Source organism: Rhinoderma darwinii, chromosome 4 (genome assembly GCF_050947455.1).
Source record: "Rhinoderma darwinii isolate aRhiDar2 chromosome 4, aRhiDar2.hap1, whole genome shotgun sequence".
Classification (NCBI taxonomy): Eukaryota; Metazoa; Chordata; class Amphibia; order Anura; family Rhinodermatidae; genus Rhinoderma; species Rhinoderma darwinii.
Window position 1 is genome coordinate 109,635,465 of NC_134690.1, and position 72,089 is coordinate 109,707,553.

Below are 72,089 nucleotides of genomic sequence, written 5' to 3' on the forward strand. Positions count from 1 at the left end.
GGGGTGAACGATTTTGCATAATCTGACATGGTGTGTAAAAAATATATGCCAAAGTAAAGAAGCCTAAACGGTGTATTTATTAAGAATTAGAAAACGAAAACTTTTGCAAAACCTTAGCACATTTTTATCGGGCGACTTGAGTGTTTTGACTTATGGCTTCAGTCTGGTTTGGCATAGCAACGAGAAATCGTTTATTACGTAGGGTGGGCAAAACTGCTGGAGTCTTTATTGGCTGCAATGTTTTTAAATGAGGAGGGCCGATGTGTATGTAGAGTAGGTAAAATTCTAGGGACCAGTTCACATCTGTGTAATAGCCTGTTTGAATTGTGACCATCTCAAAGGCGGTATAGTAATATTCGAGCATGAACGTTCAGGAAGGTTTAGGGAGCGTTTCTAGCCTACTGAAGTCCGGTTTCTAAACAAGCAAATACGATTGTATAACATGTGCTGGTCTCAGGTTCTTTCCGATATGTTACAATTGCTTGTGCTTTTACATTTTCTAATGTGTATATGGCAGATATTTAATTTCATGATATTGGAGCCTGCGATGACACCTAACACCTACAGCTGAAGCTCCACTTCCAGGACCAGACTGACAGGGACTAAAGTCCAGTACTCAATGCAGTTTTAAAAAAAACAAAAGTATTTTAGTAGTTTTTTTAAGTTTTCGATGACTGTATGGACAGTGGTACTCTAGCAGTTTGGCTTCTGTGAAAAGGTCTGGTGCCTGCACGGATAGTATTACCCCAGCAGGTTCTGTGAGGGTCTGGTGACCATATGGCAAGTGGCTTGTCCCATTAAATTTCCCCCCACTGGTACGTAGTGAAGAACCAGTGAGATCTTTCAAACAAACACTGATAACTGCAGACGTTTCATAATATAAAGTACTATGGAAAACAATACTACATTATAACCGGAAATAAATTCAGCTCTGCTACATCTGTAATTGGCACAACACTGCAAAGGACAGGCTATAAAGAGATGTTTTCATTCATAACCACTGCAAGCAGCTACAGCAATGTACCAGATGTAGGAGAACATATTAAACACAGGAGGGAAGAGGTCAAGTCAAACAAACTTTTTAAAAGATACACAAGAATGACTCCATTTTAATGTAGAATTGTGGTAACATTTACAGCATCGCTTAAAGCCATTACAAAACCCCCCCCCCCCCCCCCCCAAAAAAAAAAGATAAAAATATGGGAGTCCTTCCCTTTAAATTAAAAGAAAAATACAGTTCTTTCCATGAACATTTTCAATTGGGAACAGGACGCAACGAAGACAAGATCCCAAATAGAACTAAAGAGCCATAAACTGGTGTTTCCCACATACAAATATGAAATGACTTAAGAAAAAAAGCCTTTAAAACAGGCCGGCGGTCTGAACTTGAAACTTTCCAAGTAAAGGCATCAGCTTCACAAAAATTGTGATACCAATGGAATATGTCATGTCAACTACTTTTTGACACATGAGTAAATCAATTAAGCTACCAAAGTCTTATCCCGAGTGACCTGGAGATCCGCATCCGATCTTCCTCTCAAGTAATCAGAGAGAGAACTCAATAGTCGTTCCAGAAGTTTTAATTAGACAAGAACATGTACTGGCATGATTGAAAGGGATTGTATGCCGCTCTGTGCCACCTTAGGTCAATGCCATGCCATTCATAAAGCCTCTATTTCGTACCTCTGAACATACAATAGTAATGTAAACCTGGACGTGCTCTAACTAATTAAACCTTTCACGGACTAGAGAAAAAAAAAAAAAAAAAAAAGATAGTATGGGCTACCTCACATTATTACTCAGTTGTGCAAGGTATTCTCTTAATTCCTTGGCGGCCTTAAATCGGCCATATCGTTTCTTTGGGTTTGCACATTCGTCCAACAGTGTCCCAAGTCGGCCATCTTTGGCAACTTCTGCTGGAGGGTCATGAAGAAGGCCACCAGAAGTTCCACGCCATGTAGCAGGTCTAGATAGAAGGTTCTGGCAAATGGCGTAATAATTATGGTCCACAGTAGTACGAGAGCAAAGAATTTCTTTAGAGAAGGAAAGGCATGCTTCTTTGTCACAGTCATCAAATTTGCTTTCATACCACACGTCCCAGTTCTCGGGTTTATCTGAAAATGCAGGAAGGATTTGAAGATTTAGTGTAACGCACTTCACGAAAAACAAAGCAGCATAGAAATAATTAAGTGCCAACGCAGCTTCACGTTAAACCCTATTACACAGAACGGTGTTTACTTCACATAAATAAGTTGTAAGAGGAAAAACAGAACTAGTGGTTAAGAGGCACCCACAAAAAATCTCCAAGACAGAGTCGTTAACAGTAAACCTACGGGTCAGTACACAGTTTTTTTTGATGCAGAAACCGCGTCAGAAAACACGCCAAAAATGCCTCCCATTGATTTCAATAGAAGGCGGAGGCGGTTTTTTTTCCGCGAGCGGAAAAAACAGCTTGCGAGATAAAGCGACATGCCCTATATTCGGGCGTTTACGTCTCTGACCTCCCATTGACATCAATGGGAGGCAGAGAAAGCTTATTTAGCAGCGTTGTTTGCCCGCGGCGCTCAATGGCCGCGGGCAAACAACGGCATGCAGGCAGAGCAAAAGCTGCCTCGAAATTCCAAACGGAATTTTGAGGCAGATTTTCTGCCTGCAAAACACTCTGTGTGAACCCAGCCTAAGTTATCAAATTTACAATATAGAAGATTGTATTAAAGAGGCTCTGTCACCACATTATAAGTGCCCTGTCTCCTATATAAGGAGATGGGCGCTGTAATGTAGGTGACAGTAATGCTTTTTTTTTTTAAAAAAACATTCTTTTTTCACAACGTTCGGAGCGATTTTGGTTTATGCTAATGAGTTGCTTAATGCCCAAGTGGGCGTATTTTTACTTTCGACCAAGTGGGCGTTGTACAGAGGAGTGCATGATGCTGACCAATCAGCATCATGCACTCCTCTCCATTCATTTACACTGCACTAGCGATATAGATATATCGCTATGTGCAGCCTCATACACAAGCCCTAACATTACTAGTGTCCTGATAATGAATACACATGAAATCCAGCCTGGACGTCATGTGTACTCAGAATCCTGACACTTCTGAATCTTTTCTGTGAGATTCTAGCAACGGATACGAAATCTCGCGAGATTACGAGGTAAACGAGATTTCGTGTGGATATGTCATAAATGTACTCGATGGGAAAATTATACTAAGTGCTAATACATGTCCATTTTTACGCTCGTGTAGCTCTATTGGCTGTAGATAACTGGAAACTCCATCCAAGGGTTTCAAGCAGTATAAAATGCATTATTCCATTTAAACTATATATCTCAGAAAATGTTATTAAATCTAATATAAAACCAACACACGATACAATGACTAACTAGATCAGAAAGTTTTCATAGAAACAGTAACTTAACACAAAAAAGGCAAAACAAAAGCAGCAGCCGACATGACAAAACACAGTAAAGTAGCCATAGATCATTCTTAGAATATGTGGAAGAAAATCGATTCATTTGAGAGACTTCACCAATCAATCATGTGTGTCGTATAGAGAAACAGGTGCTGAACTTCCAGAACAAGATAAATATGGGCACGATTCAGACGCAAGTTGACAAGATATTCTCTGGCTGCAATTCTTGATGCTCTGTAGAAGCAGCTTGGTTTTGTGCCCATGGCAGTACTTCACTGTTACATGTCCTATTCTAGACGAACAACCCAATGACCGTTTATTATTCACCTCTGATCAACCGGAAGAGGATATAGGTTTGTGTTTTGAGAAGTTTTATGAAGAATCAGAAGTATATCTTATTTGTGTAAACTCACTTTGAACAAATATCTATTTTGTACGGAATCTCATAATAAGCTGGATACTAAATGAGTCAAATTTACTAGGATTGCTACACATGAATAAAACGTTGCCGCACAGACCGCCACAGGGACGAGAACATAACATACCATTAAGCACCACATCACGAATCAGCACCCTGTACAACACCACATCCCGCCTAGGAAGTGCTCGTTAGTCAAAGCGCCTGCTCTACCACACAAAAGAGTGAGTACCAGAAAGCTACACACTCTCACCCAAATGCAGCATATGGGGCGCCAAGTACAGAGCCCCTGCACAAAAGGGATTTAAAAAAACCAAAAACCTTATTTATATAACTTGCTGTAATCAGTGAAGACAATGCCACTTTACGTCCCATTAAACCCCTCTATGTTCACAGAGGTGGTTTATGTAATCCCTGCCAGAAGTCCGAACTACAGCTCCTGACTTGATCAAGTATCAGAGATACAAGGAACTGATCATATACTTGGCTATACACCCAGTTTAATCACAGCGTGGACTTACCCAGCGGAAGAGATTGCCTTAAAAACCTGCAATGTCAATGATTGCCCCTTTGAGAGAATGTAATAGTAGGTGCAGGGAAGACATTGCATCTCTGCCTTTCACTTTGTATAGATTATTAGGTATTTGATTAGTAGCCATGAACACAAAAGGAAATGCAAAAGTTTAAGGCAGTTGTGGAAAAACACTGCAAAGTAAAACCGCTTTCAAAAAATAGAAGTGTAACTAGTTTTTAAAAAAAATAAATAAATAAATAAACAAAATGCAAAGTGAATAAACAGAAGAGAAATCTTAAATCAAATCTATATTTGATGTAACCACCCTTTGCCTTTAAAACAATATCAATTATTTTAGGTACACTTGTTTTTGAAGGAACTTGGCAGGGAGGTTGTTCCAAACACTTTGAAGAACTAACCACAGATCTTTTGTGAATGTAGGCTTGCAGCCTTCCTCAAATCTTTCCGTCTCTCACCATTAATCTTTACCAAATCCCCAACTTTGCTGAAATGCAGCACCAAACTTGTAAGGAACCTCCACCATGCTTCACTGTTGCCTGCAGACACTCATTATTGTACCGCTCTCCAGCCCTTCAGCGAACAAACTGCCTTCTGTTACAGCCAAAAATTTCACATCAGTCCATAGCACCAGCTGCCATTTTTCTGCAGCACAGTTCCTATGTTTTCATATATAGCAAAGTCGCTTGGCCTTGTTTCCACGTCAAAAGTATGGCTTTTTGGCCGCAATTCTTCTATGACGACCACTTCTGGCACAACTTCTCTAAACAGTAGATGGGTGTACCTGGGTCAAACTGGTTTCTGCCAGTTCTGAGCTGATGAGACTGCTGGACATCTTTTCTGATTTTGAAGGGAAGTATGATGTAGGAGCTTTCATTTGCTGCAGTGTTTCCTTGGCCGAACACTGTGTCTACAGTTCTCAACGTAGCCCGTTTCTTTGTGCTTCTTCAAAAGAGCTTGAGCAGCACATCTTGAAACCCCAGTCTGCTTTGAAATCTTTGCCTGGGAGAGACCTTGCTGGATTCAGTATAACGATCTTGTGTCTTGTTGCTGTGCTCAGTCTTGCCATGGTGGACCTGTGACATGAAATGGTCTTCCACAATCTCCCTTTTGTAGCAGAGTTTGGCTGTTCTTCACCCAGTTTTAAGGCTTCTACACAGCTGTTTGTCAGTTAATGAATGTTTCAACCTACATATGAAAATTATCATAATCATCTGTTTTGTATAATTGATTAACCATACACTTGACTATAATCCTGCAAAATCCATGACTGTACAAGTGTACCTAGAAGATTTGATGCTGTTTTGAAGGCAAAGGGTGGTCACACCAAATATTGATTTGATTAAGATTTATCTTCTATTTTGTCACTGTATATTTGGTTAATAAAAAAAACAAAACTAAAACGTCTATTTTTGAAAGCATTCTTACTTTGCAGCATTTTTCTGCAACTGTCAAACTTTTGCATAGTACCGTATATAAGTTTTTTTCTTTAATGCAGATGGCGGGGGGGGCGACTACTTACTTTGTTTGATTAACTTTTTATCTGCTACTAAGACATTCTCCGCATCAACAATGATTACTTTCCCATCTCGAGGTCCAACAGCAAAGTTGTCGAAGCTGACATCTAAGAGGTAAAGTGCAAATTCAAAGTCATTGTTTGTAAGCTGTTCAGCAATCTCCATTAGCTGCCATGCAAGGTCCACTCGCTTTTCCCACGGAGCATTAAAGAAACTCCAGAGTTCTTCTCCTACATAGTTCACTGCCACCATTCTGCCGCATGCTCCCAAGTATTTAGCAAAAGGCCACCCTTCATCGGATGGGAAGCTCTGGGGAAAGAAGAAAATTGAATAAGTAAAGCCAGTGGTAGGACATTTAATATCAGGTGAAGTACACTGTGGCATGTAGGAGTACAAGAAACATCCATACATAGTAGTAACAAGTGTATAGGGGATTTCATTGTTCAATAAAGACTATGCACACTATCCAACATATACAGTACAAACTAAGGCCTCATGCACACGACCGTAGCCATGTGCACGGCCGTGATTTTTGGGTCAGCCGTCCACAGAGTGTCAGCCACGAGCCACACGCAAATCGTGGGCTGTGCACATGGCCGCGGCCATTATTTTCAATGAGCCCAGACTGCAGAACACGGCCGTAATAAGGCTTGCCCGTTCTTTCTGCGGTCCGGGCTCCGGGGCCATGCACGGAATGAAGGAATGTAGGAATGAATGGGGCCGCAATTCTCCCATGGATTTTCAGGGGGAATTGCGGCCGCAAAAGCACGTTCGTGTGAATGGGGCCTAAGGCCTTATTCACACATTTGTCAGTATTTTGGATCAGCACTCCAAAGCCAGGAGTGGGTCCACAACACAGGAGCAGTTTATGTTACTCTAAGGCCGGATTTACACGAGCATGTGGCTTTTGCGTGCGCAAAAGGCACTTAACAGCTCCGTGTGTCAGCCGCGTATGATGCGTGGCTGCGAGATTTTTGCGCAGCCGCCATCATTATGACACTCTGTATGTTTGTAAACAGAAATGCACGTGGTGCTTTTGTTTTCAATCATACTTTTTACTGCTGTTGCGCGAATCACGCACATCATACGGAAGAGCTTCCGTGTGCTGCGCGTGATTTTCACGCACCCATTGACTTCAATGGGTGCGTGATGCGCAAACAAAACACAAACAACGGACATGTCGTGAGTTTTACGCAGCGGAGACACGCTGCGTGAAACTCACGGACAGTCTGCACGGCCCCATAGACTAACATAGGTCCGTGCGAGGCGCGTGAAAATACCGTGCGTATCACGGACGTATTACACGTTAGTCTAAATAAGCCCTAATGGTTTTAACTCACAAATACAGATGCAAAACACGCAAGTGTGAATGAGGCTAACATGGCTCTCCACAACATTGCTCTTGGTGGTGCGCTTAGGTTTCAGCTGCGGCCTGCAAGAGGACTAGGTGAGATCACGGGATCAATAAAGTTCAGGGAGGTGGGGGTTGTAGAGTGCTATAGTTACGCAGAGAATAAGATGAATAGTAGAGATGTTTTTTTATTTATTTTTCCTCCGGAGTAACGCGCGTGTTGCGACCCAATTTTTGAAAACACACAAAATCAGTTCATCACATTAGCCATTCATATGCTCAGAGCAATCATTAGTTAGAATTCCCAATAGATTTTCTAAATGTGTGAAAAACACTTGAACGGTTTTAGCTCTAGTAACCTATTTTTATGACTTGAAATTAACATAATTCATCTCTTACAGGACATAAAACAACAGCTCAGCATTACTGGATTTTCATTTTTATTTGTCCATTAGCAATTAATACAACGAGCACGGCATTTGTTCAGATATCCCTGTGATGAAAAACACTAACGTCGCTCAGTTGAGAAGCAAATATTAGTCTATTCCTAGAATAAGGCAGACAAAACTAGCCACGGCACTCTGGTAAGAGATCTACTGAGCAAATCAGACAATTCACCACATTTCCATGGAATTAGGCCTCACGATGAGGTGTTCTTATGTCCAGGAGAGAAGTTTTCCTCACAACGGAGAGCCGGTGGACACAGGTGATTTTCTTTCCCTATTTAATAAAGTAGCAATTATGTAAGGAAACGAAAAAGTTGGCAGAGCCACTATTTTTCCAGTAAGGAAAAAAAATAAAAAAAATGGTGACCAGATAGCGTTAAAGGGGTTTTCCCTGTAGAGACATATACAGGATATATGAGAAGTAACTGGGTTCTGACTGCTGGGAACTGGAGTTTATACATCTCTGGAGAGTGAACATACAAGTACAGCCAGACAGCCGAAAACCCCCGGTGGTTGGGCACCCACTGACATTTAAGGCTTCAATATGTCAAACGTCTCCAGAGGAAAATCACACCTCAATTTTTCAGTTTACAGGAGAGCTAAGATTTAAAACATTTATGAGATTGACATCTAACAATTCATAGAAATGGCATTCATGCAGATCCCTCCACAGCTGGCAGGAGGAAGCGATGAGCGGAGATCTACAGACAGGGATTGTAGGTAACAGACCATAAAAAAGGGGAGAGCGCAGGAACAGAAGTAGTATGGGACAGTAGCAGCACAAGCAGGAAGCAACTGAAAAGAGCAAAGGAAGCAATAAAAGGCAAGTAAAGAACGCAGCAGGGAGACACAAAGCTAGTGAAATAAAGCTAGGGCTGTTGTACACTGGTACGATTTCATCTGTTTTTCCTCAATTATCCCCCAAGGGATCAGAAAAGATCGAAAGGCAGAGAGATAGATTTATAAACCAGCTCGCGGGAAAAAGAAGCGACATGCCCTATCTTCTGGCGTTTACGTCTGACCTCTCATTGACATCAATGGGAGGTAGAGAAAGCATTTTTTCGCTGCGTTTTTGCCCGCAGGGCTCAATGGCCGCAGGTGAAAAACGTGGCAAACGGCATGCAGGTCGGTCAAAATCTGCCTCAAAAATTCTAGACGGAACACAATGACTTTACGTCACTAGTCACAATTTTATTGTACGACAAGGAAAATAGATAAGTTAAGAAATAGAAAACGGCAACGCCGAGGTCCAGGTTTACGGCTCACTGCTGGAAAATGCCCCGACTTAAGCCAATGAAGGTTTACATCAATCTTATAAAAGGTCACGTTCATGTGTCGCCTATTTGTTATGCAATTTTGGTGTTCTGCAGCAAAACCATCAAAATATAGTACATGCAAGAAAAAAACAAAAACAGACATTCACACGCAGCATTAACTGGTTCCCGACCGCTGGCTGTGTTTTTACGGCCAGCGGTCAGGGTCCTTAAAACCCGCGCCATAGACTTTTTACGGCTCGGGTTTTAACTTGCTGACCGGGCAGCTGAATGTCGGGTCTCCGGCTGTCAGTGACTGCCGGGGATCCTGAGGAGAGGATAGAAGCAGCTTTCGTTGCTTCTGTCTTCTCCGATGTCTTATTACACAGCGCTCAATGAACGCTGTGTATAGGAATAGAGGCAGTGGCAGTGTCTCTATTCCTCCCGGTGTTCATGTGATCGCCGGGTGCCGTTAGTGGCAGACTGCTGCTGGGTCTTACTAGACCCAGCACAGCCCTATTAGTGACAATCGTCACTATGAGAGGGCTGATTTCCCCTGTAACTGGGGCTGCTGTGCAGCTCCAGTTACAGTGGAAAAGATGGTGTAAAAGAAAGAAAAAAATATATATAAAGTTCCCCAAAGGTCTTTTTTGACCTTTGAGGGACAGACCATAGTAATAAAAAAAATAGTATAGTGCAAAAAAAAATTATAAATACACATAAAATACCCACCCCAAAAAAAAACAAAACATCCCCCCCGCCAATCATTGTTGTAACGCTAGCGCTGACCCAATTACCCTAATAGACATGTAATATATTAAAATTTACGGTAGACGACGATCACAAATAAAAGGTCTATTTTAGGGTAAAACTATGTTATTACCCAAAAAATAAAAAATAAATAGCTGAAACGTAAAAAAGCTTATTTTTTTACTATTATTTTCAAACTTTATGACTGAAAATTCTAAAATACCAAAAAAGGTGTATAAAAATGATAAAAAAAAAAAAGAAACCTGCATTGTCTATGGAAAAAACGTCGCAAAAATCACGTCGTTAGCCCAACAAATAAAAAAGTTATAGCCATTTAACTAACACGTGCTAAGAAGGGCTAAACGATGTCTGGTCCTGAAGGCTCAAAATAGCCCGGTCCTGAACTGGTTAAAAATATGGCCACCCCTTAGGCCTCATGCCCACTTCAGTTATTTTCTTCAGGGTGCTATCTGTTATTTTTTTTAACCGATAGCGCCCTGACATTCATTTTTAATGGGGCCATGCACACTTGCTTTAACGGAACAGTGTGGCCGTTCAGTCAAAAATGGGGCAGGTTCTACTCCTGTCCGTTTTTGACGGAACAGTCTCTGCCTTTTCATGGATTTGGTCCGTGAAACAGACCACACACTGAAGCCATCTGTGTGCGGTCAGCGTTTCATGGATCCGTCATTGACGGACGTACGACGGCCAGTGTGCCGGAGGCCTTTATGAAGGTGGGAGGTAAACGTCCATACATTGAGGAAACAAATGTTCAATACAAATCAAAGCAACAATGAAAACTCGCTTTGCGGTTTCAATAAATAAAACGCACTGCTAATCTCCAAAACAACCACGTTCAGTTGAGTAAGGTTGTACGTACAAGCGTGGTATAAGTCACATGAGATTTTAATGCAGCTACTCGAGCGATACAAGAGGACGTCACAATCCCTGTAAAAGACAACTTTCATATGCGGTTCCCTTTCAACGTATTAATATTTCATCCGCGCACTTCACCCTGTTTCATAGATTTTTACCAGCGCTCCAGTTAGAAAGCAGACTTGTTAAAACAGGCAGTTAGTCTTTACTCTCACTTTTCATCTTGATCTCATTCCTCGGTGCACAATCCTGTATGCCTACAATCCTCAGAAATATTGATATAAGGGAGGGGGGAAAGCTGTAATACAACTTCAAAGAAACGAGATTTTTTTTTTATTGAAGGTCTGATTTATAATTCAGCCTTGATCACAACAATCTACAAATAACTACTAAAGTCTTTACTTACAACATAAAATTAGGTTTTAATCAAATAAGTATTTATGGGAAAAGCTAAAACTAGCAAAATAAGAAAAATGCAAAATAGCCCTAAAGTACATAGAAGTAATAAATGAAAGGGAAACCGTCAGCAGTCACCTGCCATATTTGTTTGGTTTGTATACAGTGGCTGCTTGGGATTAAGAGTACATAATAAGTGACTGACCAGACCGTCCTTGTTGGAGGATGAGTGCCTATTATTAAAAAGGTGGGTTTCCAGCCCAATTATTTTTTTTGCAGATGAACGAAAATGCTATAAAAAACAAAAAAGAAAAACTCGCCTCGCTAATCCCCCGCCTCTCCCACGTGGACACTTCCCCGGGCCCCTGCTGGTATTTGTTAACTAGACTCCAGCTAAAACATGTCGACTTCACTATGGTCACCATGCAGTGGTCACGTGTCAAAACGACGTCGTTGATGGAGCCGAATAAACAAAGACCACCAGCGGACCTGGGAAACTATAGTGCAGAAGTGGCAGGTGATTGATAAAGGGAGTATTAGGTCTGTTCTTTTATACCATTTTCTGCAGCAATTCCATTACGTGTGGACAAGCCCTTAACAGAGCATCTACACATCAGAAAAGGGTCCAGAGCTCAGGACCCACTTCATGAGCCAGATCAGAAAGTCAATAAGTAAAAGCAGCTCCCACTAGGGTGGACTCTGCCCAGCCATGCAGTACAAGGTTGTTTATTCATATAAATGGGCTTCTTGTAATACTACACAAACATACAGTCTCACACACAGTGACCACTGCAGAGTTAGTGAGCAAATGGTCAAGACATCCCCCAGAAATATTAGCCCATTGCCAGGGACTTCAGAAGCCAGAGACCCCAGTAGGAGAAATGCCAGTCACATACTCAAGACCAATATCAATATAACTCTGTGGTGCGCTCAAACCAACTTTACCAAAGGACCCAAATCGATGGTGTGTGTGTGTGCGACTGCAGGGGAAGCGTATTAAATGAATGTTATCCATGTAATACACGGATGGGCATATTATGTTAGCGGCCCTCTGCTGTAGCCCCCCAACCCCCCCCCCCCTGCACACACCACTACAAGGTTTACATGCTCTAATAGGGTTTATCTAAAGGGCTCATCTTAGGGAGACAACCACTTTGGAACAAAAGTATATTAGAAAAGCTGTTAGCTGGAATCAATTCTAACTAATAGAGGCTCCACCATAAACAGGAGTTCCTTTGCTAAAGCTAAAACTTTCTATTGGGGAGTTTAAAGGGGTTGTCCTGTTTCAGCAAATTCATGTTTTTTGTATAATTCAAATGTATACAATTTTCCTTAATACTTTCCGCATTTTTCACCTCTGCTTGTTATTCTGTAAGAACATTCGTTGTTTACTTCCAACCCAGGTGCACCGCTCATTACAGTCACATTATGTGTATCAGAGCTGTGTCTTCTAATGATCCCAGCACCTATGTGTCCGTCACATGACCATGGACAGAAATGTATCCCCTGGAAGTAAACAATGAATGTTTCTACTGAACAAGCAGCAGATATCTGGAAAACGGAGAAATCTAGAAAGTTTTGAAAAACTGTATAACTTCATTCTACAAAAAATAAAAATTTGCCTAAAATGGACAACCCCTTTAAAGGGGTTATGTGGGGACCAAAAATTATTAGCGGTGTACTCACTGCAGTATGTGCGATTACACTCGCCAATATACATTCCGGTCCCCCGTCGCGTTGACTGAGATTTTCAGAGCTATTTGCAGCGCTGCCGGGGGACCGGATTTCTAGTTGCACAGTCTTCTTTGAAGATGACAACTCTGTCACGTGACTGGCCCCTCTGTACTCGCTGTGCTACTGCTTGTACTTAAGAGTACAGCAGGGCCGGTGACATGAAGAGTCGTGTCGTCATCAAGGAAGACTGTGCAACTAGACTTCTGGTCCAGCGCCATAAAAATAGATTAAAATCTCAATCAGCGCGACAGGGCACCGGAATATATATTGACGCGTGTACTCACATACTGCAGTGAGTACACTGCGAATACTTTCTGGTCCCCACATAATCCCTTTAATACTTATTTACATAAAACCACTATATCAATTTTCTGCCTCTACGCGGGGAAGCAGCTGCCTGCCTAATGGAAAAGAGATCTGTTCAGGACAGACCGCTCTCTCCTGGAAGAACAGGGTTCCAGATGAACACCGTTAAGGCCCTATTAGGCGGGATTCACACGACCGGGTCGTTCCCGAGCCCGAGTGTCGGCCGGTAAAATCGGCCATTTTGCCCGGCCGGTTTGCATAAAGTTATGCATCAGTGCCGGGCCGGGCAGATCCGGACAGTGACATCAGCGGCAGCTCCTGAAGGGGAATCCCCATGTGTTCGGGGATTCCGCTTCAGGAGTTTCCCCTGATGTCACTGCCCAGATATGGACAGAGACATCAAGCGCTCTGTCCAGGAGCGGAATCCCCGAAAACACGGGGATTCCGCTCCTTCAAGGAGCTAAAGTGCGGCTAGCACATAGCAGAGCGGGGAGATACCTCCCCGCTCTGCTATAGTGGCGTCGCTACAGTAGTAGCAGCCGCAGCAGCAGCAGCTGCTGCTACTACTACTAGCGGCGCCATCGAAGGTGTCGCCGAGCCAGGGTGCTTTTAACAAGCAGGGGAAGGGAGCCAGCGCAGCGCTCCCTCCACCTGCTGTACACCCCGGCCCTGCAACACAGTGTACAGCGATGCCATTCGTCAGAATGGCATCAACTCCTCCTCCTCACATGCACTCTGCGCTGTGAGGAGGAGGAGATAGAGCGCAAGCGCCGGGAAACCCGGCCATCACTCGGAACACATTCCGGTGATGGCCGTGTAATACCCGGCCCCATAGACTTCTATGGGAGCCGGGCGGCCGGGTGCCCGGGCAAAGATAGAGCATGTCCTATTTTTTGACGGCCGGATTATCCGGCCGTCAAAAAATCGGTCGTGTGAATAGCCCCATTAGGGGTCTATCATTCCTAATGCAGCCGGGTGCCGGCCGATTTATGAACGGCCGGCACCCGGCCGGGAAACCCTGCCGTGTGAATGAGGCCTTACACTGGCCAATTTTGACCGATGCAGCGAGTGCCGATCAACAAGACAGGTTGTTGATCGGCGCTCGTTTGCTCCTGTTGCAAGAAGCTATGTATGGTGATGAGCGCTCGTCACTCTGATCGCTCATCCCCGTACATTATCGTCATTTAGGCAGTACATCACCCTGATTATGTGGCGCTGATGGGAAATGTGCTGCTGACAATGATAATATTTTAGTTTAACATTCATATGAACGCTTGTCTGTCCGATAATTGCCCAGTGTAAAACCCCCTTTAGTCCTGCTTTGTATACAGATCATTCCGCATTGTATACAGTACAAAGGAAAAAAACAAGATTGGGCCTTCCGACAGGTTCTTTTTAAGAATTATAAAACAAAACCTTACCAATACATATGTTAAAAGTAAAAAATTCTCGCATTAAAAAAATAAATAAATGGATAACTGGTAAGCTCAGGCTGTGTTCAGACATAGAAAGGTGTCTGTATAACAGTGTAAACCTTTTCAGAACTTATTATGAGAGAACCATTATAATGAGCTTTTATTTCACAGGTACCATCGACACGCCAACGTTCATCACCCTGCACTGACCAGCCTCTTCAGCGGCTTTATTACAGCGGGTGCTTGGTCTAGATCCATTTAACTTTTCACTTTAACTTGTGCTTCAAAACATTAATAAAAATATGGGGGAGGGGGTATCGTCCAGTCTTTTCTTCTGCATGCTTTGACTAGCAGCGTATATCGCTTATCGTGTAGCCCTAACCAAATAGGTTTGTAATGCCGTGTATAGCCTCACAAAGTGTACCGATTCTTCTCGTGGTGGAATTACTGCTGCGGACGTGTACATTTACCCAATGCAACATCGTGAGAAGTTATCTGTACTGAAAGCCTAAATGCCTCATGCACACGACAGCGTTCGCCGGCCGAGTCCAATCCGTGAACCGTGGAAAGATGGGACATGTCTTATCTTTCAACGGCTCGGAGAATCGGGTCAGTTTTCACAGATCCGAGTCACCAGCTAGTGAATGGGTCCGTGAAGACTATCAGGTGCCACCCGAATGTCATTAAAACAAGCCCGAGTGGCACATCGGTCGTGTGCAACTGGCATAAGGGCTCCCGTACACGACCATAGTGCAGCTTGGTTACGTACAGAGCCATAATAGGGCTGCCGTAGAGGAGCACAGGCCCTCTACTGTACCGCTGTATGCCTAATTTTATATAGAGGCACACATAGGTTTGTTTTTTTTGTCCGATTCAGTACAAATCCAATGGAAAAGAAAAATACTGGCACACTATCAGACTCTCTATGTATGGAGGTATTCTCCCCTCGAAGCATTGCATGTTTGGCTGCATGAAGTCAAATCTCTGCTCTTTCTACACCATTTCATAGTTTCCCCAGGAATACCGTATTGTGTTATTATTCTGCAAATGTATAAATTTATAATGTGACTGCGTCCGTTCCCAGCAGGATGCAGACAAGCAGTTCCTGCTGGGAACGGACGTTAAGGCCCTATTCACATTATAAATTAATACAATTGTGGAATAGTAACACTATAACATATGGGGGAGGTAGCACAGGTGCAAAAAAAAAATACCCATCATCTATAAAGGGGGGTGGCTGCTTAGTATAATCATTGCACACAGAGAAGGCTTCTATAGGGTGCCAGTCACAGTTACATGTAGTGCACCACGCTGGCTTACAGCCCATTAGTTACGCCCATACTAGTAGATCAGGCAAGCTGCCCGACACCCTCAGTACAACCTACAAAGTACTGACATCACAAGGCCAGACTGAATCCTGCAAAAATTACAAACAAACCTGCTTTTTATCAGTAAGTATGGCCTTTTTTTTTATGTTTACATGCAGGGGCGCTCAGTTCTGTGTTTTTTGAGGTTTACACGCAGGGGCGCTCAGTTCTGTGTTTTTTGAGGTTTACACGCAGGGGCGCTCAGTTCTGTGTTTTTTGAGGTTTACATGCAGGGGCGCTCAGTTCTGTGTTTTTTGATGTTTACATGCAGGGGCGCTCAGTTCTGTGTTTTTTGATGTTTACATGCAGGGGCGCTCAGTTCTGTGTTTTTTGAGGTTTACACGCAGGGGCGCTCAGTTCTGTGTTTTTTGATGTTTACATGCAGGGGCGCTCAGTTCTGTGTTTTTTGAGGTTTACATGCAGGGGCGCTCAGTTCTGTGTTTTTTGAGGTTTACATGCAGGGGCGCTCAGTTCTGTGTTTTTTGAGGTTTACACGCAGGGGCGCTCAGTTCTGTGTTTTTTGATGTTTACATGCAGGGGCGCTCAGTTCTGTGTTTTTTGAGGTTTACATGCAGGGGCGCTCAGTTCTGTGTTTTTTGAGGTTTACATGCAGGGGCGCTCAGTTCTGTGTTTTTTGATGTTTACATGCAGGGGCGCTCAGTTCTGTGTTTTTTGAGGTTTACACGCAGGGGCGCTCAGTTCTGTGTTTTTTGAGGTTTACACGCAGGGGCGCTCAGTTCTGTGTTTTTTGAGGTTTACATGCAGGGGCGCTCAGTTCTGTGTTTTTTGATGTTTACATGCAGGGGCGCTCAGTTCTGTGTTTTTTGATGTTTACACGCAGGGGCGCTCAGTTCTGTGTTTTTTGATGTTTACACGCAGGGGCGCTCAGTTCTGTGTTTTTTGAGGTTTACATGCAGGGGCGCTCAGTTCTGTGTTTTTTGATATTTACATGCAGGGGCGCTCAGTTCTGTGTTTTTTGATGTTTACATGCAGGGGCGCTCAGTTCTGTGTTTTTTGAGGTTTACATGCAGGGGCGCTCAGTTCTGTGTTTTTTGATATTTACATGCAGGGGCGCTCAGTTCTGTGTTTTTTGAGGTTTACATGCAGGGGCGCTCAGTTCTGCGTGTGCACAAAGAGGGAAGGTCTTTCTTTTTTTAAAGACAAGTTATTGAAAAGGCAAGTGGGCTACATATAAAGTAGCCCACAGTGAAGGATGGTTTATTTGCTTATATTCTCTGTATTAAATGACATTGTGAATTATCAAGCAGGATGCCGAATTACTAAGATATGTATTCTCCATTATTTGAATGACCTTTCCTCTACATAATTCTGTTCGAGGCTCAAAGAAATGTGTTATCTTTATGTGTCCTATGTGTCCAACGTGTGGCCTTCATAGATCCATGGCTAGCGGGGTGACTGAACGCCCAGACATAAAATGCAACGGTTTGTCGTCATCTCCCTCATGGGATTATGTATTTTTGTTTTATTCTTACGGTCTGCTATTGGCTGAATAAGAAACATTGTCACATTGAGTATTTTGAGCATACCAGCAGCGCCTGTGTTCTTTCTATTGATCTATCAACATGCTGCAGAAAGGCTCACCGCACAGAGCCGAAACGTCGCACGAGGGCTATTGAAGCTATTTTTTCACCTTGACATTGGAGTGCTGCCTGTCATTGGATGTTTATTGGATATGGAACGGTGATCGGGTTCCCAAGGCGTGCACCCATCTATACTTTTAAAGCTGGTGCTGCAGGACACTTGACAGGTTTGTGCTATAGTAACATAACAGGATACGTACAATATATAACGGAGAGTGCTCCCAGCATAGTCGTAGTGCAACGAAAACACCGGACACAGCAATACTGTTGCACCACAGACACCATTGGCGGGAAAATGAAACCCATTGACTTTTGTATGTTCTGTCGGGGCGTCCGCGGTTTTACTGGAAACAATAGCGGAACATGCTGTGCTGTTGTTTCCGGTAATTTCCCCTACACAGATGTGAATGAGGCCTTACATAGTGCAGTTTCCAGAGCAGATATTAAATAGACAATAAAACAAAGATAAACACCCAGGGATTGCAAGTAGCTGAGAGTTTACACAGCCGCTCATTCAGATAACACAGGCAGCACGGAGACTGCCAGAAACCAGAATGGAATTTCCCAACTATCAAGATCACATTTAGCTAGATAATTATCTTAATGGAAAAACGGAAACCGTTCCAGAGTTGCCAGCCTGCAGGGTGTGGAGCGGTACCATCAGGGCCAACCGTCTGAAAGGCAGAACAATCCACAAACTTACTAATCAATTAAAAGAAAAATGTCCTACAAACTCAATATTGGACTCCGGAATAGGTAGAAAGCATGATTTATGTGAAAGCAGGGCAGGGGTGGGCAAATCACTTGAGCCTGGAAATTACCAAGTTAATAAGAAAACCCAAAAAATTAGGTGCCAGCTGCTGATGTGTAGACACACTGGCTACCTGCCCTCCTGGGATCTTGGGAAGGGAGAGGTACAATAGACTAGAAACCGACATGGATGCTATTGCGTCAATGTCTTCATGTCTACCAGATGTAGCATGGGACAATACACAATGGGCCACATTCACTAAAAACGTCAGCCGAACCCACCGATTTCAGCGGGACCAAGTTACTACCTAATGCCGGCAGATGCCACGTTGTACTCCAAAATGCCTGATCGTTTGGTTTGCAAGATAATCCGCGGCCAGTAGAAGTCTGGCAGCAGTTTTACCCCTTCTCCCTATTGAGAAGGTATGCACACTCGGCCGAGCGTGCATGTGTATTGGGGTGTCAGGAGAAATAGCCGTCGGCCAAACCGTCTGTCGGCTGAAAGCTTTCTGAAACATACTGCCAGCTTAAGGCTGGTTCATGTTACTCTAGCCAGAAGTAGAGGAGGTAGTTGGAGTGATTTGTGCCAAATTTATCTTAACGTTGAAGATTTTTGCCTCATACAGGAAAATGACATTTCCAAGTGTAATGCTAGTGCTAGAAATTTGCACCATTTTAATTGAATAAATTTGACCCCAATTACATTTACTTGGAGATCACAATTTTTAAAAATTTGACAAGTGTGAAAAAATGGGACATCACATTATCATGCACCTATCAGCCAAGCAGCAACGTGGCTGGAAACATGTTGGCTGACACAGACGTGACATCCTTCATATTTACACCACTATGCCAACGATGAAAAGCTTATTTTGTGGCTTCTACATGGCTTGAAGCAGGGAAGTTTATCCTTTACAAAGTAAGCAATTCTCTGGATTGAACATTGAGAGTATGTTCACACAAAGCAGTTGAGGTGCAGTTAAAAAAAAAAACGCATCTGAAAAAAAAAATCACATGCATTTTAAGGCTACGTTCACACAGGGCGGACACGCTGCGTAAAAGTACACAGTGTATATACACTGGCGGGCTCAGGGAATTCCGGCCCAAAAGAACGCACCAAATTGTGGCGCACATACTTACTCTCCGACGTCCTCCCATGGTGCTATATCGCATGTGACCGCTGCAGCCTGTTATTGGCTGCACCAGTCACATGGGATGGAATGACATCCCAGGAAGTTGGCCTGGATGAAGAAACGCAGAATTACGGGTAAGTATACGATTATTTTTTTCAGAGTTGTTTTTTTGCAGCGGAATTGCAGCTTTTCCACCCAAAAAAAAACCCCGCAATATCTGCTATTTGTGGCGGGTTTTACCTCCCCATTGAATTCAATGGGGAAATTGCTGCAACACGAAGCAGTGATTATGCAAATATAATTGAGATGATGTGGATTAAAAACACACCCCGCAGGTCAATTTGTGTTTTTTTTCTGCTCATTTACCCATCGGGTGGATGAGATTTGTTCGAATGTCATCCACTCTGCTGCTACTGTATTATGTTGCGGATTTTCAACGAAAAAATCTGCAGTATTTACGCTACGTGTGAGCTTAGCGCAACAGCGATTTGGTGCATTTTTCTGTGTTGCATTTTTAGCACAACTGCATCGAAAAACATACCAAAACTCCTGCTTTTTTTTTCCAGATGCATTTTTTAACTGCACCTCAACTGCAGCCCAGCAATCAGCAGTTATAACTGGGGGAAGCTGCGTCCATTGCTTACAAATTATGGTTAAAAAAAAAGACATACATTGTCACGTTTATGCTGGATTTACACGAGAGTGTGCCTTTTGCGTGCGCAAAAAAATGCAGCATTTTGCGCGCAAAAGGTACTTAACAGCTCCGTGTGTCAGCTGCGTACGATGCGTGATTTTCGCGCAGCCGCCATCATTATGACACTCTGTTTGTATGTTTGTAAACAGAAAAGCACGTGGTGCTTTTCTGTTTTCATTCAAACTTTTTACTGCTGTTGCGCGAATCACGTGGGTCACACGGAAGTGCTTCCATGTACTGCGCATGATTTTCACGCACCCATTTACTTCAATGAGTGCGTGATGTGCGAACGCACAAATAACGGACATGTCGTGAGTTTTACGCAGCGGACACGCGCTGCGTAAAAATCACGGACAGTCTGCACAGCCCCATAGACTAACATAGGTCCGTGCGAGGCGCGTGAAAATCACGCGCGTTGTACGGACGTATATCACATTCGTCTAAATAAGCCCTTAATGTGCCGAAGTGAAAGTAACTCTTCAGTCTCTCTCTGGCTTAAAGGGGAAACCCGAGGAAGAGTCCTGTCCCCCCATTGACATAAGGTAGAGAGACAGCAGCTGTCCTGATTGGACAACCTCCTTTAAAAAGCAGCCCTGTGGACCTCAAATGCATCATGTTCTGCAGGGAAATGTATTTATAACGGTTACAGAAAAAGTAAACCATATCAATGATGGGGAGAACTTAACAGAATATGTGCCATCCTGCTGGCGATCCAACTCCTGATGCATGTGTGTGATCATGTGGGAACGGGTTAAAGCTGGGACATTTTCTTCATACAAATAAGCGGATATGTGGTGGTCCTGAAACATTGCAGACTACTCTGTCAACAAAGCAGATGTGACCCAATAAACCTGTCTGGGCTGCTCCCTCCTCAAAGCCACCCTATTCACAGCCCAGACACTTCACTTAAATTATTAGGTGTTTGTTCTCAGACACATTGACAGTTTTCTCCCAAGCAGTCTCACCTCGCTCTACTGAAAAGCAGCCTTCAACTGAACGGAATATGCAGCGCTAGACAAACATGAGCCAAGATTAAACATCTTGATATTGTCATTTCAGAAGCGCCAGACCTCCTAAACCTACAGATTACCATCGATATTAAGAGGTTACACAAACAACCATCATTATGCAACTTCTCAAACTTTACCAATACCAATTCGGAGATAGTTTACCTACCACCTACAGAATGAGATACAAGCATCGAAAAGTCTCCACTAACTCACTTTGTAAATAGACAAAATAACTTGTTAGGCCTCATGCACACTTCCGCCGGCCGTTAATGACGGTCCCGTCACACACTGGCTGCACACGGATGGCTTCCGGACCAATTTCAATGCAAAGGCCGGGACTGTTCCGTCAAACACGGGCAGGAGTAGGACCTGCACTACTCGACGGAACGGCCGCACGATTCCGTTAAAACAACGGAAGTGTGCATGGTCCAATTGAAATGAATGGGTTCAGGGTGCACTATCAGTGACAAATACGGATAGCACCCTAAAGGAAAAAACTAAAAGTGAGCATGAGGCCTAAATGGGGTTTTATACTGGGCAATTAACCAGCAGGCGGGCATTCATAGAACGCTCGTTCCCAATAATTGCTCTGTGTAAATAGGGCAGCGATCAGCAGATGACCGAGCAAATGCTTGTTCATCTGCTGATCGTATAGGTTTAAAAAAAGTACATTATTACCGTTGTCGGCAGCACGTCTCCCTGTGTAAACAGGGAGACGCACTGCCGACATGATGATAATGTATGGGGACGTGCGATCAGAGTAACGACCGCTCGTCCCCATCTATAGCGCCTTGTAGACGAGCACCGAACAAGAAGTCTTGCTGATCGGCGCTCGCTGCACCGGCCGGTGTAATAGGGCCTTTACTGTATCCTTCAAAAATACCACTCGGAGGTTTCTGTAAATCGCATTAATTTCAATGCAGATTGACCACAGAGGTTGCTGCACATTTTTGGTGCAGTTTGAGACAATTAGGCCTCATTCATGTAACTAGTCCGTGTGACGGTCGTCACACGGAGACATGTAATTCAATGGGGCCGTTCACATGGCTATTTAAACAGACCATGTGAAGGGTCTATGGAAAAATAGGACATGTCCTATTTTCTAGCGTTTTCACGCATACATACCTCCATAGATTCTAGTCTATAGGGGATCCGTGAATACATGCAAAAAAGTGGGGTAGCTACCCATGCAACCTATCAGGTTGCTGCTTTCATTTACGAAAGGGCCTCTGAAAAATTAGGTTGAGTCTGATTGGTTGATTTGGGCCACTACTTCACACGTTTCTTCTGCACTAGTTTATATATCTTCCCCAATGTGCGTTGAACTTCATATTAATATGGGTTAAAGGGAATGGATCACCTATATGTTTTCATAATTAACCAGAAAGTGAAAAAAAAAAATTCTGAACTGAATATTTTTTTTTGCAGATTTTTTTAGTCTGTGTTCTGTCCATGATTATGGGGGCAGCCATCTTGTCTGAGCTGCTGTTAGAGGTGTCACCAGTTTATAACTGCCCAGTCTTCTACCTAATAGGCGCTTTAATGTAAAGTATTAATGTCTTTTTTTTAAAAAACTTTTTGACAAAGTTATGAGCACTTTAAGGGTTATGCAAATTTGTTCTTAATGCGTTTTTACTCTTGACCAAGTGGGCGTAAAGAGAAAAAAAGTGTATGACCGACCAATCAGCGCCATACACTTCTCTTCATTCACGTCCAGCTTAATCCACAGCACAGTGTGATCTCGCGAGACCACGCTGTGCTGTCACTCCCGTAGTTCCTTCACACAAGCGATGGGAGAATGACAGGACATCACCTCCAGTCATACTCCCGTCGCTTGTGTCAAAGAAAAATGGGAGTAAGTGACAGCACAGTGTGATCTCGCGAGATCACGCTGTGCTGTGGATTAAGCTGGACATGAATGAAGAGAAGTGTATGGCGCTGATTGGGCAACGTCATACACTTTTCTCTTTACGCCCACTTGGTCAAGAGTAAAAAAAACGCCCACTTGGGGATTAAGAACAAATTTGAATAAAACTTAAAATGCGCATAACTTTGTCAAAAATAAACGTTTGTTTAGAAAAAAAACAAAAAAAAAAAACCCTCCACATTACTTATCTACATTAAAGCGCCTATAAGATTAGGTAGAAGATAGGGCAGTTATAAACTGGTGACAAAGCTTCTTTAACAGCATTTAGGGATATGCTTTACAGCAGCCACATGGATCATAGGACTCTGAACAGGAGTCGACCCATTGACTTCTAAGGCTGGGTTTACACGACCTATTTTCAGACGTAAACGAGGCGTAGTATGCCTCGTTTTACGTCTGAAAATAGGGCTACAATACGTCGGCAAACATCTGCCCATTCATTTGAATGGGTTTGCCGACGTACTGTGCAGACGACCTGTAATTTACGCGTCGTCGTTTGACAGCTGTCAAACGACGACGCGTAAATTGACTGCCTCGGCAAAGAAGTGCAGGGCACTTCTTTGCAACGTAATTTGAGCCGTTCTTCATTGAACTCAATGAAGAGCAGCTCAAGATATACGAGCGTCACAGACGCCTCGCATAATACGAGGAGGAGCATTTACGGCTGAAACGACGCAGCTGTAAACAGTCTGTCTTTTCACACGTAAATGCCTGCTAGCGTGTGAACATACCCTAAGGGAGAGTGTTCTAGGCATGTTCTGTGACCTGTGCAGAGGTCATTGTGCGGGAAGGGATAGGAGGGGAGCTGTGTCCATCACCTATTGTCAATAGATCCTGTGTTAGGCGTTACCCTTCGTTGTAATCCTGCCTGTGAGAGGACTGCTGAGAAGTGATCTCTATGGAACAAGAAGTGTCAGCCTATTGTGAGGCTCAGTGGCCAAAGTTAAAATTGAAAAATTTAACAATCGTTTTTTTTAACATGGATACGTCAGAAAACAAAAATCACCAAAAACTCTTTAAAAAAAAAATCTATTTCAACATAAAAACTGGATTCAAACCGGTCATTATTTGATGACATTCCCTTTAAGAATTGGCTCCCAAGTCAGGATAATATCACATGTACGTTGCAGTCAATGAGAATTTTGCTTATTTCCAACCCCTAAATATCAAATTAAAATGGCTTAACCCTTTTCTTTTTGTCACAGTGCAAAGAGATAGCGTATGACAGCACATCACAGCAGCCAATTGCGGACGACAGTGGTGACGTGTAGCCCATTGTGATGTCACTGCTTTTACTAGAATATGCTACTGCTGTGAAGGCAACAGGAAGGGCACTGCCGGTGACTGGCAGATAAGGCATGATACAGATTTTAAAAAGTATTTTGCGATTTTCTTTCTTCCTAGGGGTCAAAAAGTATCTAGTTATAATTTATTGAAAGGACCTGCAAATTTGTATTATACTTCAATCCTAAATTCAATTTCAAGGTCTGTTTGCAGTCAGTGAATGAGAGTAAAATGTATTAACCTGTATTGCAGATTATTTTGCCCACACAGGATTGCCTAGGAACCTACTTGGCACGTTCTTATCCATTACGGTACGAGAAGACCCCATTCACATCACATTTTTGGCCTATGTTAGAATAAGCTGGAAAAGGCTCGACATGTGCGTAAAATGGTGAATCCGCTATCAATATTTTATGTCATCCGTTTAACAATCACATAAAGCTATTGAAAAGCTCATAATGTATAGGTTTAACAGATACGGGTGACGTATGCCATGCAGTGGTTTGTCAACCATAGGCTCCCCTGTAAAATGTAAAAAAAAATTAAAAATATTATGCGTGGTATACGGTTTATTTTCCAGGATCCCGTTGTATGGAACAGCGTACTCTACTACTCTCATGGAGCCCTATGGACACGTTTAGCCTGTACGTTGGGAGCTTTCCTGACATACATGTGACGAGTATTGGGAGTTGGGAGAAGTCGCAGTCCTCAGTTGTGCCGTTTACTCATCTCACAATTACAGTAAGAGAAATCTGTAAGTTTGCGGCAGATACATGGGGAAGGGGCATCTTCAGTTTAGTATTACATCACATTGAGGTTTGTATTTTACTTTTCCATATGAGGGAACCAGAATCCTAAATTACTTAACACAGAAGAAACATACCTTTGACAGCGGTGTTTAGTTAGATGAACATGAAACAAAAGCTCTCCGCAATGTAGTGTAATATAAATGCAATCGGCATCTCTTAATGCCAGGATAATGAAACAGAATGAATAAACCTATCAGATAATGCAGAGCTTTTACTTCTGAGCGGACGGCGGCAGGAATATCATATTAACCCACTACAATCTACCAAACATTTATTACACAAAGCGGAGAGTAATAGCAAGCCATTTCGAAGACTTTTTTCTTAAATTAAATCTTAGCTATTCTTGAACTTATGTTGATGTGAACCTACATTTTTAGGCTATGTTCACAGAGTTTTTTGACGCGGAAACAGCGCCAAAAAAGCTCGTCAAAAACGGCCCGAAAATGCCTTCCATTGATTTCAATGGAAGGTGGAGGCGTCTTTTTCCCGCGAGTGGTAAAACCGCATTGCGGGAAAAAGCAACATGCCCTATCTTCGGGCGTTTATGCCTCTGGCCTCCCATTGACTCCAATGGGAGGGAGAAAAGCGTATTTCGCTGCGTTTTATGCCCGCGGCACTCAATGGCCGCGTGCGAAAAACGCTGCGAAAATCGGCGTGCAGGGAGAGAAAAATCTGCCTCAAACGTCCAAACGGAATTTTGAAGCAGAAAAACTCTGTGTGAACACAGCCTAAGAGAAACTCCAAGAAGTGGCGTGTAAAAAACAAAAGCACTTAATATAAATATTACAGATGGCCAACGTGCTCCCACGCTTCGTCATACATACGCCTCAATTAATGGGTTGCAACTTAATACAGCGAACTGGAAGACCGGCGAATGAAACGTCAGTCTTCATTAATCTCCCCCAAAGTATATCACAACTTCATTATACAATGATTACGTTTATTTGCAGAAAGCTAAACACACATTTTAACCACATTCTTCTTGTTTGGACATTTTACTCTGTATATGGGTACGGTCGCACAGCAGCGGCGTACGCATGCGGCCAAGACCCCGCTCACTTGCGGTGGCCAACGACCGCACGTCTTTCCAAGGCGTTGCCAGCAAAATCATGCGGCCAGTGGCCATCGCAAGTAAGCAGGGATTTGGCTACTAGTTTGTGGTACTGTACCGCTGAGGCTGGGTTCACACTACCTATTTTCAGACGTAAACGAAGCGTATTATGCCTCATTTTACGTCTGAAAATAGGGCTACAATACGTTGGCAAACATCTGCCCATTCATTTGAAAGGGTTTGCCGACGTACTGTGCAGACGACCTGTCATTTACGTGTCGTCGTTTGACAGCTGTCAAACGACGACGCGTAAAAATACAGCCTCGTCAAAAGAAGTGCATGACACTTCTTTCAGACGTAATTTGTGCCGTTCTTCATTGAAGTCAATGAAGAGCAGCTCAAAATTTACGGCTGTCAGAGAAGCCTCGCAAAATGCGGAGGAGGAGCATTTACGTCTGAAACAAGGCAGCTGTTTTCTCCTGAAAACAGTGTCTTTTCAGACATAAATGCCTGCTATCGTGTGCACATACCCTAAGAGGCCTCAAAGCGTGAGGGCAGTTTTACCCCAAATTCAAATAGTGCTTTGAGGTCTCAATAATGAGTCTCTCTAAGGCTGGGTTCACGCTGAATTTTGACGTGGAAACAGCGCCGTAAAACTCGCCAAAAACCGGCCGAAAATGCCTCCCATTGATTTCAATGGGAGGCGGAGGCGGTTTTCTCGAGCCGGTAAAACCGGCTCGCGGGAGAAAGAAGGGACATGCCCAATCTTCGCGCGGTTACGCCCCCTCCTCCCATTGAAATCAATGGGAGGCACTTTCGGCCAATTTTTGCAGCCTAAAGCTGGGGAGTGCCAGTTATTTTCTTCCTCTATACATTTACTTTGTATATTGAACATCAATACTATTTTTAGTTGTTTTCCAGCTAAATAACAAATATTACAATTAACAGAAAACAAGCTATAAGGCTATGTTCACACTGAGTTTTTTTACCCGGAATCCGCGCCGCAAAACTTGTCAAAAATGGCCCTAAAATGCCTCCCATTGATTTCAACGGGAGGCGGGGCGGTTTTCACCAGGGAGTGGTAAAACCGCCTCGCGGGAGAAAGAAGGGACATGCCCTATCTACGGGCGTTTACGCCTCTGACCTCTATGACAGAGAAATCGTATTTTGCGGTGTTCTATGCCCTCAGTGAAAATCGGCGTGCAGGGAGAGGAAAATCTGCCTCAAACTTCCAAACGTAATTTTGAGGCAGAAATTCCGCCTGCAAAAAAACTCTGTGTGAACTTAGGCTAACAAGTAAAGAACATAAATAGAAGACTTCCATCAGCTATTAAATCTGTAGGGCCTCATGCACACATCCGTTGCCCGTTGTATGGCCACTAATGATGGATCTGTGAAACACTGACCGCACACGGATGGCTTCTGTGTGCAGTCCGTTGTTTCAACGGACTAAATGAATGGAATGGCCGGACTGTTCAGTCAAAAACGGACAGGAGTAGGACCTGTTCTATTTTTGTTGGAACGGCCACACGGTTCCATTAAAACAACGGAAGTGTGCTTGGCCCCATAGCGTCAGTGTGCTATCCGTAAAAAAAAACAGATAGCACCCTGAAAAAAATAACTGAAGTAGGTATGAGGCCTAAAGAAATGACAACTTCAGTAGCAACACCGGGGCCTTCATTATAAATTGGGTTATGGATTAAGTGACAGCTGTACAGTATATTCCAGAAGTTAGCTGGTAAACCAAAGGCAGGACACCATGCTTTAATTATTCCAGTCTGTCAAATATACAGGGGATAATCTCTTCTCAGAACAGGAAGATCTCAGACAGCAGATGTCAAAGATTTGTACATTAGCCATAAAAGCTGAATCAATCATTTCCCGATGCGGCAGAATTGTCAAGTGCGAGCAATTATAGGCAATAAACTCTGGTAAATTATGCAGATTGCAGATATTCAAAAAGCTTCGTATACAAGACAATCATTTTATCAGATATTTATTTATGCTTTTAGAAATCCAGAAAAAATTTCCAAAAATGTTAAGAGGCAGCAAAACAAAAAAAAACACTGAAAATACGCACTTATATGGCACTTGTTTGACTAAAAACTTCTATTAAAGACTTCAACTTTTTTTGAGAAGACCATTCTTCGGTCTCACGCCCACGGCCGCACCCATAACGACGGCCGGCCGCGGCCCGCATTTTCGGGCCGTTCTCCCATACAAAGTATGGGAGCACAGCCCGTAAAATACTAAAAGTAGGACATGCTCCATAATTCCCGGCACAGTTCTACAGGACGGACACCTATCCGTAGCGATACGGAAAGGTGTCTGTGGCCAATAGAACCGAACGGGTCCGTAATTGCGGATCTTACTACGGTCCGCAATTACGGAGATTTTTTACAGTCGGGTGCATGGGGCCTTAAGTCGTTTCTTGTCTGAAGTTTTAAAGTATTATTTCATTCAGCCATTGCTTCAGAAGATCTTCCGTAAACAGCACAGAATTTCGGCAAAAAAAATTCCATAGCATTTCCGTCCCGTGTGCAGGAAGCCAACAGAAAAACAAGCTCTTGCACCATAGCCTTTTCCGTTGTACCACAGCCAGTTTGTGACAACCTCCGTTACCATGTAAGGTAACCCTTCTCAACAGGGAGTTCGGGACAGGGGTTATAGAGGCGCAAGAGCAGCCTCCAGTTTGTTTTTCAAAGGTCATAGGAACTGTATTTGGGGTCACCCCACTTCCCCAAAAAAAAACGTTAAACTAAGAAATGTTTTTTTTCTTTAAATTCTCTAGGATCAGTAAAACTGATTACAACCAGTGTAATATACTTTGTTCTTTCTGTCCCGTGCTGCTGGCCTTCGCCTGTCCACAACATCCTCCTCTGCAAGCCGTAAAGCGTAGGTATTTTCCCGTAAAACCATTGCTTCTAGGGGAGAGTGACACACGGCGGCTTAGAGAGCAGTAGGGATCTCAGTTTTCTGCTGCACAGCCTGCTACACCCAACTCTGCCACGTGAGTGAGGCCCAAAAGGGGTTATCCCACCTGCATTGCAAAAGCAAACCAACTAAGGTCTAGCAGCTGAATCCCTTGACTATGAGCAGTCATTGCCATGGCAAGCTACAGCGAGTCACACATGAAGTACTATAGGGTGCCAATTGAAATAGAAGACCACACAGAGCTCACTAGAACAGGAGGTGGTTCTTTATAGCAACTCTTCATTTGTGCGAAGAGCAGTCCCCCATTCTAGGACGTTCAAAATGCCCTAATAAGACATATGGCCAGGAGATTTATTAGGAACAACCTCTGAAGATTGTTGTAATTGTAAAGTTTTAAAATCAGTTTAAGAGATATCATGGTATCTAAATCAAGAAAAAGACCAAAGGATAGATGATTACATTTGAGAAACGGCCAGACTAGATTGACATCAAGGATATGAATGAGCAGGGAAGAATGGTCTAGAAATTGTGCAGTAAATAGTCCCCTATAACAAACAAAAAAACCTCAGGATCCAAAAGCACGGGGACAGATTAAATCAAATTACAAACATCAGTGATTGGTACAATTTTGTAAGCACTGCTACTTTACCATAATCCGTACTACAAATAGCTGACAAGATAAGCTCCAAAATCGCCTCAGTACGTACAGTAATCCCACACTGCATAGACTCGCTAGATTGTTCTCATCACTTTCTAAGCTGTAACAATCCTGCACATTAATAGACTATAGGATCCTGCAGTAATGTTACAGTTATGATATGGATACTGATCGGAAAAGAAAAGCAAGTCAACAAGTCTTAATCCAGCCATGCCCCTATGCCTGCAGGTATGCCATTAACCAAGGTAACAACATACAGATAAGGAATTGATCAGCAGTTTGGATATTAAAAAAAAATGCATCTGCAGCAGCAAAATGTCAGAGAAAAAGGGCACTCGAATATGTCGGCTCCGAACGAGAACCTGCAAGGGTCAGAAAGGAACAAAACCTAGTAAAACAGACAGAATGAAGTCAATGTGTAGAAGTTTTTCCCGTCCCTTGGTTGAACATGTGTCTTTTTTCAATCGTACTAACTATGTAACTATGGGAGTCAACCATCCAAAGTGCTCTGCTCAGCATTCTCAATCCTTTCTGGCTGTTCACTTTAGAGTTTTTCCACAATTTCCATTAGTCTTATTGCATTCAAATCAAACATCGATGTTATTCCTTTAATCCCACAGAAGGTATTATCTGGATGTAAACCTAGGACAACTTTAGAAATGAACCATACAAAAGCAGGCCATTTTGCTACTAGGAGCTTGTACAGCTGGTTAAAGGGGTTTTCCAGTCCCTAAAAATTGATTGCCAATCCGCAGGGTAGGCCATTAATAGCGGAGCACTTGCGGTCCGACCCCCGCCGATCAGATGTTTTGAAGGGGCCGCATCGCTCGTATGAGTGCTGCTTCCACTTCATTCCAGTCACTGCTCGTACTGTGAACAGCTGACGCAGCAGTAGCCACCGTTCCCAGTATTACAGCCTTCTATCCGCTGCAATGGGAGAGGTTTGTAATGTGAATCGCTGCCTCCATTATAGTGCAAATTCATACCGAGGCATTGGTTTTGTTTTTTCTTTTAAACTCCATACAAATAGGACAAAAAAAATAATTGGCTAATGTATGTAGAGAGGTATTCTTCGATGGGATTGCTCCTAGAGGACAGGCTCTGTCGGGTGCCGTATGTACACTGCTGTATAGCATCACTCTGAGGCCGTAGAGCTCGGTAGCCAGTCAAAGAACATTTATATTCAAAGAATTACCAATGACTAACATATTAAAGGTACCAGTATAACCTACATCACATAATAAAATCAGAACAGAGGGAAAAAAAAGGGGGGGGGGGTGGAAAGGTAAAACTAGACGTATCACTTTCCTGTGCCGTACATGGTGTATTTTTTGTGGTCTCCCTACTGTCATATGCACCTCCGGTGACGCACGTGCAGTGTGGAATGTCCTCCCCACCTCTGGGTTTATGTTTGTGCCACGCCATGGCAACAGCGCGTGTGACCACGTTAACACGCGCTCACGTGCACATGTTGTGGTGCTCTCACAACTTCCGGTTGGCTGGCGGACATGGCGCTGGGTCTGTGCGTCCGGTAATTATACCGGTAAGTGTGCTGTTACTAATATTGAAGACACACACCTGGCTTCTCACAATACAATTGGCTAGTTTTACCTTTAAAAGGCAGCATATATTAGTATGACGCCACCCCCAGACGAAGGCAAGTGCACCGAAACGCGTGTCAGGGTGGACGTCCATTTAAGTACTCCAGCACTTTATGGGTCAGTATGGTTACCCACTGCTCAATATTTCTCCTATACAGACTATTGTTGAATATATATTTATACACTATTTTGTACTGTTTTTCTGTCTGCATTTGGTCTGTGTATGTACGCCATACCTTATTCTCTGACTCATGTATACAGGAGTTTATTCGATGGTCGTCTTTCTGTTAGTGTGTCTGTGGACCTTTTTATATGCTTTATTTTAGTAGTTTCAATAAAGTTTATTTTAGATTTGATACAACACCATTGCGTTTTGCATCGCTATTTTTGTATTTTTGGTTTGGTTATAATAGAAGACATGTTGCTTTCAGATCTGTTCTTAAGCAGATTAAAAATATTACTCAGACATATTTAATGGGAATCGGTTAGTAGTTTTGAGCCACGAAAACGGCTGACAGCGCTATATAGAGGAGGTGGAGAGCAGTGTAACGATACCGGTTGTGTCGGTCATGCAACTTTCACGCAAGAAAAAACAAAAAGTTTAAATGCTATCGCAAGTGCCGCTGAGACGGCCCTGCTTGATGTTCAAGTGCTCCAGGTTCTCATCGCTGCCAGTCCCTCCTCTCTCTTGCTCTGAGTGACAGCTCTAGCGGTCTCCTGATTGGACTCTAAAGCCGTCACTCAGAGCAGATAGTGTGGCACTTGCAACTGCAGCATGGCGGCATTAAGCGTTTATTTCTTGTTCATGCTACTTTCGGGACTGATAACAGGCATCGTTAAACTGCGCTCCCCTTCCCCTATACAATGCTGTCAACAGTTTTATGGGCTCATCGAACAACGATATGTCGTCCATCACCACATGACATCACCATTCTAGCCAGCGATCGTCAAATTAAAAACTAACTCCACTTCACAGCATTTTCACGGCTTCAGATTAGGTGAATGTAAAACAGAGTGATAATGAAACAGGCAACTGAGCACTACATTCTATGGATTGGTGGGGTCCTCCATTGGTCACACCCCTCTGATCAGACATTTATGCCATAGCAAAAAGATATTCCATAAATTATTTTTTGTGGGAAAAAGGCTTAAAGTTTAACTAAACGTTCGATAAACTTGTGACATGTCAGAAGTTTTGATAGGTGGGGGTCCGAGCACTAAGACCCCCACCAATAGCTCAAAAGAAGCGACAGAAGCGCTTTGTTTGTTCGGCTTTATCCGGAAAGCCGATGAATCGGAGTACGGGCTCGTAGACTTCCTATTGAGCCGTGCTCCGATGGATTGATTTCTGGAAAAGTCCAAATAGAAACGAAGCGGCTGAGTGCTCACAGAAGCGCTTCTGCAGATTCGTTTTAGCAATTGGTGGGGGTCTCCGTGCTCGGACCCCAACCAATCAAAACATCTAACATGTCACTATTACAGGTCAGAAGTTTGTCGAACATTTGGTTACACTTTAAAGCGACCCTCCGGTCCCGGGACAAAATGTTAAAGATATAGCGTATATGGAGTAACATTACCTGATGTCCTTCAGTTATGCCACTCTGCCGTGGATAAGCAGTTTTAGGGTCCCCTCTGCACTGTTGCACTTCTTAGACTATGAGTCTGAGACACTCCCACTGTTCTGGGACTGGCCACAGCTGCTCACGTGAGTTCCGTCCAATCCGTGAACAGAGGGAGTGTCTTAGACTCAGTCTGAGAAGTGCTGTGGTCATTTTGAGACAACACAGAGGGGAGCCTAAAACAGCTGATCCAGAGAATAGGGTCACAACTAGAGGGCACCAGGTAACATTACTCCATATACCCAATCACATTTATAATTAAGTCCTGAGACCGGAGGGTCGCTTTAAAGTGTAACTAAATATTTGACAAACTTCTGACATGTCAAGGTGATCGATCAGAAATTTTGATTGGTCCGAGAACTGAGACCCCCACCAATCGCTCAAACGAAGAAGTAACAGAAGTGTTTGTGTGAGCGCTCAGCTACTTCATTTCTGTTTGATACGTCGACTTTCCAGAGTACAGGCTCAAACTTTCTATTGAGCCCGTACTCTGATACATTGATTTCTGGTAAAAGCCGAACAGACACAAAGCGGCTAAGTGTTCACACGAGCCCTTCTGCCGCTTCGTTTGAGGAATTGGTGGGGGGGGGGGGGGGTCTCCGTGCTTTAACCACCACCAATCAAAACTTCTGACACGTCACTATGACATGTCAGACATTTATCAAACGTTTAGTTATCCTTCAAGTAAAAATCTACTGCAATACCAACAATAAAACGGTTCTAAGTGAAATAAGAACAATTTTTAAAGTATAAACATCACAAGCCTCAGTCAGGACAACTTTATATATTTCTTTTTTTAATTACAAATTTGACAACTTCAATAATCTACAAATGTAATTTACAAAACACTATGTACAAAGTCATGGATCAACATAAAATAAGAGCAGCAGCTGATGTTAGTCTATGGATCACATCTTATAAAGCACACATCAAGCTAAGCGCTCTAACCAGCCATCCACACAAATGGAGACAGATCAGTAGGAGACGGCTCCGCTGGGAATATGTGGCAGCAGTCCCTGTACTGCGCTCCACATACATCCCGAGCTGTGGATCGTTGTCTGGGATAGAATCTGCAGGGAATTCAGAAAAGCTGCAGATTTATGGGGTTTAATCCATCAATCACAGGAATCAAAGCATGTTCACTGCAAGCAAAAAAGAAAACGCTACGGAACTACCTCCTCCATCTTTATAGATCTTAGTATTTAACCCTTACATACACACACAATATGAAGTTAACTCAAGTCACATGTATGCAATATTTCCAGTAATAAATAAAGGTCATAACACAAATGCTGGGGTCATGTATGAGATTATGATGCTATTTATTGCCTTTTATAGTAAAACACGACACTGTAGGAGGAACATGAAAACGTTCCTGTGTTCTAGAACTATAGAAGTCATGTTGATCACATATGCAATCTCAAACGCTTATGCGCTAAACTTGAAATTGTTCCACACTTTAGGGCGCTGGAGACCTCACAACTGCAGCGTGCCCGAACTGCAGCCGATAACTCGTGTAAAGATGACATTTTGTATCCATTGACTTAAATGATGAAAAACAAAAAACAAATAATTCACTAAGGCTTCGTTCACATCTGCGTCAGGGCTCCGTTCCGATGTTCCATCAGAATAGAGCCCTGACTGACAAACTGAAACCCTAGGTTTTCGTTTCCATCACTATTGATTACAATGGTGACTGATCCGATGCCAATGGTTTCAGTTAGTCTCAGTTGTGCAAGGGTTCTGTCGTTTTGACGGGATGAATACCGTAGTCGACTACCATTGAAATCAATGGTGATGGAAATGGAAACCTATGGTTTCAGTTTGTCGGTCAGGGCTCCGTTGCAACAGAAAGCTCCGATGGAACAGAGCACTGACGCAGATGTGAACAAAGACTAAGGGTATGTGCACACGTAGTGACCAAAAACGTCTGAAAATGTGGAGCTGTTTTCAAGGGAAAACAGCCCCTGATTTTCAGACGGTTTTTGAGCAACTCACGTTTTTCGCGGCGTTTTTTTACGTCCGTTTTTGGAGCTGTTTTCATTGGAGTCTATGAGAAAACGGCTCCAAAAACGTCCAAAGAAGTGTCCTGCACTTCTTTGACGAGGCAGTCATTTTACGGGTCGCCGTTTGACAGCTGTCAAACGACGACGCGTAAATTACAGGTCGTCGGCACAGTACGTCGGCAAACCCATTCAAATGAATGGGCAGATGTTTGCCGACGTATTGGAGCCGTATTTTCAGGCGTAAATCGAGGCATAATACGCCTGAAAATAGGTCGTGTGAACCCAGCCTAAGACTTACTTTTGTTGCAAATATGAAAAATGGAGAAAAGACCCCATACCCCCCACCCATGTCACCACAGGCTGCATACAATCTGCAACACAAGGACAGCTGGAAGTGACAGCCACTGAACCTCGCTGATCGCCAGCGATCATTAGAAGATGACAATGTAAAGTTATATAAAGTGTTTCTGCACAAACTGGAGAATTCTGATAAAGCGACCCAGCACTGCCATCTACTGCACTGGTACCTTCCCAATAGGTTTACTTATTCACTTCCACTAGCGGCCTCACAGGACAAGCGCACAGCATATTGTCACAGGATGCTTTCTGCCAAAATTATACATGAGTAGAAAGGAAGGGAAACAAGACCGTGCTGTAAATCACATGTATACATTTACTACATTCTGTGAGCAAAGTAAATATTTCCATCTATGTATCACTGGAGGAAAAGGTGCAGGAACATAATGCTGATATACAACGGATCCCCCAACAGTGTGTTATAACTACACAAAACCTATACAAGACTGAAATGCAATGTAGATCTGAACTCATACACGTGTGGTACATCCAAATAGAGTGCACAACTGCGTCACAATAAGCGCAGCTCTCCGGCGGGAAGTATGGCACAAAGTGTAATTGTTACTCAGGTATTGATCCACTGTCTATGTCTGAATACTGTAGTTACTGCAGGGCAGAATAATGGACAGAGCCCGTACATTTAACATGGTGACACGAGCTCTCTCATTCCCAGGCAGCAGGACTTGTCACATAATCCTGTCATCACATCACCCATGCCATAACACTGGAGACCAGAGACACACACAGGAAGATGCTATGATCATCAGTACACAACTCGGCCATTCACTGGCACTAAAGAACACCCATTTATGTCAGGCATAGTCCAGCGTGCTGAACGTGACATGTCACACAGGGTGCTGGCTACCACTAGATAATGAAAGCCAAGTAGCCATAGACTCCCGCCAGTGAGGGGCGCACTACACGAACAGGCGATCACAGGATGTATGCAGGACGAGGACACTAATCCAATAACCTCACACATGCAAAGACTTCACAGAGATTAAAACTCACAGGCAAGCAGTCTTATATAGCAGATATTGTAGAGAATCCATTTCTAGCCCACATGTCTTATGATCACAGTCACTTCTAGGGTAGAGAGTCACTGGAGATAAAGGGGAATCAAGTCAAGATCACAAATCTGAAAAATAAGCCCCATGCACCGGAGGAATCACTAAATCCTAATACCAGGATAAATATATAAAACAGCTTCTGATATTAGGATTAAGTGAGAGGGAAACATACAGGGATGCATGATAAAAGATTGTGCCCCTAATTGCTCGCTCTGCTACAGTAAGAGGGTAGCTGCCCTGAAATGAGTGACCCTGTGCCAGGTACATGACAATCTAACCCTTGTTACCCAACGCATTTCACCAGTATTAGTTAAGTAGTGTCATTACTGAAGCCGGATTGGCTGTGAAGGGGACTGGCAGGGGCCCACCTCAATGCATGACCTAGGTAATGGCTGATACAGAGTTCATGGTAATTGGTGAAATACGGTTTAAGTGGTTGTTAGAGAAAACACAGGAGCATCATACAGAGGACAAACTGAACCCAGATTCATTTCCTGACCTCAAAACCTAAACATGATGAAGTGGAGCCATTCAAGCCTCTGTTCACACCGGTTTCATGGCTTCTGTGTTTTTAAGGGATTTATGATGGATAGGAGTGATACATTATGATGGGTTGGTCAGGTTTCTGTTCTCTCTCACTGGATAGAAAAGTGTAGAATACGTTCTGGCTGTTCAACAGCAACGGAAAACTGGTGGAAAAGAACACAAACGTAACCAGAGCCCAAGAGATTACTAGACGCCAACAACAGTTCAGTACCGGGCACTGATCCACGAAGACTAAAGGTGCCCGCAGACATAAGACAGTTGTCATTTCAATCATCCAGTGACTGACACAGATAATTGGTAAATGACTGAACCCACTGACATTAACCGGCTGTAATCCCACTGTCCACAGACGCAACACCGATTTATGCCACATTACCAATTTACAATTATTTCATACCAATCCAGTGCCCTATAGCAGAGCAACATCTGAACCGCTGATGACCTACAGAAAGACTACCACCAGAGAAGTCATCACACCCCAGATAACTACTACGCCCAACTCCCCCCTCAAGTCACAATCACGTCCGGCACAAACTTTCCGAAAATTCAAATGCTATAGTGCCACAGATTCCCGGCTGCAGACTGCTCAGTCATGGCAATACAACTGTTATAGCCAGGCTCACTGCGCTGGGACTTGTAGTTCCACAGCAGCTACATAGGCACAGGTTACATGCTTTGACTTGAAGCTGAGGTATACCTGAGGGTATGTGCACACACACTAATTACGTCCGTATTTGACGGACGTATTTCGGCCGCAAGTAGTGGACCGAACACAGTGCAGGGAGCCGGGCTCCTAGCATCATATTTATGTACGATGCTAGGAGTCCCTGCCTCTCCGTGGAACTACTGTCCCGTACTGAAAACATGATTACAGTACGGGACAGTTGTCCTGCAGAGAGGCAGGGACTCCTAGCATCGTACATAAGTATGATACTAGGAGCCCGGCTCCCTGTACTGTGTTCGGTCCGGGACTTGCGGCCGAAATACGTCCGTCAATTACGGACGTAATTAGTGTGTGTGCACATACCCTGAATGTTACAGGTCATGTGCTGGGACATGTCCTCCAGCCACTGCTGGGAAGTCACAGATTACATAGTTGCACTTAGAAAATTGCAGTTTCACCAGAGCTTTACATAGAACGCTGGGACCTGCAGTACTACAGCAACGGACTAGACTGGCAGCGCGCTGGGACAGGCAGTACTACAGCAACGGACTAGACAGGCAGCGCGCTGGGACCCGCAGTACTACAACAACGGACTAGACTGGCAGCACGCTGGGACCCGCAGTACTACAACAACGGACTAGACTGGCAGCGCGCTGGGACCCGCAGTACTACAACAACGGACTAGAGAGGCAGCGCGCTGGATACAGCAACGGACTAGAGAGGCAGCGCGCTGGGACCTGCAGTTCTACAACAACGGACTAGACAGGCAGCGCGCTGGGACATGTAGTTCCACAGCTGGGGATTAGACAGGCATGCTAGGGCACGTACAAGTGTAGTAGGGCAACACCAGCATACATGTTGAGGCAAATAATTTCACCGCAGCTAAAAAAAAAAAAACACACAGGAACACCGCCTGGGACTTTTAGTTCTATAATATCTGAACAATGTGCATGCTGGGACCTGCAGGCCTACCCCAGCTAGGAAGATGCATGCTGGGATGTGTAGTTCCACTGCAGCTGACAAGAGAGAAGATACACACTGGTACCGTAGTTCTTCGATTGCTAAGTACAGAAGTCACATACTGGAAGTTGTAGTTCTAGGACAAGGAACATGACGGGACTTGCAGTTTTATAATAGCTTAGTAGGCCGTACACATGTCAGGGGGGGGGGGCTAGAACTGCTACGGCAGGGGCACACGCCGGAGGGGGGCTAGCACTTCTATGATAGTGAAGGGAGAACACATGACGGGACACTAGTTACTCAGCCGCCAGTGACCGGCAGCACGGGATCCCCGGCAGGGCAGCGCCCCCAGCAGTTCAGTAAACTTTGGTGGGCACACTTACCTGCAGCACCAGCGGCTCCGGGTTGAAGGCCAGGGTGAGCAGCAGCTGCATACGTTCGGTGTCCTTTAGGTTCTTGAGAAGGAAGCTGCCGGAGTCCTTGGTCTCGGCATATCGGCGGACCAGCCTGTCCAGCAGCCGCTGCGAGGGGCAGTGCACCAGGTCCGACCAGCCCTCTACCACGTCCGGGGTGAGAAGCCGGACGTCTCCGTTGAGCCGGGCGAAGTCGGTCTTATCCATGGCCTTAATGAGGTCGCAGCGGGGCCGCCCAGTCGCCCTCTTGCAGATCTTCTGGTCGAGCTCGGCCAGCTCTTGGTTGGAGCCCAGGCGCTTGAGCACGACGCGGCGGCTGCCTTCCCGGGGCTCCCCGTATTGCGCGAAGTGAACGTTCTTGACGTTGAAGAAGTCGAGGAGGCGCACCCTGCCCCAGCCCTCGAAGCTGAGCTGCCCGTTTATGAACTTGCGGCACCAGCTGGTCCCGAAGCACGCCGGGCACTTGTTCAGGCTCAGGAAGCGGCGGTCGGTGAGCTCGTTGCGCTGGAAGGAGGCGAGCAGGGAGTGCGTGTTGAGCAGCATGACCACCAGCAGGATGGCCGCGGACAACAGCTTCACATAGCGACACAGGCGGCCGAACTTCAGAGAAACAAGGCGCAACATGGTCCCGCTCTCACTTCAGCCTCCCTCCCGAAGAAGGAGGGAAGCGGCGGCGGCTTCGCCCTCCCACGGCCGCTGAATGAGCACCGGCGGGGCCAGCTCGTAGCCGAGGCCGCTAGCGTGGATGCTCGGGTCGGTGGAGTCCCCCCCGAAGCCACGTCGTCCTCGGTCCCCGCGAACAAGCAGCTCTGAACTTACTGACAGAGGCGGCTCGGGAGCTCCAGAGCCAACAGACGCGAGCAGGGGGCGTGGCCGAGCTTCGTAACTGAGAGAAGGGGGACTCTTGTTTGGTCATGTGACAAGGTGGGCGAGGTTTATGTGTAAAGACGTGACGTGAGCGCTCCCTGTCGCCATCTTGGGATGGGCAAAGTATACAATTGGAGCGTAACTTCCTTCTGCCTGAATAGTAAATACGAGGAAACCACGTATAAGAAGTGCGGCCCGGTGGGCGGCCATACAACATGTCACGCTTCAGCTTTTGTAACCGTTGTTGCGCTCTCGTTATGGCAGCAGAGGTCGAAGACTACTGTAGGGAACTCATAGAAGCTCGCGCAATAATGTATAGGCTGGCACTGTAGTTTACTGATAACAGACGTCGGAAGTTCCTGCATGCACGGGGTTTAGAATCATCCCAACTTTCACAGCAGTGGATGGAGTGTGTGGTTTATGTGCATCCTAGTAAAGTGGAATTTGAAAAAATGTAAAACGAGTGGTCAAAAATAAATCTGGGGTTCTGGATGCTGAAACCCCCACTGATTTTACATGTCAGATGATAGAATTCCCGAAATGTAATCCCTGGTAGCCACAGTGCGGGTCATATAATCCCTGGTAGCCACAGTGCGGGTCATGTAATCCCTGATAGCCCCAGTGTGGGTCATGTAATCCCTGGTAGCCCCAGTGCGGGTCATGTAATCCATGATAGCCCCAGTGCGGGTCATGTAATCCCTGGTAGCCCCAGTGCGGGTCATGTAATCCCTGGTAGCCCCAGTGCGGGTCATGTAATCCCTGGTAGCACCAGTGCGGGTCATGTAATCCCCTTGTAGCCCCAGTGCGGGTCATGTAATCCCTGGTAGCCACAGTGCGGGTCATGTAATCCCTGGTAGTCCAGTGCGGGTCATGTAATCCCTGGTAGCCCCAGTGCGGGTCATGTAATCCCTGGTAGCCACAGTGCGGGTCATGTAATCCCTGGTAGCCCCAGTGCAGGTCATGTAATCCCCTTGTAGCCCCAGTGTGGGTCATGTAATCCCTGGTAGCCACAGTGCGGGTCATGTAATCCCTGGTAGTCCAGTGCGGGTCATGTAATCCCTGGTAGCCCCAGTGCGGGTCATGTAATCCCTGATAGCCCCAGTGCGGGTCATGTAATCCCTGGTAGCCCCAGTGCGGGTCATGTAATCCCTGGTAGCCACAGTGCGGGTCATGTAATCCCTGGTAGCCACAGTGCGGGTCATGTAATCCCTGGTAGCCCCAGTGCGGGTCATGTAATCCCTGGTAGCCACAGTGCGGGTCATGTAATCCCTGGTAGTCCAGTGCGGGTCATGTAATCCCTGGTAGCCCCAGTGCGGGTCATGTAATCCCTGATAGCCCCAGTGCGGGTCATGTAATCCCTGGTAGCCCCAGTGCGGGTCATGTAATCCCTGGTAGCCACAGTGCGGGTCATGTAATCCCTGGTAGCCACAGTGCGGGTCATGTAATCCCTGGTAGCCCCAGTGCGGGTCATGTAATCCCTGGTAGCCCCAGTGCGGGTCATGTAATCCCTGGTAGCCACAGTGCGGTCATGTAATCCCTGGTAGCCACAGTGCGGGTCATGTAATCTCTGGTAGCCACAGTGCGGGTCATGTAATCCCTGGTAGCCCCAGTGCGGGTCATGTAATCCCTGGTAGTCCCAGTGCGGGTCATGTAATCCCTGGTAGCCACAGTGCGGTCATGTAATCCCTGGTAGCCACAGTGCGGGTCATGTAATCCCTGGTAGCCACAGTGCGGGTCATGTAATCCCTGGTAGCCCCAGTGCGGGTCATGTAATCCCTGGTAGTCCCAGTGCGGGTCATGTAATCCCTGGTAGCCACAGTGCGGGTCATGTAATCCCTGGTAGCCACAGTGCGGGTCATGTAATCCCTGGTAGCCCAGTGCGGGTCATGTAATCCCTGGTAGCCCCAGTGCGGGTCATGTAATCCCTGGTAGCCCAGTGCGGGTCATGTAATCCCTGGTAGCCCAGTGCGGGTCATGTAATCCCTGGTAGCCACAGTGCGGGTCATGTAATCCCTGGTAGCCACAGTGCGGGTCATGTAATCCCTGGTAGCCCCAGTGCGGGTCATGTAATCCCTGGTAGCCCCAGTGCGGGTCATGTAATCCCTGGTAGCCCCAGTGCGGGTCATGTAATCCCTGGTAGTCCCAGTGCGGGTCATGTTTCTAGAACGTTGTTTTGTACCACTCCCCCATCTTCTGTGCTGCATTGTCTTCCACCCTCTGGTAATAAACCTTTATAGTCAAATATGTTGTTTTTATTTGTACTTTTAGATATATGGCCACGAATGACAATAACTAATCTTTATATACATCAATAAATAGATAGCAATGCCATAGATACTATGCCACTACATGTGTATGGGTGTGGGCATTATGTTAACTGTAATCCTTAGAAACCGTGCCACCCCCTATACGGTTACATACATTTGCCATTTCCGTTATTCCTTTAGTTTTTATTCTTGTTGCAGGATCCTGCTGTACTGAGAAGTGGGATCTGCTACACTTCAGTAGTGTTGGATAAAGGTATCCGGAAGAGCACTATAAGGGTATGTGCACACGACAGCGCAAAATACGTCTGAAATTACGGAGCTGTTTTCAGGAGAAAACCGCTCCTGAATTTCAGACGTTTTTGCAAGTGTGTCTTTTACGGATGTAATTGGAGCTGGTTATCATTGGAGTCAATGAAAAACGGCTCCAATTACGTCCCAAGAAGTGTCCTGCACTTCTTTGCCGCGGGCGTGATTTTACATGCCGTATTTTGACAGCGACGCGTAAAATGACAGCTCGTCTGCACAGAACATCGTAAGACCCATTGAAAGCAATGGGCAGATGTTTGCTGACGTATTGGAGCCGTCTTTTCAGGCGTAATTCGAGGTGTAAAACGTCTCCATTATGTCTGAAAAGAGGTCGTGTGCACATACCCTTTGGGCATATTCACACGTGGCGGAGTTTTTCCGCTGCAAATGTTGGTGCAGATTTGGGGCAATTACGCAACGAATCTGCAGCAACATTTGCATATTTGACAGGTAATTCAGACGTTGCAGAAAACAAAGCGGACTTGCCACAGATTTCAGTTTTTGCATTGCAGAGGCTGAAATCCGCAGTGAAATTCCGCTGCTTCTCCGCAACAGACAGTGCATGCTGCGGAGGGAAAATTCTGCACCGCAGCCTATGGTTCACAGCGGAGTTTTCCGCCACGTCTGAACTAACTTGCCAGAAAATTTATTGAAACAAATGTAAAAAACGTCTGCTGGACAATTCCACAGCAATTCCGCCACGTCTGGACGTGCCCTTAGGCCGGGATCCCACGTAGCGTAAACGCCTCAGAATCTCTGCAACAGAACTGTGTGTAGAAATTCCGCAGCAGTTACAGTAGCCTCAAAGTGAATTTAGAAAATCTCATGCGCGCGCTGCGGAAAAAACACATCGAAAACTTTCAGAAATTGACCTGTGGTGCAAATTTTAAATCTGCAGCATGTCAATTTATGCTTTGTTTTCGGCGCTTTTCTGTTGCTGGTTTTCCCCATTGAATTCGATGAAGATGTAAAACTCACAACAAATAGCCAAGTGTTGTGACTTTTGCAGAGGAAAAAACAAAACTTATATTTTCCACCCGGACATCGTCATAGCGAGGCTTTCTTCTGTTCTTCTTCCAGTCCGGCCTCCTGGGATGACATTTCATCCCTTGTGACTGCTGCAGCCAATCACAGGATGCAGTGGTCACATGTGCTGCAGCATTATACCGGAAGGCAAGACAGCACGACGACGGAGAGACGCGTTGTCATGAATACGACCGGTATAAGTATGAATATTTTTTTTCTTTTTCTAGCACTGCTTTCCCCAGCGGAAATTCCGCCTGAAAAATTGCACCACAATGTGGTTTGGTTTTTTGAATGGAATGTGCTGCGGGTTCTGTTCTTTAGCCGTTTTTGGGCGTTTGGGCAAAACGGACGAAAATAAGCCGTGTGAACATACCCTTACAGTAAAATTCTTTTAAATCCAGCATCGGTGGTAATTGACAGATTATCTCATTTTCCAGATTATTGTACAGTCATAAAAAAATATATAAACCTAATTTGTAAGGGTTAATAGCCCTCAGGAAGACCAGCAGTCCAAAGTCAAATTGTAGCAGAAAAGCTGTCACTGTAGGACCATACTCACATGGCAGTTTGGTGCGGTTTTTTTTTCTTCCCAAAGGCACGATGAAATAAATTTTTCCTTATTCCCACACACAATCCACTGGATTTTCTACAAAAGAAAATCTGCAGCGGAATCTTAAAAAAAAAACAAAAAAAAAAAACGCAGATTAATCTGTCACAGAAATCTGCAGCGGATACTGCCTTTTTGCTGGGCATATTCCTTCCGAAACACTGCGTTTTTTCCTCAGCGGTTTTACCTGCAGCTTTAGTGTTAAGCATTGATTATAGCAAAGTATAAGGGCACCTGCGGATTTTTAGCATTTTGTATTGCATTTCCGCTGCATTAACACTGTAAAAACCGCAACAAAACAAATCTGTTGCAGAATTTTTGCTCCCCATTGAAGTCAATGGGTCAAACACGCAGCATCTTTGTACAGAACCCACAGCGTAAACTGAAAAGTCACACCGCAGAACACTTTAGCACAACTTTTCTGCAGTTGTTTTTTTTTTTGCTGTGCGGGCATGAGATTTTCTAAATATCATTCGCTTTTTCTTCTACTGTAAATGCTGCGGAATTTCCGCTCAGAATTCCATTGCGGAAATTTTACGCTACGTGGGAACCAATCCTAAGTGTCCTGAATACATTTCCATCTTTAAATTACAACAGCTTTCTAATATATTTCATTTTAAAATATTGCACCATTACTGAGTTATATAATTATTTGTATTTCATGTCTCCAATGCAAGAAGTGTCCTGTCAATCACATTTTCGTCCCTTACGTGGCCGAGTCTGTGCAGTTCGGCTTTGTGGTTTTCCTGCCTGACCAACGCTTTTCCTTGCTTGGCACATGCTCGAAATGTAGTCTTACTTCCGGAACCCGACATATGCTCTTCTTCTTATTGCGCATTCTCGGCCGCATCCATTGACTTCTATGGACTCCATTGACTTTAATTGAACCCTTATAGAGCATTATGAAGCATTACAAAGCACTGGGGAATTGTGGGAAAGTTGGCAGCAAGTCAGGGAAAACGCACAGCCTGCCCACATTTTCAGTAGAGTCTGGAAATACAGGTGAGTCATGAGACAAACTAGTGGAAAGTAAGATTTTTTACAAAAATAGACACCCATTTATATGGAAATGTATCATACAAGTGGTCCCAGTTGTATCTATGTAAATTTGGTTTATGAGGAAACCACTTTTAGAAAATATAACTGCAAATACATTAAACATCCTTAACCCCTTCCCGACATTTGTCGTTAGTATACATCATGGAGAGCAAGTGCTTCCCGCAATTTGTAGTATACTTACGACAAATGGATGGCATGAGCTCAGAAGGTGAGTCCGTGCCATCATCCCCGGGTGATAGCAGTATGTTACAGCTGACACCCTGATGTAATGGCGTGGAATGAAGTTAGCTCCGATCCCCACCATTAACCCCTTAAATGCAGCGGTCAAAAGTGAAAAAAATTTGATGGAACAAATCCCAATCATTTATGGTAAAGACCTCTGGGGTCAAAATGCTCACTACACCCCTTAATAAAGGCCTTGAGAGGTGTATTTTCCAAAATGGGGTCACTTCTCAGGGGTTTCTTTTTATTATTTCACATCAGAGCCCCTGCAATTGTGAACCAATACTTTGTAAGTTGCCAAATTAGCACTCAACTTCTCATGGTACTCTTTCGGTCCTGAGCCCTGTCAAATGTCCAGGCAAAAGATTAGGGCCACATGTAGGGTGATTCTAAAATCGGGAAACACAGCATAATAATTAGAGAGCTGTCTTTTCATAGTGGCACAAGCTGGACACCACATATTGGCATATCTATGGAAAAATTGCCATTTTCACTCTGCAACATCGAGTGCACACTAATTTCTGGAAAACACCTGCGGGGTTAACATGCTCACTACACCCCTAGGTGAATACCTTGAGGGGTATATTTTCCAAAATGGGATCATTTCTGGGGGGTTTCAACTGTTTTGATCCCACAGGGGCTTTGCAATTGCAACATAGCGCCCAGAAACCAATCCGGCAAAATCTACACTCCAAAAGCCAAATGGCGCTCCGTCCCTTCTGAGCCCAGCAGTGTGCCCAAATAGCAGTTTATGACCACATATGGGGTATTGCCGTACTCGGGAGAAATTGCTTTAGAAATGTTTGGGTGCTTTTTCTCCTTTTATTTGTTAAGAAAATGAAAAACTTTGAGCTAAAGCTACGTCTTATTGTAAAAAAAACAAAAATAAAACAGGATGTTCAAAAAACTATGCCAATCTAAAATAGATGAATGGGAAATGTTAATTAGCAACTATTTTGTGTGGTATTACTATCTACCTTACAAGCAGATACATTTAAATTTATAAAAAATGCTAATTTTTGCAATTTTTCGATACATTTTGATGTTTTTCACATTAAATACTAGATGTATCTACTAAATGTTGCCAGTAACATGAAGTCAAATGTGTCACGAGAAAACACTCTCAGAATCGCTTGGATAGGTAAAAGCATTCCGAAGTTATTACCGCATAAAGTGACACATGTCAGGTTTGAAAAATAAGGCTCTGTCAGGAAGGTCAAAAGTGGCTGCAGCGGGAAGGGGTTAAAATAGTCAGTATTCTGCTAAAGGGCAGCAGGGAAGCTGTAGAGAAGATGACATTTCCTCACCTGACCGTCTCTATTTTCAGATCACTCCTGCTGCTAATGGAACTAAAGCCATTAATAACAATTTATTCTCTCTAATGTATTTTTTAAAACACCTCAAAAGCTAGAGTTACTTTTTCGGTCTGGAAACGGACTTTTATTCCCCCTTCACCACAATTTTTTTTGTGTGGTTATGATTCAAGAAAGGAGCCCAGTAGGAGGCACGGCAGGGGGCATCCATTACTGCATCCTCGTACATCTCCATAAAGATCAATTAACCCTGTTTCAGCTGATGTACAAATCACAGAAATACCTCAACATTTGTGTGTTTTTACTGGCGTGGGGCTCATACACACAGCAATCCCACATGCACAGAGGCGTATAGAGTCCCTTCTGAAACATAATATGGACCTGTAGGCACCGTATCCTCCCCTAGAAGCAATGTAGGATAGCAGCCGGATATCAACTGCTAATTTTTCTTTTTTAATCAGGGAAGTTTCATTAGGATATATTTACATTGGTGACATATCTTTTCCCGGGCTGAGACTGCAGTGTAGAAGAGTCCGGCCTGGGTAGGAGGCGGGAGTCCTTTCCTCACTGTCTCATCTCCTTCCGCTGGCTCAGCCTCCAGTCCAAAAGGCAGAGAGGAGAAGAAGAGGACAGGACAAAGGCAGCATTACCACGGCGGGTTACTGACAATTGCAATGTATATCTGATCCCTGCCCAGGGGTGCACCTAGCCCTTCTTCTCCCTGAGGCGAACAGTGAATCGGCACCCCCCACGCCCTATAGTTTGATAGAGGACAGATAGCAAAGAAAAAAAACTATATTTTTATGTTCACATGTTATGGAAATCTGTTTAATACAAATATATAACATTTATAAAAATCCTGATCACATGCTGCATAAAATCTGCAGTGTATACATACAGATAAATGACATACCTATCTACTTGCACTCACTATTTTACACTTATTAATTATAGACCTATTTGTGCACATTGAGAATAGGCATGCATATTCACTGTGTGCACTGGAAGAAGCACAATAATAAATAAGGCACCAGAACCAAGCTCATTACATATATACAGCAGCAGAACCAAGCTTACTACATAAAAACAGCACCAGAACAAAGCTCAGTACATATACACAGCGCCAGAACAAAGCTCAGTACATATACACAGCTCCATAACCAAACTCAGTACATAAATAAAGCACCAGAACAAAGCTCTCCACATATATACAGCACCAGAACTAAGCTCTGTACATATATAAAACAGCACAAATGCAGCTCTGTACAGAGATCATTTGCTAATTCAGTTTAACCTTGCCTTATAGGTTTGTACGGTGTGAAACTACAGCTGCCGGCATGGCCAGAACAATGGTGAGGATATGCTGGGAGTTGCTCTTTCACAAAAAAATGATACCACCCTTTATCAGGCTGCAGATCATACAGTGACTACAGTACTGAATAGTTAGGCAGAATAAACATTTATATTTAGTGACTCACAGGTGACATCTCATATTCTAGTCGTTCTTTTTCTCTTTTCCATCCGGTCCAGACCTCTATGATGACTAGTCCTGGCCATGGCCCATTTCTGCGGTTTGCCACTCTGATGTCTTCAGCTTCTCACTTTTCAAACATTTCCGCACCTATAAACAAAGATAAAATTCTCATGGGGCCACAAGCTATGCCCCTAAATATAATAGCACCATGCACTCAGTCTCTGAATATAATAGTACCATACAATTTTGTCACAGACTGTAAAGTAAAGCACCACACACAAACAGTGCCCCCAGTAGACAGTGCCCCTCATAGAGCCCCCTGTAGATAGTGTCCCCTGAAGATAGTGCCCCCCCATACAGCCCCCTGTAGATAGTGCCCCTCATAAAGCCCCTGTAGATAGTGCCCCTCATAGAGCCCCCTGTAGATAGTGCCCCCATAGAGCCCCCTGTAGATAGTGCCCTACATAAATTCCCCTGTAGATAGTTGCTCCCATAGATCCCCCTGTAGATAATGCCCCACATACAGCCCCCTGAAGATAGTGCCCCTGTAGGGCCCCCTGCAGATAGTGCCACCTGTAGATAGCTGAAGTCCACATGATTGCGTGAAACTTAATGTATTGGACTACAGTTGTAGCTCAATAGTTAAAATCAATAAATAGCACTACAAAAAGTCTCAGTGTAGCCACTGCCTACGGCTGGATTCACATGGTATGTTTTTTGTTTTCTTTTTAGCGTTCATTTTTTGTGTTTTCGTTGATGAACTCCCATTGAGAACCATGAGAGTTTATCTACCAAAATAAAATGCAGGCTCAAAATGCAACAAAAACGCACCATGTGAACCCGGCCTCTCTCTCTCTATATATATAGATTGGTAAGTAAGCGTCAGCTCAGCATTTCATAGCTCCTATTTCATTTGCTGTAGCTTGTTTTGTAGAAAACAATTACTTTGCAGAGTATTATAAATTATATTAATTTAGTGCTTGCATGGGAGAGAGTAATTGTTGTACCGGATTAATTCCACTAACAGTGCTAATTAGTTGATAAGTCGTTAGTAGTAACACCAGTACATCCTGCTCGCCCGTTAACAACAAAGTGTAATTAACAGTACTCGCAGCCAATAAAGCTTTACATCTTTTGGCTAATAACCTTTAAAGCAACAGCATCATTTTTTCCCGTGAAATATGATTTCTATAGGATGACACACCGGATGGCTTTTCCTGTTTGCCCAGAGAACTTGTCTATTTACTGCGTGGCTATAAATCCATTCTGGAGCCTTTTGTTCTTTGATGCTGTTCTGTTCAGGAACCTTGTTCAACATGACAGATCCAGGCTTCACTGAGCAGACACAATGCGAACACGTGCAAAACCTGACCAAGTAGCTCACAATTACACAAAGGGAGCGGCACAGCCTTCTGCTTACTGATTGGCCAATGGAAGCAGGAGATTAGAGGCCTTTACACCGGAGGAAAAACGTCTTCATATCTTATTTACCAGCTTCCTTGTGTGGGATTGTGCACCTGGCATCAATGAACCGCTCCATCGATTGTAATAAAATATAAAAGCAGTTACCAAAGTTTACACCATGTGTAAGATCTCTACAACAACAAAGACGTTATCAAACATTTATATATTTCTATTTTATTGATGTATTTTTAGTGCACAGGACATGCCGAGACTTGTAATATGGTGTGTGTCTCATTTTGATTACATATAATTCTTCATGGATGCACTAAAGGTAGACAAACACAGCAGCTCATTCAGCTACAGCCCCCAAGATCAGAGTGCGCTTTATTATATGCAAACTTTCCCCCCTTAGGATCCACACCAGGTTTAAAGGGAATGTGCCGCTAGAATTTAAAAAAAAATTTTTTTTGTTAAACAATTATTATTTAAATGATTACACATTGTTTTGATTTTAAAATTTTTTCACAAGTCAGGAAATAGTGTAAGTTAGATTCTAATTTATAACATTTCCATGTGCTGGTCACTAGAGGGAGCAGTTCCCAAAATTGCAGCATGGTCAATGTGGTAAAGCAACCTCATTGTTTTATGCTGCAAATTTGGGGTAGACACCCTCGCTCTAGTGTCCTCACACAATCCCCCTCCCTTATTCTGGCTAGTGCTAGGAGAAGGAGGGGTTTGAATCTTCAAACCTCCTACACTGTGTGCCGCCATTTTCTGAGCGACTGCACAGTGTAGGAGGATTAGATACAGTGCTCAGCAGACAGTATAACACGAACATAATACACACATCACATACACAAACATAAATTACCTGCTTCTGCCGCCGCTGCCGCCTCCGCTCCTATTCCTTGCGTCTTCGCTTCCTTGAACATATGGCCGGAAGCCGTGGCCGGAAGTCGTCATCTTACTGTCCGGCAGCGGCTTCCGGTCCACATGAAAATGGCGCCGGATTTCGCTCTGCTAACGAGCTTTGTTTTGGTCTGTGTGGGAGCGGCGCATGCGCTGTTCCCACACAGACGGCATACACTGCAGAGAATGGAACGGCTCCCGTTTGCACTCTCTATGGGGATGTATGTGCCGTATTCCATCTCTGTATGTGTCGTTAATCGACACATACAGAGATGAAAACAAAAATGGCAGCCCCCATACAGAAGTAAAAGTAAGAAAAAAAGTAGAACACAAGAACACAAATAAATAAAAATTATTTTAATATTCTAAAAGCAATATGATAAAAAAATTTAAAAAATTCATGACACCTTCCCTTTAACTAAAGAAAAAACATGCAAAATGTACCACTCTGTGGGTTAACTACCCGGTGGGTCTCAGAACCAGATTATTTATCTACAAGTTCATATAGATATGATACATATATTGATCTCTATGTCTATGGGGAAGCATATTTTAATATTAACACAGTTCTGACCTGCAAACGTATTCCATGAAATCAATATATGGCCCAGTTCACACTGAGTTTTTTCACGCAGAAACCGTGTCGGAATCAGCGCCAAAAAATGTCCGAAACTGCCTCCCTTTGATTTCAATGAGAGGCGGAGGCGTTTTTTTTCTTGCTGCGGATCCGCCTCTGTCCGACCATAGAAATCAATGGGAGGCAGAAAAGGCGTTTTTTTCGCAGCATTTTTTGCCCGCAACGCTCAATGGCAAACAACGCCACGAAAACCACAGCAAGAAAGTGCAGGCTGGTCAAAATCTGCCTGAAAATTCCTGAAGGGTTTTTGAGGCAGATTTTTTCAGCCTGCAAAATGCTCCATGTGAACAGGGCCTTAAAGGGGTTTTCCGGAAGCAATTAACTAATTTCTATTTCACTGTACATAGTAATATACTTACGTTTTGATTTCATCTTCTAACACCCGATTCCAGCGCTGGTCACGTGATGCATCTCCAGTAGCAAAATCCTTACTTCTGGAGCTAGCCCGTCCATGATCTGAGTTCCGATTTCCGGCCGGCTCAATGTACGGGTACGTCATTCCTGACGTCACTGTACACTGAGGGAAGTGGTGAAATGGATACTCCCTTTCTTCTGATAGTTTCCAGTCTGCTGCTAGGGGAGAGAAACACTAGCAGTGTTTATCACGCATGCCCACTCCTGCGCTATCACAGCACCTGCGCGTCATTTTCTCCCCCAAGCAGCGGACCGGGAACTATCAGAAGGAATCAGATGTCAGGAGCCAGTTGGTAGTAGCGCTCTCACAAGGACTCCGGCGCTGGGGTTAGAGGATTCCACAGAGTCCCGGAGCAGAGCCTATACTAGCGCTCTGCCCGGGACTCCGCTCTGGGGAAGACCCTGAAAACACTGTCCATATACAGACAGTGATGTCAGGGGATTCCACACTCTGTCCATATATGGACAGTGATGTCAGAGGAATCCACAGAGTCCCAGAGCAGAGCCTATACTAGCGCTCTGCCCGGGACTCTGCTCTGGGAAAGACCCTGACAACACTGTCCATATATGGACAGTGATGTCAGGGGATTCCACGCACTCTCCATAATATGGACAGTGATGGAAGTGGATTCCACAGACTCCCGAAGAAGTGCCTATACTAGCACTCTGCCGGGATTGCACTCTGGGGAAGACCCTGACAACACTGTCCATATATGGACAGTGATGTCAGGGGATTCCACACACTCTCCATATATGGGCAGTAATATCAGGGGATTCCACAGGGTCCCGGAGCAGAGCCTATACTAGCGCTCTGCTCTGGGACTCCACCTCTGGGGGAGCCCCTGACAACACTGCCCATATATGGACAGTGATGTTAGGGGTTTCCACAGAGTCCCGGAGCAAAGCCTATACTAGCGCTCTGCTCTGCTCTGGGACTCCGGCTCTGGGGTCAAATGAATTTTTTTTTACCATTAAATAAGAGAGTGTTGTTTGGTATGGCACTGATATGTTGCAGGTTAATAGTTAGCTCTCACTGATCTAATGAGAGCAGTAAAATGGCAACAGAGATTGTTTATAGCTGGGTGTAGTAGGCATGATGAGTCTCTGCTGCCGGCGCATTGCATGCTGGGACACAAGCGGTGCATGCCGGGAACTGTATGACCGGATGAGCAAGACAACAATCACACAGAGGTAAATAAACCTCTCATAGTAAACAAAAGAGAATAATGGTAAACCAAAAAATAAAAGTGTAGATAACGATATTCAGGGGGCGTTAATAGATAAATTTGAAAGCGTTGCAGTGATTAAAAAAAGCACACAAAGTATTGGAAAACCCCTGTAAACATGTTTTCAGTACGGGACAGTAGTTCCACGGAGAGGCAGGGACTCCTAGCATCGTACATAACTATGATGCTAGGAGCCCGGCTCCCTGCACTTAGTTCGGTCCGGGACTTCCGCCTGAAATACGTCCGTCCATTACGGACGTTAATGTGCTCGTGTGAACCCAGCCTTAATCCCATCCACTATGCTGCTACTGTATTCTGCTGTGTTTTCTTCCATTCTAAATTCCGGCTAGAAAAAAATGTGTCAATTCCGCAGCGTGTGGACGAGCCCTAAGGGTATGTTCACACGGCCAAATTTCAGACGTATACGAGGCGTATTATGCCTCGTTTTACGTCTGAAAATATGGCTACAATACGTCGGCAAACATCTGCCAATTCATTTGAATGGGTTTGCCGACGTACTGTGCAGACGACCTGTTATTTACGCGTCGTCGTTTGACAGCTGTCAAACGACGACCCGTAAAAATACTGCCTCGTCAAAAGAAGTGCAGGACACTTCTTTGGACGTTTTTGGAGCTGTTTTCTCATAGACTCCAATGAAAACAGCTCCAAAAACGGATGTAAAAAACGCCGCGAAAACGGCGTGAAAACGCCGCAAAAAATGCGAGTTGGTAAAAAAACGTCTGAAAAGCAGGGTCTGTCTGGATTTTCAGACGTTTTTGTTGACTACGTGTGAACATACCCTTAGGGGCAGATCTGCAACTGAAACATCTGTTCCATACATCTGAATGGGGCTGTTTTTGCAGCATGTGCATGGATTTCTGCAAGCCTCATTCAGATGAGTAGGACTGCACATCTCTACAACAGCAACTTTTATTTTAAGTCTACCACATGTGAACATACAGAGGACCTGTCACCTCTCCTGACATGTCTATGTTAATAAATACTTGTATTCCCCATGAAATAACATGATTTTGCAGAATTATGGAAAATGCAATCATTTACTAAACAGACATGTCAGAAGAGCTCACGGGTCCCCTCTAAGATAAAGCAGCAAGATAATGAGTTAACATATAAAAATGAAAAAAAGATTTAAAAAAAAAAGGAAACACAATGATAATGAAAACATAAATCTAGATAGATGTCCATTTTAGAGTAAAATAATTTAACATTGGCTTTTCCTTGAAACCAACGTAAAACTGAAATCTGGGATTTGAAAGTGACAGAGCAACATAAAATTTGACATAAAGCTAAATCACATTTAACAATTCAAACAGAAATTGTCTGTAATGCATCTAATTTTCATTACAGTCTGGCACAGTTGGAATCATTATTTACGTTAGTTATGAGAAACACATAAAAGGTGAATTGCATTTGTTTAAGTCTCGTACTCCATTTATCAAAGTCTGTGAAAATTGTGTTAAATTACTTTGCTGCTCTGCTGGATTTAATAATGTTCATGGTAAATTAGAGCAACAACAGGTTCACCAACAGCATTTTAACACTCGAATAATCAACATAGTCTATAATGGAAGATCTTCCTTCCATGAAATCCATGGAAAATAGTGGACAGAGAAAAATGTGCGTCATTGGCTCCAAGCGGCAAGAATCTATATAGCCCTAAAGTAAATGCTGGCCCTATAATATTTAGGTTTTTTTAAATCTAATGTTTGAAATTCCTTACTGATTCATTTATAAATGTATCTTTATAGCTTCATTTTTCTGATACAAAGCTCCTAATCCCTCACCTATGCCCGATTCAGGACTGCTCTACCGCTCGCGACTACTGGCGCTCTGTTGACAGCCGCAAGCCGTGTTGGGTTTCCATGGCAATGAGCTCGCTTTGATGACATCACATCCAACAGCAATTTAAGAGGAGTTTCAGAGATGCATTAGGTGCCTGTGTATCAATGTACATTTCCTTGCCACTTACTTGTCTTTATTCCACGTTTTAAACGATTCGTTCTTGGAATTTGCCTTCATCCTGCTCATTCTGGTTTGTCGCCTGGTATGTTGTCTGACTTCTGGTTATAGATCTCTGGCTCATCGTCTGGTTACGTCCTCATCTGCTCCTCTGGTTTTTTGCTCCTCTGATTGCTCTCCTGGTATCAACCTCCAGCTTTATTCCTTACTACTCTTCTGCATCTGTTCCAGAAATCCCTAGCAACGCACCTGCCATTGATCAATAAATACTCAGGGAGCTAGAATCCAACCGGGAAACACCATTCTTCCTTACAGAGATTCTAGCCTTGAGAACGGTAGGATTCCTTAGACGCCGCAACTCAGATTAGCTAGTGCCAAACCGATTGCAGTTGAAGAATCCACTTCTGTGGTGAGAGTCGTAACACTTCATAGACATAGAGCTGAACAATAACATGCTAGCTACCTGCATCCACCACTAGAGGGAGCTTATGAGCTAACGGCATAAAGTTCTACATTGAACTCAATAACAACATAGTATACAGTAAGCTTCCATGCTTTCTCTAGTGGTGACTTCAGGCTGCCAGTATGTTATCTTTTACATTTATGTCTAAGTAGGGGATTTGGAGCTCTGTATCAGAAAAACAGAGCTTCGACAAATATAAAGATACTTTGAGTGCCTTATATCTTAGAAACCCCCAATAACTCAACCCATTTTAAAAACTTTGCCCCTCAATGTATTCAAAACAGCATTTAGAAAGTTTCTTAACCATTTCGACGTTTCACAGGAATTAAAGCAAAGTAGAGTTTAAATGTACAAATTATTTTTTTTTTTGCAGAGATTCATATTTAATCAATTTTTTTTGTAACACAGAAAGTTTTACCAGAGAAATGCAACTCAATATTTATTGCCCAGATTCTGCAGTTTTAGGAAATATCTGACATGTGGCCCTAGTGTGCTACTGGACTGAAGCAAAGGCCTCAGAAGCAAAGGAGCACCTAGAGGATTTTGGGGCCTTCTTTTTATTAGAATATATTTTTTGGGCAGCATGTCAGGTTTGAAGGGCTCTTGCGGTGCCAAAACAGTGGAAATCCCCCAAAAATGACCACAATTGGGAAACTACACACCCCAAGGAAATTATCTAAGGGTATAGTGAGCATTTTGACCCCATAGGTTTATTGCAGAAATTATTGGAAGTAGGCCGTAAAAAATTAAATTACATTTTTTTCAAAGAAAATATAGGTTTAGCTAATTTTTTTTCATTTCCACAAGGACTACAGGGGGAAAAGCACCACACACAAAATTTGTAAAGCAATTTCTCCCGAGTAAAACAATACCCCACATGTGGTCATAAACGGCTGTTTGGACGCACGGCAGGGCTTAAAATTGAAAGAGCGCCATTTGGCTTTTGGAGATCACATTTAGCAGGAATGGTTTGCGGAGGCCATGTTGCATTTGCAAAGCCCCTGAGGGGACAAAACAGTGAAAACCCCCCACAAGTGACCCCATTTTCAAAACGACACCCATTGAGGAAATTATCTAGAGGTGTAGTGAGCATTTTGACCCCACAGGTGTTTCATAGAATTTATTAGAATTGGGCAGTGTAAAGGATCTGCCAGACACAGCTTCTGTGTCGACGCCCGTGGGTAATCTGTCTGCACCTGCTCCTAAGTCTGAGAGAGTGACACGATCTTCTACCAGTCAGGCTGGGAGGCTGAGGAGTGGGAGAGCCAATCACAGCCTGGCCAGACGGAGCTAGCTCCCGCCCTCTGTCTATTTATACCTGCCTTTCCTGTTCCTCCTTTGCCTGTGATTTTTTTTTGTTTCCTGGCTCTGCTGCTCGTGCTATGTTTATTGACCTTGCTTCATTTTTGACCCTGGCTTTACTGACTACGCTCCTGCTCTGCGATTTGTTCCTCGTGCACTCCTGGTTTGACTCGGCTCGTTCACTACTCTTGTTGCTCACTGTGTTGCCGTGGGCAACTGCCCCATTTCCCTTAGCTTCTGTGTACCTGTAATGGTGGGGGGGGTAGGGAAACGGACAAGTGAGCCCTAATCTACCCGCCACTCTGTCCCTGCCTACTTGCAACGACCCGCCTTAGGCGACGGGGTACAACTGGGCGGCGGTCCCTGCGCTCAGTAAGTGCATGACAAACACGACAAACAAACAAGGGAATACAAGCAAGGGAAATGGGCAGTTGCTCGCGGAAACACCGTGAGCAACAGAGTAGTGAACGAGCCGAGTCAAGCCAGGAGAGTGCGAGGTACAAAGCGAAAAGCAGAAGAGTAGTCGGTAAGCCGGGGTCTGTATGGAGCAGGATCAAAAAGTAGCAGGAGCTGTAGCTGGGCCAGGAAACCTCAAGGAAAGAATTCACAAGCACAGATGGACAGGAAGAGCAGGCTTAAATAGACCGAGGGCGGGAGCTAGCTGAGTCTGGCCAGGTTGCGATAGGCTCTCCCACTCCTAAGCCTGCCAGCCTGAGTGGAGGAAGCTGGTGTCTGTCTCAGGGATGTACACTCAGGTGTTGACTGATTAATTCTGGGAATTAACCCCGAAGCAGTGCCTGGCAGATCCTTTACAGTACCCCCCCTTTTATGAGGGGCCACCGGACCCTTTCTAAGTGGACCTGGCTTACTGGGGAAACGCAGGTGGAACCTCCTGACCAATACCCCAGCGTGAACATCCCGGGCGGGTACCCAAGTCCTCTCCTCGGGCCCGTATCCTCTCCAATGGACCAGGTACTGGAGGGAGCCTTGGACCATCTTGCTGTCCACGATCCTGGCCACCTCAAATTCCACCCCCTCAGGGGTGAGGACGGGAACAGGAGGTTTCCTCGAGGGGGCCAAGGACGGGGAGCAGCGTTTCAGGAGGGAGGCATGAAACACGTTGTGTATACGAAAAGACGGGGGTAACTCCAGCCGGAAAGAGACAGGACTGAGGACCTCAATGACCTTATACGGCCCAATAAACCGGGGAGCAAACTTTTTGGACGGAACCTTGAGACGCAAGTTCCTGGATGACAACCACACCAGATCCCCGACCACAAACAGGGGGTTAGCAGAACGTCTTCTATCGGCCTGAGCCTTCTGTATGCTCTGGGACGCCTCTAGGTTCTTCTGAACCTGGGCCCAGACTGTGCACAGATCCCGATGAACGACCTCCACCTCGGGATTGTTGGAACAACCAGGTGAAACGGAGGAGAACCGTGGATGAAACCCAAAATTACAGAAAAAGGGAGAGACCCCTGACGAGTTACTGACCCGGTTATTAAGGGAAAATTCGGCGAGGGGAATGAAAGAAACCCAATCAAATTGACAGTCAGAGACAAAACATCTTAAGTATTGTTCTAGAGACTGATTAGTCCTCTCCGTTTGGCCATTGGTTTCAGGATGGAAAGCAGAGGAGAAGGACAGATCAATCCCCAACTTATTACAGAAGGCTCTCCAAAACAATGAAACAAATTGTACCCCCCTGTCAGAAACAATATTGACGGGGACCCCATGGAGACGCAGGATGTGTTTGATAAACAAGGTAGCCAACGTCTTGGCGTTGGGTAGTTTCTTGAGGGGCACAAAGTGGCACATTTTACTGAAGCGGTCTACCACCACCCACACCACCGACTTGCCTTGGGATGGAGGCAAATCGGTGATAAAATCCATGGAGATATGTGTCCAAGGTCTCTGGGGAATGGGCAACGAACGCAGTAAGCCCGCTGGTCGGGACCTGGGAGTCTTGGACCTGGCACAAACCTCACAGGCGGCGACGTAGGCCTTAACGTCTTTAGGCAAACCAGGCCACCAATAATTTCTGGTAATGAGGTGTTTGGTACCCAGGATGCCTGGATGGCCAGATAGTGCGGAGTCGTGATTTTCCCTAAGTACCCTTAGCCGGAATTGCAGGGGAACAAACAGCTTGTTCTCAGGAAGGTTCCCAGGAGCTGAACCTTGATCAGCAGCAATTTCAGAGACTAAATCGGACTCGATAGAGGAAATGACTATACCTGGAGGCAAAATACAAACAGGATCTTCCTCCGAAGGAGGGCTGGCCATGAAGCTACGCGACAGTGCATCCGCCTTAATATTTTTAGACCCGGCCCTATAGGTAACCAAAAAATTGAATCTGGTAAAAAACAACGCCCATCGAGCTTGTCTCGGGTTTAGCCTCCGGGCAGATTCTAGGAAAACCAGATTCTTGTGGTCGGTAAGGACCGTTACCTGGTGCCTAGCCCCCTCCAGGAAGTGGCGCCACTCTTCAAATGCCCATTTAATGGCTAAAAGTTCGCGGTTGCCAATATCATAGTTACACTCCGTGGGCGAAAACTTCCTAGAAAAGTAAGCACAGGGGCGGAGATGGGTGAGGGAGCTGGTACCCTGGGACAAGACGGCCCCCACTCCCACCTCGGACGCGTCAACCTCCACAATAAATGGCTCCCTTTGGTTGGGCTGAACCAGCACGGGGGCCGAGATAAAGCACTTCTTGAGGGTCTCAAAAGCCTGGACGGCCTCAGGGGGCCAATGGAGGACATCAGCACCCTTGCGAGTGAGGTCCGTAAGAGGCTTAGCGACGACCGAGAAGTTAGCAATAAATCTCCTGTAATAGTTAGCGAACCCCAAAAAACACTGTAGCGCTTTCAGGGAGGCAGGTTGGACCCATTCAGCCACAGCCTGAACCTTGGCAGGGTCCATGCGGAATTCATGAGGAGTGAGGATTTGACCTAAAAATGGTATCTCCTGTACCCCAAATACACATTTTTCGATTTTGGCAAACAGTTTGTTTTCTCGAAGGACCTGGAGCACTTTCCTGACATGCTCTATGTGGGAGGACCAGTCCCTGGAAAACACCAATATGTCATCAAGGTACACTACAAGAAATATCCCCAGGTAATTTCTCAAAATCTCATTTATGAAGTTCTGGAAGACCGCAGGGGCATTGCACAACCCAAAGGGCATGACGAGGTATTCGAAATGGCCTTCGGGCGTGTTAAACGCAGTCTTCCACTCATCCCCCTCTTTGATGCGAATAAGGTTATACGCCCCCCGTAGATCCAATTTAGAGAACCATTGGGCCCCCTGAACCTGATTAAAGAGATCAGGAATCAAAGGAAGGGGATACTGGTTCCTTACCGTGACCTTATTCAGGCCACGGTAGTCAATGCATGGCCTAAGACCCCCATCCTTCTTCCCTACGAAGAAGAAGCCAGCACCTACCGGAGAAGAAGAGGGACGAATGTAACCCTTGGCCAGGGATTCCTGGATATACTCCCTCATGGCTTCACGTTCGGGACAAGAAAGGTTAAATATCCTACCCTTAGGAAGCTTAGCTCCTGGTACCAATTCGATAGCGCAATCGTATTCTCTATGAGGCGGTAATACTTCGGAGGCCTCTTTAGAGAAAACATCAGCGAAGTCCTGAACAAACTCGGGTAGCGTATTCACCTCCTTAGGGGGAGAAATAGAATTAACAGAAAAACATGACGTACAACATTCATTACCCCATTTGGTTAGCTCCCCAGTATTCCAGTCAAACGTAGGATTATGCAACTGCAACCAGGGAAGACCTAGAACCAAATCGTACGATAATCCCTGCATCAATAGTACAGAGCATTGCTCCAAATGCATGGAGCCAACAAGGAGTTCAAAAACAGGGGTATGCTGTGTAAAATAACCATTAGCAAGAGGAGTGGAGTCGATACCCACTACCGGAACAGGTTTAGGCAAATCAATCAGAGGCATAGCGAGAGACATAGCAAATTCCACAGACATGATATTAGTAGAGGACCCTGAATCCACGAAGGCACTGCCGGTAGCAGACCTACCACCAAAAGAGACCTGAAAGGGAAGCAATATCTTAGTACGTTTCATATTTACGGGAAATACCTGTGCGCCCAAGTGACCTCCCCGATGATCACTTAGACGCGGGAGCTCTCTGACAGCATTCTTACGCTTGGGACAGTTGTTTACTTGATGCTTGACATCCCCACAGTAGAAGCAGAGACCATTCTTCCTGCGGAATTCTCTACGTTGTTGAGGGGACACGGAGGCCCCGAGTTGCATAGGTATTTCTGAGTCTTTAGGGGAGAAACGAAGCAACGGGACTTCGGGAGGCATCATGGGGGAGTCGGAGGAAAAAACACATAAACGTTCACGTTGTCGTTCCCTGAGACGTCGGTCAAGTCGTACCACTAAAGCCATAACCTGGTCTAAGGAGTCAGAAGAGGGATAACTAACTAGCAGGTCTTTCAGGGCATTCGACAGACCCAACCTAAACTGGCACCTTAAGGCAGGGTCATTCCACCGAGAAGCTACGCACCACTTCCTAAAGTCAGAGCAATACTCCTCAACAGGTCTCTTACCCTGACGTAAGGTCACCAGCTGACTCTCGGCAAAGGCAGTTCTGTCAGTCTCGTCATAAATAAGTCCGAGGGCAGAAAAGAAACAATCAACGGAGGAAAGTTCAGGGGCGCCAGGAGCCAAGGAGAAGGCCCACTCTTGGGGCCCTTCCTGGAGCCGGGACATAATTATACCCACCCGCTGGCTCTCAGAACCTGAGGAGTGAGGCTTTAAGCGAAAGTAAAGCCTACAACTCTCCCGAAAGGAGAGAAAAGCCCTCCGGTCACCTGAGAACCGGTCGGGCAACTTGAGGTGGGGTTCAAGGGGTGCGGTGAGGGGAACTACCAAGGTAGCATCAGGCTGGTTGACCCTCTGAGCCAGGGCCTGGACCTGTAGGGAGAGACCCTGCATTTGCTGAGCCAGGGTTTCACGGGGTTCCATAATGGTGTCAGGGACCAGGGTAGACTAGGTATAGGGCTTGTGAATTTGTAATGGTGGGGGGGGTAGGGAAACGGACAAGTGAGCCCTAATCTACCCGCCACTCTGTCCCTGCCTACTTGCAACGACCCGCCTTAGGCGACGGGGTACAACTGGGCGGCGGTCCCTGCGCTCAGTAAGTGCATGACAAACACGACAAACAAACAAGGGAATACAAGCAAGGGAAATGGGCAGTTGCTCGCGGAAACACCGTGAGCAACAGAGTAGTGAACGAGCCGAGTCAAGCCAGGAGAGTGCGAGGTACAAAGCGAAAAGCAGAAGAGTAGTCGGTAAGCCGGGGTCTGTATGGAGCAGGATCAAAAAGTAGCAGGAGCTGTAGCTGGGCCAGGAAACCTCAAGGAAAGAATTCACAAGCACAGATGGACAGGAAGAGCAGGCTTAAATAGACCGAGGGCGGGAGCTAGCTGAGTCTGGCCAGGTTGCGATAGGCTCTCCCACTCCTAAGCCTGCCAGCCTGAGTGGAGGAAGCTGGTGTCTGTCTCAGGGATGTACACTCAGGTGTTGACTGATTAATTCTGGGAATTAACCCCGAAGCAGTGCCTGGCAGATCCTTTACAGTACCCTTGTCTGTTTGTCTGTCGTGCACTTATTGAGCGTAGGGACCGTCGCCCAGTTGTACGCCGTCGCCTAGGACGGGCCGTTGCAGATAGGCAGGGACTGAGTGGCGGGTAGATTAGGGTTCACCTGTCTGTCTCCCTACCCCGTCATTACAGGCAGTGAACATAAAAACAATCCCTTTTCTTCAATAAGACGTAGCTTTAGCTCAAAATTTTTCATTTTCTCAACAAATGAAGGAAAAAAAGAACACCAACATTTGTAAAGTAATTTCTCCAGAGTACAGCAACACCCCATATGTGGTCATAATCTGCTGTTTGGGCTCAGAAGGGAAGGAGCGGCATTTGGCTTTTGGAGTGCAGATTTTGCTGGATTGGTTTCTGGTCGCTATGTCGCATTTGCAAAGTCCCTCTGGGACCAAAACAGTGGAAACCCCCCAGAAGTAACCACATTTTGGAAACTACACCCCTCAAGGTATTCACCTAGGGATTGTACTGAGCATGTTAACCCCCGCAGGTGTTTTTCAGAAATTAGTGTTGCAGAGTGAAAATGGCAATTTTTCCATAGATATGCCAATATATGGTGCCCAGCTTGTGCCACCATAACAAGACAGCTCTCTAATTATTATGCTGTGTTTCCCGGTTTTAGAAACACCCTACATATGGCCCTAATCTTTTGCCTCGACATTTGACAGGGCTCAGGAGTGAAAGAGTACCATGCAAAGTTGAGGCCTAATTTAGTGATTTACAAAGTATTGTTTCACAATTGCAGAGGCTCTGATGTGAAATAATAAAAGAAACCCCTGAGAAGTGACCCCATTTTAGAAACTGCACCCCACAAGGCATTTATTAAGGGGTGTTGTGAGCATTCTCACCCTACAGGACTTTTCCATAAATGATTGTACTGGGGATGGTGCAAAGGAAAAATGTAAATTTTTCCCTAGATATTTTATTTCAGTGGCAAATATGTCGTGCCCAGCTTGTGCCACTGGAGGCACACATCCCAAAAATTGTTAAAAGGGTTCTCCCGGGTATTGCGATGCCATATATGTGGAAGTAAACTGCTGTTTGGGCACACCGTAGGGTTCAGAGGGGAGGGAGCACCATTTGGTTTTTGGAGCGTGGATTTGCTTGGTAGTAGTTTTGTTTGAGTATTGCTGGTGTGTCCGTTTATAATGTGGGGCATATGTAAGCTGGGCAGAGTACATCAGGTGGTATAATAATTGGGTTATTAAAAAACAGTAAAATAAACCATAGATGTGTGTTACGCTGTGAACACAATCCTTTCTGCACAGGCCAATGTCGCACTGATAAATGGGGTCCTTTCTTATCTACCTTTTGGTCCACACTCCGCACATTTGCAGTTTTGGGAATTTTGCTGGGAAGTGTTTTCCTGGTATAATATGGGCACCCTCACTTTCAGCAGATATGTTTTGGCCCTCCCCTTCCTGGTTCCCTAATTTTAGGGCCTTGATAATTTGCCTCTTGAAACAGAAGAAATGCTCCCCTCGGGCCTCCACAACTGCATATTTTTTATTTCCTGATTTATGGATGCCTAAAAGAGGCTCTGTCACCAGATTATAAGTGCCCTATCTCCTACATAATCTGATAGGCGCTGTAATGTAGATAAGAACAGTGATTTTTATTTTGAAAAACTATCATTTTTGAGCAAGTTATGAACAATTTTAGATTTATGCTAATTCGTTTCTTTCTAATGCCCAACTTTTTTTTTTTACTTTTGACCAAGTGGGCGTTGTAAAGACAAGTGTATGACGCTTACCAATCAGCGTCATACACTTCTTTTCATTCATGTCCATCTGTACTCACAGCACAGCATGATCTTGCGAGATCATGCTGTGATGTCACTTACTCCCTCAGTAACTTTACCGAAGTGTCTTGAGAGTGAATATACATCGCCTCCAGCCAGGATGTGATGTATATTCACACTCCCGATACTCCGGTAAAGTTTGTTAGGCGTCCTGTTGCCATAGCAGCAGTCGGCAGCCCTGATTGCATGTCAGGACTGTCGATCTGCTACCAAACTCTAAGATGCAGCGATCGCTTTCGATTCTGCATCTAAGAGGTTAATGGCAAGAATCGGAGCTGGCTCCGGTTCCTGCCATTACAGGTGGTTGTCAGCTGTAACATACAGCTGACATCCACCGCTGATGACGCCGGCTCAGCGCCTTCCAGGCGGGGCCTGGAAGTTTCCGTGCTAGGCAGAGTGGGAGGAATTTCACTGCTGGGGTGCCGATGAGCTGCAAACAACTTAAATTCAGCTATCGCTTTTGACCGCTGCATTTAAGGGGTTAATGGCGTGGATCGAAGCTAATTTCGGTCCCCGCCATTACAGTCGGATACACCGCTGACAACCGCTGCATTTGTCGTATGGATACGGCAAAATACGTGAAGCACTAGCTTTCCATGACGTATCCATATGGGAAATGACGGGAAGGGGTTAAAGAGTGCTAATAACCAGCAAGTAAAAAAAATACAGTATTTATTAAAGGAATCTGTCACCGGGTTTATGCTGCCCTATCTGAGCGTAGCGTAAAGTAATGACAAAGTCCCTGATTCCAGCGCTGGGTCACTTAATTGGCAAGAATCTGTCATACAGAACAGGAAGGGCAGGGAAAGATTAGGTTCTGTGTACATGTGCATTGATTATTCTGAAAATATAGGTTTTTTTTCTCAAACTGATTGGATACATCGTAATTCCCATAATAAAAAGACCTGGCGCTTCATAAAGACATATAAATAAAGTAGCGAGAACATAAAAAAACAAAACAGGAAAAGACGACTTTATGTCTTTAGAGTCATTCCACAGTCATCATAAGTGCATCAGATCTTCATCCTTTAGTCAACAGTGCCTAAACATAAATCATACACAAACAATAAGGTTTGTCCCCTCACAGTGATTTTGTCAGCAACACGGTCCACCCAGTTGTATTTTCTTCAAACATTTCAAGGAGGAATAACAGAAGAACGGATATGGCAACGCCTTAACCCCTTCAGCACTGAGCCTGTTTTGGCCTTCAGGACAAAGCCGATTTTTCAAATCTGACATGTGACACTTTATGTGGTAATAACTTTGAAAGGCTTTTACCTATCCAAGTGATTCTGAGATTGTTTTCTCGTGACATATTGTACTTTATGTTAGTGAAAAAATTTGGTCGATATATTCAATATTTATTTGTAAAAAACACCAAGATTTGGAGAAAATTGGAAAAAATTAGCATTGTTCTAAATTTAAATGTATCTGCTTGTAAAACAGATAGTAATACCACACAAAATAGTTACTAGTTTACATTTCCCATATGTCTACTTTATGTTTGCATCGTTTTTTTGAACATTCTTTTATTTTTCCAGGACGTTACAAGGCTTAGAACTTTAGCAGCAATTTCTCATATTTTCAAGAAAATTTCAAAAGGCAATTTTTTCAGGGACCAATTCAGATCTGAAGTGGCTTTGAGGGCCTTATATATTAGAAAGTCCCCATAAGTCACCCCATTTTAAAAACTGCATCCCTCAAAGTATTCAAAACCGCATTCAGAAAGGTGAAATCTTTCATTTATTTTTTTTGCCAAAATTCATTTCGAATACAATTTTTTCTGTTTTTTCTGTACCACAGAAGGTTTTACCCATGAAATGCATCTCAATATTTATTGCCCAGATTCTACAGTTTTTAGAAATATCCCACATGTGGCCCTAGTGTGCAAATGGACTGAAGGACAGGCCTCACAAGCAAAGAAGCACCTAGTGCATTTTGGGACCTCCTTTTTTTAGAATATATTTTAGGCACCATGTCAGGTTTGAAGAGGTCTTGTAGAGCCAAAACAGTGGAAATACCTCCAAAAATATACTATTTGGCAAACTACACCCCTCAAGGAACTTATTAAGGGGTATAGTGGGCATTTTGACCCCACAGGTTTTTTGCTGAATTTAGTGGATGAGTGAAAATGAAAATCTAATAAAGGAGAAAAAACACCCCAACATATGTAAAGCAATTTCTCCAGATTATAGCAATACCCCATATGTGGTAATAAACTTCTGTTTGGACCCACAACAGGGCTCAGAAGAGAAGGAGCACCAGTTGGATTTTGGATTTCTGATTTTGCTGGAATAGTTTTCAGTGCCGTGTCACGTTTGCAATGCACTGGGGGACCAAAATAGTGGAAACCCCCCAAAAGTAACCCCATTTTGGAAACTACATCCCTAAAGGAATTTTTCTAGGGGTAAAGTTAGCATTTTGACTCCATAGTTGTGTTGCTGAATTCATCTGAATTAGTCTGTAAACGTTCAAATCTAAGAATAAAGGAGAAAAAGCACCCCAACATTTGTAAAACAATTTCTCCCGATTACGGAAATATGCCATATGTGGTAATAAACTGCTGTTTGGACCCACAGTGGGGCTTAGAAGGGAAGGAGCGCTATTTGGCTTTTGGAGCTCAAATTTAGCTGAAATGGTTTATGGGTGTCGTGTAGAATTTGCAAAGCCCCTGAAAGACCAAAACTGTCTAAACCACACAAAAGTGACCCCATTTGGGAAACGACACCACTTAAGGAATCGATCTAGGGATATAGTGACCCCACAGGTCTTTTGCAGAATTTATTCGAATTAGGCCGTGAAAATGAATATCAACATTATTTCCACTAAAATGTTGCATTTTTTCAATTTCACAAAGGATAAAGGAGGAAAAAGCAACCCAACATTTGTAAAGCAATTTCACCCGAGTACGGCAATACCCTACATGTGATCATAAATGTTTTTTAATTAGAAAGTAATTAACCCTTTCCAGACTGATCCATTTTTTAATTTTTTGTTTTTCCCTCCCCGCTTTCCAAGAGCCATAAACATTTTTTTCCCGCCAATAGAGTGGTGTGAGGGCTTATTTTTTGTGGAACGAGCTGTAGTTATTATTGGTACCATTTGTTGGTACATGCAACTTTTTGAGCACTTTTTATTACATTTTTTGGTAGAGCCAAAGTGACCAAAAAACAGCAATTTTGCAGTTTTAAATTCTTTATTTTTCACAGCATTCACCGTGCGAGTTAAATAATGGTATATTGTAATAGTTTGGACTTTTTCAGACACAGCGATACCAATTTTGTGTATTTTTTATTTTTTTTATTTTACATTACTTTAGAGAACAAATGTAAAAAGTTTGTTTTTTTGGACTTTATTTATTTGAGTTTTTTTCACTAATAATAATTTACTTTTGTTTTTACACATTTTATTTGTCCCTCTAGGGGACTTGAACCAGCAATCAGTAGATAGCTGGTACAATACACCATTTTGTACAGGCTCTGTTCCTGTCCATTAGTCCCGGGTGTCAGCAGTAATACAGAGCTGACACCCGCAGCGTATGGCGTGGGCACGCTCCATACATCACCCCCCCCCCCACACACACACACACACACCATGACATGCTATTAAGTCATGGTGCATGAATGGGTTAATGTGCAGTGAATGGTGCAGAGTGAAAAATGCAATTTTTCACTGATATGCTATTTTAGTGCACTATATGTTATGCTCAGTTTGTGCCACTGAAGACGAATACCTCATAAAATTTTAACCGGGTTCTCCCGGGTATGACGATGCCATATCTGTGGACGTAAACTGCTGTTTGGGCACGCTGCAGGGCTCAGAAGGGAGGGAGGGAGCGCCATTTGGCTTTTGGAGCGCAGATTTTGCTTGGTAGTAGTTCTGTTTGGTGTTTTGCTGGTATTTCAGTTTATTATGTGGGGGCATATCTAATCTGTGCGGAGTACATCAGGGTATATGTAATCTGTGCGGAGAACATCAGGGCATAATAAGAGGGTGTAATAATGGGGTAAATAAATAATAATCCGCAGAAATGTGGCCAGTGTCGCACTGATAAATGGTGCCCAACCTTATCCGCTTTTGGAAAACTCTGCACATTTTGCATCGCCATATTCTGAGAGCCAGAACTTCTTTATTTTTTCTTCACCGGAGCTGTGTGAGGGCTTATTTGTTGCATGACAATCTGTAGTTTTCACTGGCACCATTTTGGTGTACGTGCAATTTTTTTGATCACTTTTTATTCCATTTTTTGGCAAGCAAGGTGACCAAAAACCATCAATTCTGACAATGTTTTTTATTATTTATTTTTTATGGCGTTCACCCTGGGCTATAAATGACAATTTTACTTGATTATGCGGGTCGGTACGATTATGGCGATACCATATGTATATCTTTTTTTATGTTTTGCAGCGTTTGCGCAATAAAATAAATTATTTATAAAATAAATTATTTTCTGTGTCACCATATTCTGAGAGCCATAACTTTTTTTATTTTTCAGTCAAAAAAGCTGTGTAAGGGCCTGTTTTTTTGCGGGACGGGTTGTAGTTTTTATTGGTACTATTTTGGCGTACATGCAACTTTTTGATCACTTTCTATTGTATATTTTGATACGGGTGTGACCAAAAAAGAATGATTCTAGCATTGTTTTTTTACTTATTTTTTTTGCGGTGTTCATCGTGTGGGAAAAATATTATAGTTTTATAGTTGGATTCGTTACGAACGCGGTGATATCAAATATGTGTACTTTTTTTAACGTGTTAATTTTTTCCCTATAATAAAAGTCTTGTTATAGGAAAAAAAGCATTTTTTGTTTGTGTAACTTTTAACTTTTATTTTGACACTTTTTTAAAACATTTTTATTATCTTTTTTTTACTTTTTTTTACTTGTCCCACTAGGGGACATTTAGACTTGCAGCTCTGACCGCTGCTAGAATACATATGTGTTCTGTCATTATGACGTGACAGTCAGTCACGCCATTTTGATTATCAGGGACAGGGGGGGCGGATCGGGGGTCTAATAGGGGGTGCTGGCCCTTATTTTTACCATCTCTCTCTTCTTTCACAGAATATAGTCTGTGAGAGAAGAGAGAGAACTAACCACCGCTGTTTTTACAGTGATCGCCGTTATTCGATGAATAACAGCAATCACGTGACCGGAGACCGGACAAAACAGTCCTCGGTCTGTGCTCCGAGGCCTCAGCTACCTCCGTAGCTAAGTACATGGAGTTTAAGCGCCTCCCGGGGGCGCTATCTTATGCCAAAGCCCCGGCGTGAAAAAGCGGCGCTCTGGCATAAGTACCCTTAATGGCTGCAGTGAAAACACGTATAGGCGGTCATTAAGGGGTTAAGTGAACCCAGCTTAATGTTTTGTCACGGTTTTTATGTTCGTTTTGCTACAATTTTACCGAAAAAATTTGATAAATTACAATAAGGTGATAGTGAATGGAGTTTTCCAAACCTCATTCAGACGCAGTGAAAAAATTAGAAATGCCTATTTTAAAATCTACAGCATGCATATTATGTCATAGATAGGATGCAAATCCACAGCATGCCCAAATAATCAGCTGCATTTGAACTTACCATTATAGTTACTTAGTAGTAGATTTACATACAAATGTAACTGTATTTAGGGTTGTCCCACCATTAAATATCAGGTTTATTGTATTCATTACCATCTACATGAAATTAAAAAAGTATCCAGTGAAGAATTATGAAATTGAATTACATAGTATGACGCCACTTGGTGTACAAAGTGTATAACACTATACAAATCCACCTAACGAGCTTAATGCTGGTGGACACGCATGCTCAGTCACTCTACCCACAGGCAGTTCTCTGCAGAGTGAACCTGTGTTCACTGCACAGCAGCCAATAGAAATAACTTTCTTTCCTTCTTGTCAGGTAAGAAGCAGAGCCTCTGCAGTAGACTGGCAGTATAGCTTAGACTCCTTCTGCAGTGGAAGGAAGAAGGGGCTATATGTCAGCTGCCAGAGGGTGAAGGAGATTGATTTATCTTAGAGCCCCCTCCCCCAGAAGCACAGATTAGGAGCAGCACCAAGGGGACACATAGAAGCAAGACACAGCAAATTACTTTAAAACAGCCATTAACAGCATTTCCGGGACTTTTGTTTGTTACAGCCGACACTTCAGAGTAACGAGCGGCATCGCGCTCGAGCGCGATCCCGCTCGTTTAACTCGTTAAATGCTGCGGTCAATAGCGACAGCAGCATTTAAATCGTTAGAAAGAGGGGGGTGACCCCCTCTAACAGCTCATCGCGTCTCCTGCAATGCAATCGCGGGGGGTGCGATGGTTGCTATGGTTGCCTGGGGGCTTAATGAAGGCCCCAGGTCCGCCATCTTTGTGCACCTATTAGATGCTTGTCATAAAAACGATATACTGCAATACATTTTTGCCCTAGAGCATAGTAAAAAAATAAATAAACATAATTGGTATCGCCGCATCCGTAAAAGTCTGAACTATTACAATATATCATTATTTAACCCGCACGGTGAACGCCGTAAAAATTCTAAACGCCAATATCTCTATTTTTTGGTCACCTAATCTCCCACAAAAAATGAAATAAAAAGTGATCAAACCATCGCATGTACACCAAAATGGTATTATTAAAAACTACAGCTTATACCGCAAAAAATAAGCCCTCATACCACTTAATCGATGGAAAAATAAAGAAGTTATGGCTCTCGGAATTTGGCGACACAAAATAAATTTTATTTTTTACACTTAGGTTTTTACTTGTAAAAGTAGTAAAATATAGAAAAAAACTATATGTATTTTGTATCGCTGTAATCGAATTGACCCACAGAATAAAGTTAACATATTTTAATTGCACAGTGAATTCCGTAAAAATGGCGCTCAAAAAACCAACGAGGAATCGCTGGTATTTTCATTTTCTACCCCACAAATTATTTTTTCCCGTTTTCTAGTATATTATATGGCAAAATAAATGGTGCTACGAAAAACTACAACTCGTTCCGCAAAAATCAAGCCCTCATAGTACTATATCGATGGAAAAATAAAGACACTATGGCTTTTGGAAGGAAAATCTGAAAAAGGGCTGCGGCGGGAAGGGGTTAAGATACCTGTGCTGAAATTAATGTAGTTTGATTTGTCCTAGCACCATCTAAATCCAACCCTAAGGGTATGTTCACACGCTTAACAAAAAACGGCTGTAAAATACTGTAAAATGTTTTTTAAGCATCAAGCGTTTTTTTATGTGTTTTTTACAACCGTTTTTGGAGCTGTTTTTCTATTTACCCAATGAAAAACGCCTCCAAAAAAACGGCTCAAGAAGTGACATGCATTTATTTTTTACGGGGCGCTTGTTTACGCACCGTTTTTTAAAATAATGCCCCATGGAATCCTAACGCCGTTTTTCCCATTAAAATCAATGTGCAGATGTTTGGAGGCATTCAGCCTCCGTATTTTTTGTTGTTTTTCAGGGAGTTTAAGGCTGAAAATAGGCCGTGTGAACATACCCTAAACCTTCAAGCTCCCCTATGTTAGGCATTGCCATAATTATCATATACTACCAATTGCATTTTTATTAAACAGATAAAACAACAAGCAGCAGATCCTGTCATGTCTCGTGAAAAAGCAATTTATAAAAAGATTCCAGATGTGATGCTACTTTATTTAAATTACTCACATAACTACCTCCAAGGCAAGACATGCATTAAAATACTTACAAGTACATTAAAAACACTTCTGATTGTACAAATTTGTTCATGACAAAAACCCATTGCTGAAGGATTTCTTTGTAGATTCATTCAGCAGCCGATGCATTTTACCACTGCTAAAAAAGAAATCGTCATTTGATATATTCATAGTGTTAGATAAATACATAGCCTCTAAACTGCCTCGGTGCACTCACAGTATTTGCTAAGTTCATTATATGTAACCTTCGTACTGCACTCCACTTTGTTTGGTAGAGGTTAACCAAGTGGCTTAGTGTAGTCAGTACGGCTAAAAAACAATTCTCCATCATTAGACATGCAGTACACATACGTATGCTGAGAGCATGATTCTTAAATATCATTGACAAGCTCTTAGCAAGCATTGAACTGCTAGAGATGGGCCAATTACAAAGGGTCAGGACAGTCTGACTAGCAGAAAGGCAACTGCCTAAAGATAAGTATTTCTACTGAATATTAGCATACAATAAAATGACCGGCTCATAAGCTCTAACACAGCACCATTGGCGAAAAAAATAAAAATGTTCTGCTCTCAGTATATGTTGGCGCAAAATATGCAGTGTTCTAAAAGCAGATAAGATCGGGCACCATTTATCAG

General features: G+C 44.0%; 1 protein-coding gene across 1 annotated transcript; it reads right to left on the reverse strand.

Annotated features, from left to right (window-relative positions):
- Window positions 1–1,182: 1,182 nt before the first annotated feature.
- DIPK2A (divergent protein kinase domain 2A) lies at window positions 1,183–39,755 on the reverse strand. The gene is made up of 3 exons (XM_075861457.1): window positions 38,833–39,755; window positions 5,887–6,190; window positions 1,183–2,114 (listed from the first exon to the last, which is right to left on the reverse strand). The coding sequence occupies exons 1-3, from the start codon at window positions 39,484–39,486 to the stop codon at window positions 1,783–1,785; spliced, it is 1,290 nt and encodes a 429-aa protein (XP_075717572.1). The 5' UTR covers window positions 39,487–39,755; the 3' UTR covers window positions 1,183–1,782.
- Between the last annotated feature and the right edge of the window lie 32,334 nt (window positions 39,756–72,089).

Excerpts from the sequence above, each read along its gene's own strand:
- DIPK2A (XM_075861457.1), bottom strand. The coding sequence starts at position 39,486 with ATGTTGCGCCTTGTTTCTCTGAAGTTCGGCCGCCTGTGTCGCTATGTG. Across the intron at positions 6,191-38,832 it reads CGGAGCCGCTGGTGCTGCAG|AGCTTCCCATCCGATGAAGG; the intron begins GTAAGTGTGCCC and ends TTCTTTCCCCAG. Across the intron at positions 2,115-5,886 it reads TAAAAAGTTAATCAAACAAA|ATAAACCCGAGAACTGGGAC; the intron begins GTAAGTAGTCGC and ends CTGCATTTTCAG.